Source organism: Bufo gargarizans, chromosome 4 (assembly GCF_014858855.1).
Source record: "Bufo gargarizans isolate SCDJY-AF-19 chromosome 4, ASM1485885v1, whole genome shotgun sequence".
NCBI lineage: Eukaryota > Metazoa > Chordata > Amphibia > Anura > Bufonidae > Bufo > Bufo gargarizans.
Window position 1 is genome coordinate 521,611,271 of NC_058083.1, and position 68,450 is coordinate 521,679,720.

The 68,450-nt window shown below is 43.9% G+C and overlaps 1 protein-coding gene across 2 annotated transcripts; it reads left to right on the top strand.

Moving 5' to 3' along the window:
• The first annotated feature begins 1,701 nt into the window (after positions 1-1,701).
• On the top strand, positions 1,702-60,319 carry STUM (stum, mechanosensory transduction mediator homolog). 2 transcript variants are annotated; one of them, XM_044292451.1, is made up of 4 exons: positions 1,702-1,962; positions 43,210-43,389; positions 58,769-58,777; positions 59,579-60,319. In XM_044292451.1, the coding sequence occupies exons 1-4, from the start codon at positions 1,800-1,802 to the stop codon at positions 59,611-59,613; spliced, it is 387 nt and encodes a 128-aa protein (XP_044148386.1). In that variant the 5' UTR covers positions 1,702-1,799; the 3' UTR covers positions 59,614-60,319. The 2 variants fall into 2 exon arrangements, with proteins under 2 accessions (XP_044148386.1, XP_044148387.1); XM_044292452.1 differs by lacking the exon at positions 58,769-58,777.
• The last annotated feature ends 8,131 nt before the right edge of the window (positions 60,320-68,450 follow it).

Consider the following 68,450-nt stretch of genomic DNA (forward strand, 5'->3'; position numbering starts at 1 on the left):
TGGCAGTATTATTAGGGGTAGTAGTATATTGTAGATGGCAGTATTATTAGAGGTAGTAGTATATTGTAGATGGCAGTATTATTAGGGGTAGTAGTATATTGTAGATGCAGTATTATTAGGGGTAGTAGTATATTGTAGATGGCAGTGTTATTAGGGGTAGTAGTATATTGTAGATGGCAGTATTATTAGGGGTAGTAGTATATTGTAGATGGCAGTATTATTAGGAGTAGTAGTATATTGTAGATGGCAGTATTATTAGGGGTAGTAGTATATTGTAGATGGCAGTATTATTAGGGGTAGTAGTATATTGTCGATGGAAGTATTATTAGGGGTAGTAGTATATTGTCGATGGAAGTATTATTAGGGGTAGTAGTATATTTAGATGGAAGTATTATTAGAGGTAGTAGTATATTGTAGATGGCAGTATTATTAGGGGTAGTAGTACATTGTAGATGCAGTATTATTAGGGGTAGTAGTATATTGTAGATGGCAGTATTATTAGGGGTAGTAGTATATTGTAGATGGCAGTATTATTAGGGGTAGTAGTATATTGTAGATGGCAGTATTATTAGGGGTAGTAGTATATTGTAGATGGAAGTATTATTAGGGGTAGTAGTATATTGTAGATGGAAGTATTATTAGGGGTAGTAGTATATTGTACATGGCAGTATTATTAGGGGTAGTTTTATATTGTAGATGGCAGTATTATTAGAGGTAGTAGTATATTTAGATGGCAGTATTATTAGAGGTAGTAGTATATTGTAGATCGCAGTATTATTAGGGGTAGTAGTATATTGTAGATGGCAGTATTATTAGGGGTAGTAGTATATTGTAGATGGCAGTATTATTAGGGGTAGTAGTATATTGTAGATGGAAGTATTATTAGGGGTAGTAGTATATTGTAGATGGAAGTATTATTAGGGGTAGTAGTATATTGTACATGGCAGTATTATTAGGGGTAGTTTTATATTGTAGATGGCAGTATTATTAGAGGTAGTAGTATATTTAGATGGCAGTATTATTAGAGGTAGTAGTATATTGTAGATCGCAGTATTATTAGAGGTAGTAGTATATTGTAGATGGCAGTATTATTAGGGGTAGTAGTATATTGTAGATGGCAGTATTATTAGGGGTAGTAGTATATTGTAGATGGCAGTATTATTAGAGGTAGTAGTATATTGTAGATCGCAGTATTATTAGGGGTAGTAGTATATTGTACATGGCAGTATTATTAGGGGTAGTTTTATATTGTAGATGGCAGTATTATTAGAGGTAGTAGTATATTTAGATGGCAGTATTATTAGAGGTAGTAGTATATTGTAGATCGCAGTATTATTAGAAGTAGTAGTATATTGTATGGCAGTATTATTAGGGGTAGTAGTATATTGTAGATGGCAGTATTATTAGGGGTAGTAGTATATTGTAGATGGAAGTATTATTAGGGGTAGTAGTATATTGTAGATGACAGTATTATTAGGGGTAGTAGTATATTGTAGATGACAGTATTATTAGAGGTAATAGCACACTGTACATAGATATTATTCGGAGTAGTAGTACAATGGAGATGACAGGGGTAGTAGTGTTTCAGAGCAGGGATGAGCGCAGCTCTGTAGTCAGCACTGTTCTCAGATCCAGGATTGAGGGAGGAGGAGGAATAATACTGGCAGCAGCAGGAGGAGGAGGAAGGAGAGAGACAGGGAGACAGTCTTCCTCGCACTCTTTCGCCATCTGACCCCACAACCTTCAACCAACTTCCAGGACTCACATCTCATCTGACTGTCTCCACAGCTGAGAGCAGCATGGATGTCAAGGAGGGGGACATAATAGAGAAGGGCACCTCAGCCAGTGGGGTGGTGGTACAAGTGAGAGAGAAGAAAGGACCCCTCAGAGCTGCCATCCCCTACATGCCTTTCCCTGTGGCTGTCATTTGCCTCTTCCTCAATACTTTTGTGCCAGGGCTTGGTAAGTACCTCCTGTCATATATCATGGAGAGTAATGTGAGGTAATAGCCAGCTGTGGGCAAGGGAAGACAGGAGCATGGGAGTACTGATAGGAGAGTGGGGTACTTATAGTCAGGAGCATAGGGTACTGATAGTCAGGAGCATAGGGGTACTGATAGGAGAGTGGGGTACTTATAGTCAGGAGCATGGGGGTACTGATAGGAGAGTGGGGTACTTATAGTCAGGATCATGGGGGTACTTATAGGAGAGTGGGGTACTTATAGTCAGGAGCATGGGGGTACTGATAGTCAGGAGCATAGGGGTACTGATAGGAGAGTGGGGTACTTATAGTCAGGAGCATGGGGGTACTGATAGGAGAGTGGAGGTGCTGATAGGAACTTAGGGGGTGCTGGTAGTCAGGGGCATTTCGGGTGCTGTACTTGGCTGTTACTTCTCCACCTTTTCTCTGAAAAGTTTGTATGTGAAATGCTTCTTCCAGGCAGTGCCATTTACAGTCATGTTTACATGGCCAGATGGAGCAGGCGACTGTCGGGAAGGAAGCGTCCTTTCCCAACAACTACCTGTTTGTCAGTGGAGGTGAAGAGGCGCACTCACATGCAGCGATCCCCTCCACCTCCCCATACAGATTCATTGTTTCTTGGCAGCAGAGGCCGTTTAGACAATACGATTTGTTGCTCCCGGGAACGATGATTGAGGTGTCCGCATGAAAGATTGTTCCGCTCGTTTATCGGTATTGAAAACGAGTGCTCCTACGAACATTCGTCCCCAATAATCTGCCCGACAATTCGGCAGTGTAAATCTGCTTTAAGGGTACTTCTACTTCTGGCATATTATTGGGAATGAAGCAGACGCTCCCAATATCATTCAGATCATCAGCCGAGATGAGAGATACATTTATATGCAGCATCAGCTCCACTTTATGGGGAGGACTGATCGATCATTATTGCTGATATAACTGATACAATGTAACTGATGCAATAGAACACGGATATATCATACAATCTAACAGTGATGTAAAAGATACAATATAATATAACACAGATATCACTGATACAATGTAACACTGGAATCCCTAATACAATCTAAGGGCTCATGCACACAAACGTTTTTTGCATTCAGTATACTTCCCATTTTTTGAGTTCAGTATGCGTTACTTACTTCAATGGGTCAGCAAAAAGAACCTGAAGTGTCTCCGTGTACATTCTGTTTCCGTATTTCTGTTTTTCCGTTCCGTTCAAAGATAGAACATGTCCTATTATTGCCCGCAAATCACGTTCTGTGGCTCCATTCAAGTCAATGGGACTGCCCCCCAAAAAACGGAACACCTACGGAATGTACTCCAAATGTCTTCCGTATCCATTCCATTTTTGCGGAACCATCTATTGAAAATTTTATGTTCAGCCCAATTTTTTCTATGTAATTACTGTATACGCCATACGGAAACACTACTGAAACAAAAAACTGAAAAAACGGATCAGTTAAAAATGGCCCGCAAAAACACTGAAAAAGCTATACGGTCGTGTGCATGAGCCCTAACACTGATGTAACTGATACAATGTAGCACACTGATATCACGGATACAATGTAACACTGGTATCACTAACACAATGTAACACTGATATCACGGATACAATGTAACACTGATATAACTGATACAATGTAACACACTGATATCACGGATACAATGTAACACTGGTATCACTAACACAATGTAACACTGATATCACGGATACAATGTAACACTGATATAACTGATACAATGTAACACTAAATTAAGTTCAGAAATATAAGTTTAATCATCTAGCTTTCAAGAGTTGGCTAAGAATGCAGAAGCTGAAGGGTTAAATGCACGTATTATGGCTCCTCGATATTCCTCCGTATTTTACAAGCAGGGGAAGCTCCGACAAGGACGACTATTGAAAGCAGCGTTTACTAACGAGCTCCCAATCTAAAGGGACGGAGGGAATTTACATTTGATCAATGGCCGTCCCCTGGCCATATTCACCTCATTACATGTGACAAGGGTTCAGTGGCGGAGCGTTCGCTTATTGATGCTGAGCGTGTAATTTGCCACCATTATCTATGTGGATGGAAGTGCACAGCATTCATATATAAACCCTGAAGCCAGAGCGCACAGCCGGGTGCAGCAGCGCCCCCCTGCGCATCGCGTCTGTAAATTATATTCTTGCAACCTGTTGATTTAATAGAATTTGTGCTGTAAGAGCGGGATACATATGACTGCAGGGCAATCTCCATGGTGGAAAGTGGGTCACTGCTCCTTTAAGATTCCTATGGAGGGGACTATGGTTGCATATCCTTAGTCTATACCATAAATGTCTGATAGGTAGGGGTACCACCTCTGGGTCCCTCACTATGAAGAGAGCTGAATTCTGTCACTGGCTTTCTCCGTTGACTTCTATAGCAATATTGGTGGGGCATACAGAAAGGGGTTGTCTTCATGAGACAACCTCTCTCAAGCTCTGCACAGGCAAATTAAAGGACATTCCTTTATATCTCTCTAATCAGATCAAGAAGAAACATTGAGTTAAATGAAACATTGTTTTCTGTGGTCTCTATGGGGATTAGTATTGAGTTCTATTGCCACTGTATTGTATAAATCTATATGCAGTGAGCTCCCCCTAGTGGCGGCTGCGGGCAGGTAGAATTTTATCATTTCACTGGGTAGTAGTTGTTTCCTGATACACAGCTCCAATCTATTGACCTAGTTTTTTAATTAAATAAAATTAAACTATAGGTACACATTCCTTCCCTAAACCCCCACTATTAACCCCTTCATATCCTAAACCATTTTATAATCAACTGTAATACTCTCCTCAACATTGAAATTGCTGCATCAAGAAGGACAAACTGTGAGGTTATGCAAATAGAGGAAGCAGCAGGTGTTGCTAAGAGCTGCAGATGATACAATTTTCAAGCACCTAGCTCCAATCTGTGGCACGTGGGAGGGACAGAAAAGCCAGACTGAAAGCAAAGTTTTTCCAGCCACGTGAAATCTCAAAAACCAGAAAAAAAAGTAATGTGGGATGCAATGCCTCCTGTTCATTGACGAGCGAGTTATCGCAACTTGCCATAAACAGAGAGGGACAGAATCCTTCAACTGAGAGGCCATGGTTTATTACTTCGGCAGAATGTTACGCTCTTCAGCCAAGAGGGTAGCACTATTCAATGTTACATGTCCCGTGGTTGCGAGAACAATGAAGAACTGAAATAATAGCAAGAGGTGCACAGAGGAGAACCTTTGCACGGACGGATCATCTGACTAGAAGAATGTCGCATAGTAATTTATTCTGTACTGCACATCCCAAGCCTAGGGCGGCAAAAAGTGTCTACACAAACCATCAGAAGGCATCTGCACGACATTGGGCTAGGAGCCAGACGTCCAGTTTTAGGTGCTTCATTGAACACTGCTCTCAAAGGCTATCATGGTGCACAGCAAGACGGCAATGGAGGCTGGAATGGAGGTCTGTCCTCTACAGCGATGAGTCCCACTTTTGTCTCGGATGCAATGATAGCCGGAGATTGGCAATGCCATGAAGAAGCCTTCACAAGGGAAAGTCACGCGGTCCTACTACCGCGATTATGGTGTGGGGTGGCATAATGTATGGTCACCGGACTCCTCAAGTCTTCAGGTACACTAACCGCTTGGCGGTACATTGAGTTGGTCATGGATTTGGTTTCGCCAAAGTGTCCTAAGAGCGGTTTTTCAACAGGACAACACCAGGCCGCATGTTGCTTATGAAACTGTGATCAGCCTGAGTGTCCTAAACGTGCTTCTATGGTCTGAGGCGTTTCCGGACTTGTCTGTAATCGAACACATCGAGGACGTCATTGGTCGGCAATTGCAAAAGGGAGCTGCCAGCAGCGGATCTTGATGATTCGCGTGCCCAAGAACATTCAGCGTGGCAGAACATCCCTCAGACAACCATGAATTATCGCACTGATAGCATGCCGGGGCGTGTACGTGCGTGCATTTCTGCACGTGGCGCTCATACTCCATACTGAATAAATTGAGATAATTTGTTTCCATTTTTTATTATTTACATATCATTTACATGTCTATCGATTCTGCGATTTCCAGAATTCCACGACTTTTCCTTCTTGGTGTTGCAATTTCAGTGTTGAGGAGTGAGGCGTATTATTATAATAATATATAATGTTAAGTCCGATATTAAACCACCACGGAAAAAGGATAACAATATTAACCCCTTTTATCACCGTAGACCACCAGTGATACTAGAAATTAACCACTACGCCACTCTAGACCCCCAGGGAAATTATAAGAATACCGTCACTAAGCTTTAAACCGCCCTATTGTATGATGTAGTACATGTAGATGAATGGAGGGGGCGGACGGATGGACATCATGCCTTGCCGTAATGGGTGAGCAAGAGCTGCCAGGGCATGCTGAGCCTTGTAGTTTTATGAATGCAGACACAGTGTTCTTTCCCAGTAACCAATTGGCCTTATGTTGACATCTGGCCGAACAGATTACATTTTCTTGGGAAATTCTATAAATTACATTTTGGGGTTGGCAGAGAGCAGAAGGCAGGCAGGGGAGTCAGTGAACACACTGGCGCGTGTCAAGAAAGGTACTGGTGTGGCAGCTCTTATGCCGCCATGTATAGAAATTTAAAGGGGCAAATCAAAGAACATGTTCACCTACCTACACCATAATCAATCATAGGTTCAACACTCTGAGCTGATTCATTTCATAATGTGACTTTCTTATAGGGTGGTTCTCTACACTGTTATAATTATACTGGTATAATGAGCTGTATACAGAAAGCTTGCCCCCTAGTGGTGGTGACAGGTAATTATTTGTACTTTATTATTATCACTCTGCACTTACTACAACTGAACTGGTCACTCCATGTTTTTCCTGCTGAGCTTGCACTTATGCACACCAGCTTGTATGAAGAGGCAGAGCTTCAGTGTAAAGCATGAGGCGAGAGACAAAGCTGCAGCTTGAGACAGCAGGTAGATTTTAGACTACCCTAGGCTCCACTGTACAATTTATAAACAGGAATTTCTGCTGAGATTTAAAGAGGTTTGCACACTTTAAGGAAGCTGAGCCATGAGAGCCTGTTTGAATGGGTCCAAACACCGTAGAGCTACTATACCCTTCCCTGCGCCTGTATGTGACATGGAAAGACCAATGTGGTTACCTGCAGTCCTGGATTTATAGAAAAATAAATTTTTCAGTAAAAAAATAAATAAAATATGTTCTCACTGTTAAATCTGTTCACAATTCTGCACTAATTTATCATGAAATCTATATGGCGGCCTGAGCTAAATTTTTCCGATACAGAGCTCCAAATCCCCTGCATAAACAATGAATTAGAGGGGACTTTAATACTGATGACCTATCCTCTGTATCTGATCTGAGAGGGTCCGACACCCGGGACCCCCGTCGATCGGCTGTTTGAGATAGCATCTGCACTCGCAGTAGTGGCGGGGCCTTCTCCGCGCTCCCAGAGCACAGCGCCATACATTGTATAGTGGCCGTGCTTGGTATCATAGCTCAGCCCTATTCACTTCTATGGGGCTGAGCTGTGCCTAGACCACGTGACCGATGAACGTGTCGTCACATGGCCTAGGAAAAGCTGGAGAAGGCCTTGGCGCGGCCATCTCAAACAGCCGATCGGCGGGGGGTCCCAGGTGTTGGACCCCCACTGATCAGATGCTGATGACTTATCCAGAGGATGCGTCATCAGTATTAAAGTCTCGGAAAACAGCTTTAAATAATGAAATTCAAACTGCTCAAAGTTACCAGCAGAGGGAGCTCACTGCACACTGTGGGCTCTATTGTATTCAATGCATGCTTTGTATGCAGTAAGCTCTTATGCTCCCTCTAGTGGTGGCTGCAGGTCAGGCAAATGTTAGCACTGGTCCTTGAGCAGCGACCCATCCTTGACCTGTTATCCTCTGGCGGAGGTAAGTGGGCATTAAATCTAGTCGCCGTTTGTGTGCAATACCAGATACATAACTAAAAACTATTGGCTCACAACTCCCCGCCCCCCTTCCCCAGGGGTACACCTAGCCTAAAACGCCCCCCCCATGGCAATTTCTTAACCCCTTTGCCACAATGAAAGCGCTCATTGCTCATGGCCCTTCCACTGCCCCCTCTTGCCCCTACCTGGTTCTGCCTCATTGGTGGCGCACCCCTGCCCTTACTATATATGACATACACACAAATGTTGCCTTATTTGGTTTATTTATTTGTTTCTGGTCACTTCCTTTAATTAAAGGGTTGTCTGAGACCCAGTAAAATTTGCAGGGTGACTGGGGTAGGTTTCCAAGCAAAAAGTGGAAATAAAAAACCTTTTTAAAGTGTCCCGGTTGCAGTGCCGCCGGTGTGGTGAGCGCCTAGGTGTCACTTAAAATAAACTTTATTTGTATCCCATCTGTGAAAAATCCAATGTGAGGAGCCAGAGACAGACCCCGTGCGTCTCCAGTCACATTACAGACCCTGCGCGTCTCCAGTCACATTACAGACCCCGCGCGTCTCCAGTCACATTACAGTCTCCCGGTTTACACTTGCGAGGCCGCTGTCAGTCGCTGTAAATCTCCGTTCAGATTGTTTCCGACAAGGGAGCGCGGCCGGCCACTTCCAGCGGAGAATCTGTGAAAATTATAGCAGGCGGGAAATGGGAATGTGATCTGTTTGGACAGATTTGTACATTTCTTATTAATTTGTTATGTACAGGATTTTCACTGTGAAAAAAAAAAAAAGGTTTCCTGCGTGCGATGAAATCTACAGGAATAGAATTTTATTCTAATATGTCACCGGGGGGTCCGAGTGCGCGAACAGAAAACAATCAGTCCTCAATACAGTGGTTTACAGCCTGCTGGAAACGAATGGCCTCCGGTCACATGCAGCAGGTCGGTAGATAGATAGATAGATAGATAGATAGATAGATAGATAGATAATAGAAGTGATAGATAGATAGATAGATAGATAGATATGAGATAGATAGATAGATAGATAGATAGATAGGAGATAGATATGAGAGATAGATAGATAGATATGAGATAGATAGATATGACATAGATAGATATTAGATAGATAGATAGATATGAGATAGATAGATAGATAGATAGATAATAGAAGTGATAGATAGATATGAGAGAGAGAGATAGATATGAGAGAGATAGATAGATAGATAGATATGAGATAGATAGATAGATAGATATGAGATAGATAGATAGATAGATAATAGAAGTGATAGATAGATAGATAGATATGAGAGAGATAGATAGATAGGAGATAGATAGGAGATAGATAGATAGATAGACAGATAGATAGATAGATAGGAGATAGATAGATAATAGAAGTGATAGATATGAGAGAGAGAGATAGATAGATAGATAGATAGATAGATAGACAGATAGATAGATAGACAGATAGATAGATAGATAGGAGATAGATAGGAGATAGATAGGAGATGGATAGATAGATATATAGAAGATAGATATATAATAGATAGATAGATAGATAGATATGAGATAGATAGATATGAGATAGATAGATAGATAGATAGATAGATAATAGAAGTGATAGATAGATAGATATGAGAGAGAGAGATAGATAATAGATAGATAGATAGATAGATAATAGATAGATAGATAGGAGATAGATAGGAGATAGATAGATAGATAGATAGGAGATAGATAGATAGATAGATAGATAGATATGAGATAGATAGATAGATAGATAGATAGATAGATAGATATGAGATAGATAGATAGATAGATAGATAGATAGATAGGAGATAGATAGGAGATGGATAGGAGATAGATAGATAGATAGATATGAGATAGATAGATAGATAGATAGATAGATATGAGATAGATAGATAGATAGATATGAGATAGATAGATAGATAGATAGATAGATAGATAGATAGATAGATAGATATGAGATAGATAGATAGATAGATAGATATGAGATAGATAGATAGATAGATAGATAGATAGATAGATATGAGATAGATAGATAGATAGATAGATCGCCCGGGGTACTGGCATTGTGTAGTGATAGATGTATCCTGGGGATTTGGGAATTCCTGTTTCTAGATGCTAAATCTCCAAGGAGATGATATTAGGACGACACAACAAGAGGTGTGGACCTTCTGTACGTCATTACTCATGGAGCTCCTGAAACAAGCGGAAGGTGACCTGTGAGGGGAAGGGGGGGGGGGGGAGGGTTAGGGTGTTTCATTTTACCAAAGATGTGATTTTCATATGACTTTGCTTACACCCCGAGTCTCAGTGATGTAAAAGATATATATGCCAAATTTCCAGAAGATTGGATAATATTTAGGGGTTGCACACAGTGATCACTTGGATTACTACTCTCCCTCCTGTACCTAGGCGGTTGGTCTAATAACGACTTCAGTTTCAGGCCCCCGGGGCCTCTGCATCAAGCAGGGTGGATGGCAAAGGCAATATATGCACTTAAAATTGTCCTCTTTACTAAACAGTTGAATATTCCTCAACAAGAATTGAAAGGAATGAAACGGGTTGCACATTTTGTCAGCCTCATACATGTTCGCTTTTTGCACGAGGCAATTTTAAGTCGATGGGCTCCAAAGAATGATTCGGATATGCTCCAGCTTCTGAGCACTTACCCAGATGCAGACGTCAAAAAAAGTGCTCTCACAGTTGCTAAGAGACACCTTTGGTATCTGTCAGAAACAAACGAAGGATGGGCTTTTTTCGACGAACGTATTACTCAGGCTGTTAAGAAAAATATGACAAAAAATGTAGACACCAAACCTGCAAAGAAAAAGGAAATGGAACGATTAGAGGGTAAATACCTCATTTTTGAAGGAAAAGACCTGAGCCAATTAGTTACTAATAAAAGAAAGACGTTCTTTGAATTGTTTGGGATCCATGACGTGACGGAATACTGCAGGGATTCTCTAAGAAGCCATGTGAACGCTCTTAAGGTGGTCAATGATACCGCAGAAAGAGGAATTGCTCTGATAAAAAAGTTTTACGAATCGGTCAGGGACGAACAACAAAAACAATTCTTGTTGAGGATAGTCGAGCGTCTCAGAAAAGTCGTCACCGAGCTAACAAAAGAAGGGATTGCGTTGTTTAAAGCTGATTAATATAGCACATGTTTTGCCTATCATACCACCTATTAATCTCAGTGTCTAGTTTTGATATTATTTTAAGTTTGTGATTTCTAGTTTTCCCAATAAAAGTAATTAACATAGGAAAATCGTATTTTTTGCCTACTGATCAAAGTGTGCAACCTCTAATTATCATCCAATCTTTTTGAAATGTGGCATATATATCTTTTACATCACTGAGACTCGGGGCATAAGCAAAGTCTGCAACATTTTAACATTTAAATTTTTTTCTATTACAAAATGAAACACCCTGGGGGGGGGGGGGGTTGTTGGCAGTGCCCATGTCATGTATGGTACCAACGTGGGAGGGTAGAGAGGTAAACCTATGATCCTATCATCTGCCTTCAGGACCATATTGATGCATGCCATGATTTTATGTGGCTTGGCAGCAGCTGTCCGGCACAGTTTTCTGCAGTTGAGCTTCCTAACCAATTATAGCAGAATTAAGTTTTTCCTAGAATAGAGCTGTACTCCTCATCAGTCTATTACATGCTGTTGTTGGACCAGAAAATAATGGGCCAGATATATGGAACGGGATAATGTATGGGTCAGTGCACAGTCCCCACAGACCCTCTACACCAGCAGTCCCCAACCGACGGGCCACGGCCCAGGACTGGGCCCTGGAAGATTGTTTGCCGGGCTGTGGCAATACAGAGGAGCGGAGACACCAGGCACATGCGCGCCCGACGTGCACATCACACACAGCGTGCGGCCATACAGCGGGAAGGAAAGAGAGCGTTCCTTCCTTCCAACTGTGATGCCGGCCAGACACTGCCACCAATAATTATGCTTGAAAAGGGCTTGTGAGGGAGGGATTGGTTAGGTCTCACTGCCCCACCAATGGAAATAAACATGACAGCCCGAGGGGGGTTGTCGGCATCCAGTTTCAGCTAGTATCTGAGGGAGTGAGCAGGTAAATGACCTGCAGTTCCTCTTCCATGACACCTTGAAAATATCAGCAGTGCAGCAGAGCCCAGTGCAGCAGAGCCTAGTGCAGGAGAGCCCAGTGCAGCAGAGCCCAGTGCAGCAGAGCCCAGTGCAGCAGAGCCCAGTGCAGGAGAGCCCAGTGCAGCAGAGCCCAGTGCAGCAGAGCCCAGTGCAGCATAGCCCAGTGCAGCAGAGCCTAGTGCAGGAGAGTCCAGTGCAGCAGAGCCCAGTGCAGCAGAGCCCAGTGCAGCAGAGCCTAGTGCAGGAGAGTCCAGTGCAGCAGAGCCCAGTGCAGCAGAGCCCAGTGCAGCATAGCCCAGTGCAGCAGAGCCTAGTGCAGGAGAGTCCAGTGAGGAGAGCCCAGTGCAGGAGAGCCCAGTGAGGAGAGCCCAGTGCAGGAGAGCCCAGTGCAGCAGAGTCCAGTGCAGCAGAGTCCAGTGCAGCAGAGCCCAGTGCAGCAGAGCCCAGTGCAGGAGAGTCCAGTGCAGGAGAGTCCAGTGCAGGAGAGTCCAGTGCAGCAGAGCCCAGTGCAGAAAAGCCCAGTGCAGAAGAGCCCAGTGCAGAAGAGCCCAGTGCAGAAGAGCCCAGTGCAGCAGGGCCCAGTGCAGCAGGGCCCAGTGCAGCCGAGCCCAGTGCAGCCGAGCCCAGTGCAGCCGAGCCCAGTGCAGCCGAGCCCAGTGCAGCAGAGCCCAGTGCAGCAGAGCCCAGTGACCACTAGACCCTAGTCAGTTTTGTGCAGCCAATTCAGGTATAGTTACCATGTCAGCCTGAAATACAGGCAGGGAGATATCAATGTAATAGTAAGGCCTATTTCACACTGATTCTGCATTATGGTGAGTTGAGTCACATTTGAATAATAAATGTAATCGTTATATAGTGTTATATATTTTAATATGCACCTTGTGTTTTGTTATGCACGTGAATCAGTCAGCGCCGACCAGCACCCCCTAAGCCCCGCCCACACCATAAGCCCCGCCCCAGAACACCACCACCCCACCCAGTCCCTGGGAAAATTGTCTTGCATGAAACTGGTCCTTGGTGCAAAAAAGGTTGGGGACCACTGCTCTACACAACTGCTTGGTCCTCTTCTCCCAAAACCCGCTTCTCCACCATTACAGAAGGAAAACTCTCCACTCTACTCTCCAGATCACATCTCACCACCTGTGCACTTGACCCAATCCCATCCCACCTCATCCCTAACCTCAACGCAGTGTTTATCCCAGCCCTAACTCATCTCTTCAACCTATCACTAACCTCTGGTGTCGTCCCCTCTGCTTTTAAACATGCTACCATTACACCCATCCTCAAAAAGCCTTCACTTGACCCATCTTCTTTGTCCAGTTATTGCCCTATATCACTTCTTCCCTTTGCCTCAAAGATACTTGAACAACATGTCCATTCTGAACTGTCCTCTCATCTCTCCTCCTGCTCCCTCTTTGACCGGCTACAATCCGGCTTTCGACCCCACCACTCAACCTAGACTGCCCTTACCAAAGTCACCAATGACCTACTAACAGCCAAAACCAAAAAACAATACTCTGTCCTCCTTCTCCTTGACCTATCCTCTGCCTTCGACACTGTCGACCACTCCCTACTGTTGCAAACTTTCTCATCTCTTGGCATCACTGACCTGGCCCTCTCCTGGATCACATCACAGACCGGACATTTAGCGTCTCCCTCTCTCGCACCACCTCCTCGTCTCATTCCCTCTCTGTTGGTGTCACGCAAGGCTTTGTCCTAGGACCCCTGCTCTTCTCTATCTACACCCTCGGCCTGGGACATCTCATAGAGTCCCATGGCTTTCAGTATCACTTTAATGCTGACGACACACAGATCTACCTCTCTGGTCCAGACATCACCACCGTACTATCCAGAATCCCACAATGTCTATCTTCCATATCCTCCTTCTCCTCCTCTCGCTTTCTAAAACTTAACATGGATAAAACAGAATTCATAATCTTTCCCCCATCCTGCTTAACCCCCCCAACAGACCTATCTATCACGATCAATGGCTGCATACTCTCCCCGGTCAACCAAGTCCGCTGCCTTGGAGTGACCTTGGATTCTGTCCTCTCCTTCCGACCGCACATCCAAGCCCTTTCCACCACCTGCCGCCTCCAACTCAAAAACATCTTCCGCATCCGCGCTTTCAACTTTGAGTCTGCAAAAATACTTGTACATGCCCTCATTATCTCCCGCCTAGACTACTGCAACATTCTCCTCTGTAGCCTTCCATCTAGCACTCTCGCACCCCTCCAATCTATCCTCAACTCTGCTGCCCGACTAATCCACCTCCCACCCTGTTACTCCTCTGCCTCTCCCCTCTGCCAATCACTTCACTGGCTCCTATTGCCCAACGAATTCACTTCAAAGTACTAACAAATACATATAAGGCCGTCCACAACCTGTCCCCTCCCTACATCTCTGAGCTACTTTCCCGATACATCCCCACACGCACTCTCCGATCTTCACAAAACCTCCTTCTCTCCTCTTATTGCCTCTTCCCACAATCGACTCCAGGATTTCTCCCGTGCATCCCCCACACTCTGGAACTCGCTACCCCAACATATCAGACTCTAACCTACAGTGGAATCTGTCAAAAGAAACCTGAAAACCCACCTCTTCAGACAAGCCTACAACCAGTGACCCTGCTGCCTCTATACCGCCATGACCAGCTTCACCCGCACCTACTGTGTCCTTCTCCCATACCTTGTAGATTGTAAGCCCTCACGGGCAGGGCCCTCTCTCCTTCTGTACCAGTTTGTAACTCTTCTTGTTTATGATTAGTGCAATTGTCTGTATTATGTATGTGCACCGCTTATCATATGTACAGCGCTATGGAATGAATGGTGCTTTAATAATAAATAATAAATATTAATATGTGCCTGGGAGATGGATGCTGAGAGTAGCAGTGTTACAATTAGCAGTGGGAAGGAAACCGGTGTGACTTGTGTCTGAGGATTATGTATCTGCTTATTAGCCTTGTCATGTCCCAGAAGAACGGCGTCACAACCCCGGGATTTACCGCACATAAATATTTGATGCCAGTGAGTAAAGCGCTCTGATACTTCGCAGACAGAGAAGACATTATTCCCTTTGATAGACACTCCTGTTTTACATGTCTGGAGATGTGATCCTACATTGTATCTACTTTACCGATGTGATAGATTGTATCCACTTTATTGACAAGATCCTTCATTGTATCCAAGTTACTGATATGATACATTGTATCCACATTACTGATGTGATCCTACATTGTATCTACTTTACTGATGTGATGGATTGTATCTACTGATGTGATACATTGTATCTACTTTACTGATGTGATACATTGTATCTACTTTATTGACGAGATCCTTCATTGTATCCAAGTTACTGATGTGATACACTGTATCCACTTTATTGATGAGATCCTACATTGCATCTTCTTATGTCATAATGTTTCTATTGGCCTTTCACTAATATATAGTAGTACATACTTTATAGGGGGGATTTAATTAGCAACATTTTGCAAAAATGGAGTCCACAAAATAATTTTAACTACTTTTACATTATTGAAAAATGTCTAGAAAACTGGATCTGGCTGAGGAGTCAAAATTATTAGTTTAAAGGGCTTCTGTCACCCCACAAAATTCATATATTTTTTTTTTGGGATAGTTACATTCCTTCTAGCGCGATATAGGAGAATATAATCTTGTCACTTACTTTCATGCGGCCGTTTCTTTAGAAAACGAAGTTTTATAATATGTAAATCCGGTCTCTACCAGCAAGTAGGGCGGCTACTTGCTGGTAGCCGCAGCAGAAAACCGCCCCCTCGCCGTGTTGATTGACAGGGCCAGCCGCGATCTCCTCCTCCGGCCGGCCCTGTCAGTATTTCAAAAATCGCGCGCCTCTGTTCATTCGGCGCAGGCGCTCTGAGATGAGGAGGCTCGTCTCCTCAGAACTCCCTCAGTGCGCCTGCGCCGATGACATCACCGAAAGAGAAGACGTCATCGGCGCAGGCGCACTGAGGGAGTTCTGAGGAGACGAGCCTCCTCATCTCAGAGCGCCTGCGCCGAATGAACAGAGGCGCGCGATTTTTGAAATACTGACAGGGCCGGCCGGAGGAGGAGATCACGGCTGGCCCTGTCAATCAACACGGCGAGGGGGCGGTTTTCTGCTGCGGCTACCAGCAAGTAGACGCCCTACTTGCTGGTAGAGACCGGATTTACATATTATAAAACTTCGTTTTCTAAAGAAACGGCCGCATGAAAGCAAGTGACAAGATTATATTCTCCTATATCGCACTAGAAGGAATGTAACTATCCAAAAAAAAAAATATGAATTTTGTGGGGTGACAGAAGCCCTGTAAAAAAAACTGAAAGGTGTAAAAAAAAACAAAAAAAACCATCAAACATATTAAGACATTTTGATTAGAAATTAGCGAATTTCCTAAAATTTGTTTTGGGTCCGATTCATACAAGTTGGAAAATAAATTTGACTCGGGTACAATTAGATTCTACTGAAATCTTAAGTGCTTTGTGGAAAAATCTAACTCTACAAAATCAGAATTCTTTGAAAAATTCAGATCAGATTTCAATGTAGAATCGATTCGCTCCTTTTTAATTTTGGTACATTTTTTCATTGTCTCTAAATCTAGACGCCCACAACTCTATTGATAAGTTTCTCCCTGTAAAGTGGAAAAGTCCACATATCCATCTAGTTTAACCTTTTTATCTTCAATTTGGATCCAGAACCAGAAGCCAAATAATGGCCAATTTTAGGGGGAAAATTCCTTTCAGGCACCAATATGGTGATAAGAATGAAAATATTTATCCAGGTGCGATCTGAATACTCATTTGTGTAGAGATCAAATTACTGTATGTTCTCGTCTTGAGCCTCTATGGAATCCCATGATTACATTTGGCTTGGCAGCAGCTGCCTGACGCTGGTTACTAAACTTTATTTTCTCATCCACCAATGTTGGCACGCATCTAAAATTGTGAAAATTCCTTTATCGTCAAGACAAGTGCAAAACATAATATTTGAAATGCAAAAAAAGAAAACATAATTGTCTGAAACAAATATGAACAGCGACTAATAGGGCAAATCTTTGAGCAGCAATTACAGGAACGCGGCTTAATAATAACAAAACAACACATTAATGAACTGACTTTTAATTAAGCGACATCATGCTCACTGGCAGACAAGACATGTCTGGAAAGATGAATGGGACAATGGAGCTGAATAGATAAAAATCTACAAAATATGAGAACACATTAAAATACTGCTAAAGATGATTTGGCTTAATGATATTAAGAATTATTGGGCAAAAATAATATTATTTGAATTTCGCCGAAACAAACTCTGCCAGATGCCCACTACCAGTAAGTGTATGGTGCTGTGCCCGACAACTACTGTAACTGCTCTTAGTGCATCTCAATGTACAAATGTGCAATAATCACATATACTTCATAAACTTGTACATAGGAGGCAGTATTATAGTAGTTATATTCTTGTACATAGGAGCAGTATTATAGTAGTTATATTCTTGTACATAGGAGGCAGTTTTATAGTAGTTATATTCTTGTACATAGGAGGCAGTATTATAGTAGTTATATTCTTGTACATAGGAGCAGTATTATAGTAGGTATATTCTTGTACATAGGAGCAGTATTATAGTAGTTATATTCTTGTACATAGGAGCAGTATTATAGTAGTTATATTCTTGTACATAGGAGCAGTATTATAGTAGTTATATTCTTGTACATAGGAGGCAGTATTATAGTAGTTATATTCTTGTACATAGGAGCAGTATTATAGTAGTTATATTCTTGTACATAAGAGGCAGTATTATAGTAGTTATATTCTTGTACACAGGAGGCAGAATTATAGTAGTTATATTCTTGTACATAGGAGCAGTATTATAGTAGTTATATTCTTGTACATAGGAGCAGTATTATAGTAGTTATATTCTTGTACATAGGAGCAGTATTATAGTAGTTATATTCTTGTACACAGGAGGCAGTATTATAGTAGTTATATTCTTGTACACAGGAGGCAGTATTATAGTAGTTATATTCTTGTACACAGGAGGCAGTATTATAGTAGTTATATTCTTGTACATAGGAGCAGTATTATAGTAGTTATATTCTTGTACATAGGAGCAGTATTATAGTAGTTATATTCTTGTACACAGGAGGCAGTATTATAGTAGTTATATTCTTCTACATAGGATGCAGTATTATATGTAGTAGTTATATTCTTCTACATAGGAGCAGTATTATAGTAGTTATATTCTTCTACATAGGAGGCAGTATTATATGTAGTAGTTATATTCTTGTACATAGGAGTCAGTATTATAGTAGTTATATCCTTGTACATAGGAGCAGTATTATAGTAGTTATATTCTTGTACATAGGAGGCAGTATTATAGTAGTTATATTCTTGTACATAGGAGCAGTATTATAGTAGTTAAATTCTTGTACATAGGAGACAGTATTAGGCCTCATGCACACGACCGTTGTGTGCATCCGTGGCCGTTGTGCCGTTTTACGTTTTTTTTCGCGGACCCATTGACTTTCAATGAGTCCGTGGAAAAATCGGAAAATGCACCGTTTTGCAGCCGAGGCCATGATCCGTGTATCCTGTCCGTCCAAAAAATATGACCTGTCCTATTTTTTTGACGGACAACGGTTCACGGACCCATTCAAGACAATGGGTCCGTGAAAGAACACGGATGCACACAAGATTGGCATCCGTGTCCGTGATCCGTGGCCGTAGGTTGCTTTCATACAGACGGATCCGAAGATCCGTCTGCATAAAAGCTTTTTCTGATCTAAGTTTTCACTTCGTGAAAACTCATATCCGACAGTATATTCTAACACAGAAGCGTTCCCATGGTGATGGGGACGCTTCTAGTTAGAATACACTACAAACTTTGTACAAGACTGCCCCCTGCTGCCTGGCAGCACCCGATCTCTTACAGGGGGATATGATAGCACAATTAACCCCTTCAGGTGCGGCACCTAAAGGGGTTAATTGTACTATCATATTCCCCTGTAAGAGATCAGGGCTGCCAGGCAGCAGTGGGCAGACCCCCCCCCTCCCCAGTTTGAATATCGTTGGTGGCACAGTGTGCACCCCCTATCGGGCCCCCCCTTCCTCCCTTTAATGTTAGAAATCGTTGGTGGCACAGTGTGCGCCCACCATCGCCCCCCCTCCCTCTATTGTAATAAATCGTTGGTGGCACAGTGTGTGCCCACCATCGCCCCCCCCTCCCTCCCTCTATTGTAATAAATCGTTGGTGGCACAGTGTGCGCCCACCATCGGCCCCCCCTCCCTCTATAGCAGTAACAACATTGGTGGCAGTGTGCGGCCTCCCATTCCCCCCCCATCATTGGTGGCAGCGGAGTTCCGATCGGAGTCCCAGTTTAATCGCTGGGGCTCCGATCGGTAACCATGGCAACCAGGACGCTACTGCAGCCCTGGTTGCCATGGTTACTTAGCAATAGTACAACAGTAGAAGATTCATACTTACCTGCTTGCTGCTGCGATGTCTGTGAACGGCCGGGAGCTCCTCCTACTGGTAAGTGACAGTTCTTTAGCAATGCGCCGCACAGACCTTTCACTTACCAGTAGGTGGAGCTCCCGGCCGGACACAGACATCGCAGCAGCAAGCAGGTAACTATGAGTCTTCTACTATTGTACTATTGCTAAGTAACCATGGCAACCAGGACTGCAGTAGCGTCCTGGTTGCCATGGTTACCGATCGGAGCCCCAGCGATTAAACTGGGACTCCGATCGGAACTCCGCTGCCACCAATGATGGGGGGGGGGGAATGGGAGGCCGCACACTGCCACCAATGTTGTTACTGCTATAGAGGGAGGGGGGGCCGATGGTGGGCGCACACTGTGCCACCAACAATTTATTACAATAGAGGGGGGGGGGGTGATGGTGGGCGCACACTGTGCCACCAACGATTTCTAACATTAGAGGGAGGAAGGGGGGGCCCGATGGGGGGCGCACACTGTGCCACCAACGATATTCAAACTGGGGAGGGGGGGTCTGCCCCCTGCTGCCTGGCAGCCCTGATCTCTTACAGGGGAATATGATAGTACAATTAACCCCTTTAGGTGCCGCACCTGAAGGGGTTAATTGTGCTATCATATCCCCCTGTAAGAGATCGGGTGCTGCCAGGCAGCAGGGGGCAGTCTTGTACAAAGTTTGTAGTGTATTCTAACTAGAAGCGTCCCCATCACCATGGGAACGCCTCTGTGTTAGAATATACTGTCGGATCTGAGTTTCACGAAGTAGCTCATATCCGACAGTATATTCTAACATAGAGGCGTTCCCATGGTGATGGGGACGCTTCAAGTTAAAATATACCATCGGATTGGAGAAAACTCCAATCCGATGGTATGAAAGAACTCCAGACTTTACATTGAAAGTCAATGGGGACGGATCCGTTTGAAATGGCACCATATTGTGTCAACATCAAACGGATCCGTCCCCATTGACTTGCATTGTAATTCAGGACAGATCCGTTTGGCTCCGCACGGCCAGGCGGACGCCAAAACGACTTTTTTTTCATGTCCGTGGATCCTCCAAAAATCAAGGAAGACCCACGGACGAAAAAACGGTCACGGATCACGGACCTACGGATCCCGTTTTTGTCGTGTGCATGAGGCCTTATAGTTATATTCTTGTACATAGGAGGCAGTATTATAGTTATATTCTTGTACATAGGAGCAGTATTATAGTCGTTATATTCTTGTACATAGGAGCAGTGTTATAGTAGTTATATTATTGTATATAAGAGCAGTATTATAGTAGTTATATTCTTGCACATAGGAGGCAGTATTATAGTAGTTATATTCTTGTATATAGGAGGTAGTATTATAGTAGATATATTCTTGTACATAGGAGCAGTATTATAGTAGTTATATTCCTGTACATAGGAGCAGTATTATAGTAGTTATATTCTTGTACATAGGAGCAGTATTATAGTAGTTATATTCTTGTACATAGTAGCAGTATTATAGTAGTTATATTCTTGTACATAGGAGGCAGTATTATAGTTATATTCTTGTACATAGGAGCAGTATTATAGTAGTTAAATTCTTGTACATAGGAGACAGTATTAGGCCTCATGCACACGACCGTTGTGTGCATCCGTGGCCGTTGTGCCGTTTTACGTTTTTTTTCGCGGACCCATTGACTTTCAATGAGTCCGTGGAAAAATCGGAAAATGCACCGTTTTGCAGCCGAGGCCGTGATCCGTGTATCCTGTCCATCCAAAAAATATGACCTGTCCTATTTTTTTGACGGACAACGGTTCACGGACCCATTCAAGACAATGGGTCCGTGAAAGAACACGGATGCACACAAGATTGGCATCCGTGTCCGTGATCCGTGGCCGTAGGTTGCTTTCATACAGACGGATCCGAAGATCCGTCTGCATAAAAGCTTTTTCTGATCTAAGTTTTCACTTCGTGAAAACTCATATCCGACAGTATATTCTAACACAGAGGCGTTCCCATGGTGATGGGGACGCTTCTAGTTAGAATACACTACAAACTTTGTACAAGACTGCCCCCTGCTGCCTGGCAGCACCCGATCTCTTACAGGGGGATATGATAGCACAATTAACCCCTTCAGGTGCGGCACCTAAAGGGGTTAATTGTACTATCATATTCCCCTGTAAGAGATCAGGGCTGCCAGGCAGCAGTGGGCAGACCCCCCCCTCCCCAGTTTGAATATCGTTGGTGGCACAGTGTGCACCCCCTATCGGGCCCCCCCTTCCTCCCTTTAATGTTAGAAATCGTTGGTGGCACAGTGTGCGCCCACCATCGCCCCCCCTCCCTCTATTGTAACAAATCGTTGGTGGCACAGTGTGTGCCCACCATCGCCCCCCCTCCCTCCCTCTATTGTAATAAATCGTTGGTGGCACAGTGTGCGCCCACCATCGGCCCCCCCTCCCTCTATAGCAGTAACAACATTGGTGGCAGTGTGCGGCCTCCCATTCCCCCCCATCATTGGTGGCAGCGGAGTTCCGATCGGAGTCCCAGTTTAATCGCTGGGGCTCCGATCGGTAACCATGGCAACCAGGACGCTACTGCAGCCCTGGTTGCCATGGTTACTTAGCAATAGTACAACAGTAGAAGATTCATACTTACCTGCTTGCTGCTGCGATGTCTGTGAATGGCCGGGAGCTCCTCCTACTGGTAAGTGACAGTTCTTTAGCAATGCGCCGCACAGACCTTTCACTTACCAGTAGGTGGAGCTCCCGGCCGGACACAGACATCGCAGCAGCAAGCAGGTAACTATGAGTCTTCTACTATTGTACTATTGCTAAGTAACCATGGCAACCAGGACTGCAGTAGCGTCCTGGTTGCCATGGTTACCGATCGGAGCCCCAGCGATTAAACTGGGACTCCGATCGGAACTCCGCTGCCACCAATGATGGGGGGGGGGGAATGGGAGGCCGCACACTGCCACCAATGTTGTTACTGCTATAGAGGGAGGGGGGGCCGATGGTGGGCGCACACTGTGCCACCAACAATTTATTACAATAGAGGGAGGGGGGGGTGATGGTGGGCGCACACTGTGCCACCAACGATTTCTAACATTAGAGGGAGGAAGGGGGGGCCCGATGGGGGGCGCACACTGTGCCACCAACGATATTCAAACTGGGGAGGGGGGGGGGTCTGCCCCCTGCTGCCTGGCAGCCCTGATCTCTTACAGGGGAATATGATAGTACAATTAACCCCTTTAGGTGCCGCACCTGAAGGGGTTAATTGTGCTTTCATATCCCCCTGTAAGAGATCGGGTGCTGCCAGGCAGCAGGGGGCAGTCTTGTACAAAGTTTGTAGTGTATTCTAACTAGAAGCGTCCCCATCACCATGGGAACGCCTCTGTGTTAGAATATACTGTCGGATCTGAGTTTCACGAAGTAGCTCATATCCGACAGTATATTCTAACATAGAGGCGTTCCCATGGTGATGGGGACGCTTCAAGTTAAAATATACCATCGGATTGGAGAAAACTCCAATCCGATGGTATGAAAGAACTCCAGACTTTACATTGAAAGTCAATGGGGACGGATCCGTTTGAAATGGCACCATATTGTGTCAACATCAAACGGATCCGTCCCCATTGACTTGCATTGTAATTCAGGACGGATCCGTTTGGCTCCGCACGGCCAGGCGGACGCCAAAACGACTTTTTTTTCATGTCCGTGGATCCTCCAAAAATCAAGGAAGACCCACGGACGAAAAAACGGTCACGGACCTACGGATCCCGTTTTTGTCGTGTGCATGAGGCCTTATAGTTATATTCTTGTACATAGGAGGCAGTATTATAGTTATATTCTTGTACATAGGAGCAGTATTATAGTAGTTATATTCTTGTACATAGGAGCAGTGTTATAGTAGTTATATTCTTGTATATAGGAGCAGTATTATAGTAGTTATATTCTTGTACATAGGAGCAGTGTTATAGTAGTTATATTCTTGTACATAGGAGCAGTATTATAGTAGTTATATTCTTGTACATAGGAGGCAGTATTATAGTAGTTATATTCTTGTACATAGGAGCAGTATTATAGTAGTTATATTCTTGTACATAGGAGCAGTATTATAGCAGTTATATTCTTGTATATAGGAGCAGTATTATAGTAGTTATATTCTTGTACATAGGAGTCAGTATTATAGTAGTTATATTCCTGTACATAGGAGCAGTATTATATTAGTTATATTCTTGTATAAAGGAGGCAGTATTATATTAGTTATATTCTTGTACATAGGAGCAGTATTATAGCAGTTATATTCTTGTATATAGGAGCAGTATTATAGCAATTATATTCTTGTATACAGTGTGGGGACTCGCTCTGGTAGACAGGATTAGCAGTATATAGGCAATAACAACTTCTTTAAAGCAAACAGTTCAGTTTTTTATTCACACTTTAGGCAAGTGACAAAACAAGCAGTTATAATCAAACAAAGAGTCACCTTGCGGTGATGGTGGTAATTCACACCATGCAGAAATTCTGCCTCAGAGTCCTTGCTGATAGCAGCACCAACCTGTTTTCACGCCAAACAGGTATCAAGCCTTCATCCAGACACAAGGCTTCCAGATCCCAACACAGAGACCTGGCTTCTGAGCCCAGCTGCCTATTTAAGGACAGCCAGGTGGTGCCAAAACCCGGTCCAGTATTTGACCTCAACTGGCTGTAAATCAGCCCAGCAGCACATGTTGGGAGGAAAAAACCTGTTTTCCCAGACAAAACCTCTCACTGTGTCACAGCAGAGAAAGTATTTAGACGAAAGAACATTAGGTTTGTGCTGCATCCTGAAGCATTATGGAAATGACCTTTAAAAGAAAAAAAACACATGAATATTGATTCGAAAGTTGAAGATATCCATCTCTGAATCTTTCTGCTTTTTTAAATAATGGGCAAAAAAACAAACAAACAAACAGGCCAAGCACTAATAACACCTAAATCACGGGTGTACAGTCCACTGTGCTTGAGCACTACCTGCATCTATTATGGTAACCAAGGTACCAGCTCAAAAACTGTGCGTCTGGGGGGGTGACGAGGGTACGCCAAAACGCGCGTTGGGGTCGTGCCCTTCATTGACCACAATTGCAAATGGGTGAGTTTGAATATTGGTTTTCGTTTTTTATACTCTGGTCTGGAAAAAGTTATTACTATTTATTCCTTGCAGTATTTGTACCTACGTTGTTTACAGGGTATTTTGCCAGTGGGTGTAGTCCAGACCATACATTATAATATACACATCTTTCCATATTCACCCCCATTTGTAAGTTATGTGGTCTCTGGAGGATGCTTTTTCTGCCACCTGTCCTTGCATCATGTGATTTTTAATAAAAAAAAATAATTATGATATTTGTATACACAATAAAGCTTTGTTATATTTTATGGGTACTGTTTTGGGCTCGTTTTTGCTTTGTAGGTTTTTTTCTCTTAAATAATATGTGCTTCAGATTTGATGCCCCTTTAGGCCTCTTGCACACGTTCCATTTTTTGCGTTCCGTAGACAGTCCATATATGGAACCACTAATTTCAATGGATCCGCAAAAAAAAAAGTAGGTACTCCGTATGCCTTCCGTTTCCGTATTTCCGTTCTGTTTAAAGGTAGAACATGTCCTTTTATTGTCCGCATAACGGACAAGGATAGGACTGTTCTATCAGGGACCAGCTGTTCCGTGTCGCAAAAAACAGAGTGCACACGGACGTCATCCGTATTGTTTACGGATCAGTTTTTTGCGGACTGCAAAATACTGAAAAAGCCATACGGTCGTGTGCAAGAGGCCTTAGGCCTCTTTCACACGACCGTTTTTTTTTTTTCTGTTTATGGGCCGTTTTTTGCGTTCCATATACAGTCTGTATATGGAACCATTCATTTAAATCAGGCATCTCAAACTGCGGCCCTCCAGCTGTTGCAAAACTACAACTCCCAGCATGCCCGGACAGCCTACAGGTATCAGCCTACAGCAGGGCATTGTGGGAGTTGTAGTTTTACAACAGCTGGAGGGCCGCAGTTTGAGATGCCTGATTTAAATGGTTCTGCAAAAAAAAAAAACGGAATGTACTCCGTATGCATTCCGTTTCCGTATTTCCGTTTTTCCGTTGAAAGATAGAACATGTCTTGTATTGCCCGCAAATCACGTTCCGTGGCTCCGTTCAAGTCAATGGTTCTGCAAAAAAAAACTGAATGCGTACAGAATGCATCTGTGCGTCTTCCGTATCCGTTCCGTTTTTTGCGGGACCATCTTTAGAAAATGTTATGCCTAGCCCAATTTTTTCTATGTAATTACTGTATGCTTTATATGCCATACGGAAAAACGGAACGGAAACGGAAACACAGTGGATCCGTAACAACGGATCCGTGAAAAACGGACCGCGAAACACTGAAAAAGCCATACGTTCATGTGAAAGCGGCCTTAAGAGAAGCTGTATTTAATGAAGTGATGGTGAACCATGTGGCATTATAAATTCTCTGTGACATTTGGTGGGGGCTCTTTCAGGAGTGCCTGGATCCGCAGAATAATTGGGCACGGCCCTTATGGCATCGGTGCGAGTGCTTGCTATGACTGGTGACAGCTTCGACGTCACCCCGGCTTCTGTCCTTTTATATTGCCGCTCTCTGAGCGATGACACATTTACTGCTGATGTTCAGTTTTTATAATTTTTCACGTTTTTTGCGCTGAACTCTCACCCTCCATGCTGGGTACATACTGGAAAAGGGACGTTCTGAGTGGGGGTTAATGGAGTTGTCTCTTGGCTTGTCATTCCCTGGGATTCTGGCTTCCTACAGAACAATCTGTCACAGTGGAAATGGCTCACGACCCAATCTTTTCCTGGAGAGATATTGCTAATATGACGAGTGGACAGCTCCTTGCACTTCCTTCTCTTCATCTTGGGCAGCCTAATTTTACTTGGCTGAAAATCGACGCACAGATGGTTTAAAGGGCAATTCCAGTCATGACTAATTTTAACATTAGGGGAGCAGAAAACATCCCGGTTTCACGTGGTAAAGACAATATATATACAGTACATGTCATTTCTCATTCTGAATATCTCTCCCAAAGGGACATACTTTTCATATTGATTATATAAGAGCAAAACATTAGCGCAGATCTCACATCGCATACACGGGAAAAAGGTACCCCGACCCCCAGATCTTCTCCTGAATAGTGCAGGAGCCAGTGCTTGGCTATTTTCTCTCATAGAAATGAATGGAGGGTGGCCACGCATGCGCGGCTGCTCTGCGTTCACTTCGGGGGGCCCCGTTCTAGAGACAGGTGCGGCTCATGGAGGTGGGACCTGCAACTATCTGACATTGGTGGGATAGGCTAGCGATATGCTGCCAGTGTCTCAGATGAGGCATCCCCTTTAAGATCACGTTATGAGCAGCATGAATTACCCCCAAGACACGCACCACCAGGTCACGGGTCAGATCACACTAATGATGTATTACTCTTAAAGGGGTTATCCAACCTCTATAATGCTCCGCAAAGTGTCTGGGCCCCTCATACTGCTCATGCGTACCCTGCTACCTGGCATCCGTGTCGCTCTGGATCCCTGCACGGCCACCACTGCGTCTCCCTGTCACGTGGATCAAAACATCCGGATTTCTATTATAACTGCTATAATACTGTTGCTTAGTACAAGAATATAACTACTATAATACTGCCTCCTATATACAAGAATATAACTACTATAATACTGCCTCCTGTGTACAAGAATATAACTACTATAATACTGCTCCTATGTACAAGAATATAACTACTATAATACTGCCTCCTATGTACAAGAATATAACTACTATAATACTGCTTCTATGTACAAGAATATAACTACTATAATACTGCTCCTATGTACAAGAATATAACTACTATAATACTGCCTCCTATGTACAAGAATATAACTACTCTAATACTGCCTCCTATGTACAAGAATATAACTACTATATTACTGCCTCCTATGTACAACAATACAACTATTATAACACTGCTTCTATGTACAAGAATATAACTACTATAATACTGATCCTATGTACAAGAATATAACTACTATAACACTGCTCCTATGTACAAGAATATAACTACTATAATACTGCTCCTATGTACAAGTATATAACTACTATAATACTGCTCCTATGTACAAGAATATAACGACTATAATACTGCTCCTATGTACAAGAATATAACTACTATAATACTGCTCCTATATACAAGAATATAACTACTATAATACTGCCTCCTATGTACAAGAATATAACTACTATAATACTGCCTGCTATGTACAAGAATATAACTACTATAATACTGCTCCTATGTACAAGTATATAACTACTATAATACTGCTCCTATGTACAAGAATATAACTACTATAATACTGCCTCCTATGTACAAGAATATAACTACTATAATACTGCCTGCTATGTACAAGAATATAACTACTATAATACTGCTCCTATGTACAAGAATATAACTACTATAATACTGCCCCCTATGTACAAGAATATAACTGCCATATTATTATCATAAGAGCAGATACTGAGTATTACACCCATTATACAGGAAAAGAGAAGTTGTAATGTGCTGTGTCTATATACACACGCCTCGTCATAATGTAGGTGAATACTACAGCAGATCAGGGGGAAACAAACACCTGCATAAAAAGCCATCTTTGTAAATGATCCACTATGTCAGTAGTATATAGGTTGTATATAGCAGTGTTTTCTTGGCACTATATTTCAGTATTAAATAGGCTGTATATAGCACAGTTATCTTTGCTCTATATGTCAGTATTGTCCAGGCTGTATATAGCAGTATTATCTTGGCACTGTGTGTTAGTATTATATAGGCTGTATATAGCAGTGTAATTTTGGCACTATTTGCTGGTATTATGTGTGGGGCATGTGGTGGTCTTATCTTGACACTATTTGGCTATATGGCGGCATTATGTCTAATGAAATCCTTATATCTGCTGACTACAAATGAAGATCAACGTGTGGTAATTGCATTTTGCTTATTGTCCAGAGCTTTTTTTAAATAAAACTAGCCCTGGAAAGGGCAGGACCATGATGTGAGGAGGGCAATACGGGCAGTTGGATCCCACTGATACTTACATAGTGCAAGGTGCGGATTCCCCCCAGCAGCACAGTGTATTTCAGGAGAGGACTGTGGATGCTGTGACCTGTCCACTCAGGTGATGATGTTTTGAGGACAGGGCTGGATGGCCCCATTAGGTCTCATACAAAGCGTTCGTACAGCTCCCGCAGACAGAACCTGTCCACCGCGACCCTCGGGAGACATTTCGTCTGATATCTCCTTCAATATGGTTCCTTCAAGGTTAGCGAGTTGTTGTTTTTTTGTAGTTCCATGGGGAATTGATTTTCTAATGAATGTAATTATCTGTAATGACTGCCCGGATAGAAATTACCGGGGTGTTGATAGCAGCCTGTAAAAGGGAATTTACACAACTGGGAAATAAGCGACCTTAATTACTGGGGCGCGGAGAGGGACGTGAAATGCCCATTTCCGTAGTCAGAGGACTGTGTGTAAAGGGGAGATGAGAGGTATCGCCCCTATGTGTAAGCTACTGCTCTCTGGTTGCAGACATATCCTTAATTTAGTTTTTGATATTCTGTAATAGTTACTCTTGTTTTTTCTGCGCCAGGTACTGGGAGTTCAGGGGTACATACAAACAGAATATGGCGGCACACTGTAATACATGCAAATACTAGTAGGGATTAGGGATTATCCTGGATTACAGTGGTACTATACCTACTATACATGAAAAACGGAGGCTCTTCGTGCATATTTTTGATCAAACGCGTGTCGTGCCCATCTACTAACGTCAAGGTGGCTTCTGCAGATGGGTACCTAACTGCCTCTCCTGGGCCTAATTTAAAGGGGTTTCCGGGATTTGAATATGGATGAGCCATCCTCAGGATAGGTCATCAATATCAGATCGGCGAGGGTCTGACACCCGGCACCCCTGCCGATCAGCTGGTTGAAGAGAAAGCCACGGTCTGTGCTAGCGTAGCCTTCCTTCATTGTTTACGTGCTCGCCCTGGACATCGTAGCGGTGAGCAGGTGTAATTACAAGAAGCTGTCCTATTCAGTGAATGGGACGACTTTTTGTAGTTACACCTGCTCACCGCTGCGATGTCAACGACGAGCAGGTAATCAATGAAGCGAAAGCAGCGCTCACACGGAGCACGGCCTACTCTTCAACCAGCTGATCGGTGGTTGGATCCTGAGTATAGGTCATCAATATTAAAATCCTGGAAAACCCCTTTAAGCCTACAATGTTCAGGGCGGTGTAAGATCCAGCTATATTTATACTCTGCTTAGAAACCTGGGCAGATGGGCGGGGAGTGCTTAAAGGGTTGTCTCATCTAAGACAATGGGGGCATATATCGCTAGGATATGCCCCCATTGTCTGATAGGTGCGTTAGGACACGCACCTATCTCCTAAACACAGCCCCGAAAGTGGTGGAAGGCGCACTGCGCACGCATAGCCGCCCTCCATTCTTTTTCTATGGGGATGCCCAAAATAGGCTCGGCTATTTCCGTTGGTCCCATAGAAGTGATCATGCGCGGTGCGCTCCCATTCACTTCTATGGGGAGAGCGCCTGGTGGTGGCCGGACCGGAGTCCTCCAGCCACCACTTTGGCCCATCCGTTCTCAGTGTAGGTGGGACCCGCACCTATCAGACAATGGGGGCATATCCTAGCGATATGCCCCCATTTTCGGAGATAGGAATACCCCTTTACTTGAAAGGAGGCAGCTACCCTCCAAACACACTGCAAGAAAAATTAGACTAGCACATTCAAAGTCACAGGTACAGCTAGTCTAAATATTCTCGCTCAGTTCGGAGGTGCAGTTATAGGGGGTGCAGGGGTAGCATCTGTGACTTAACCTGGTGCATACAGGGGCCCAAAGGCTCCCCTGGTGCTGGCCTTCTGCACATTTTGCATTGGCGCCAGGAGTAATGAATGCAGAACTCAGAGCAGAGATAGCCTCCTCCGTAGTTTCTGCTGGAAGACTCCTTCACCTGGGATTACCCGACTTCTTCAGTGACTTAAATTGTACTTAATGTATTTGTCATGTTGTGTATTAACACTTGGTATTGATTAAAAACCTCAAAGGAAAAAGCGAAGGAGTGAAGACAAAAAAAGAGACTCAGGGAGATGGATCAAAACTGTTGCAAAGGAAAGGGGAGGCTGTTGCCAGTAGCAACCAGTTGATACTTTCAATGAAGCAAGTGAATTGTTGCCATGGGCAACCGCTCTCTGTTCTACACGCAAATGCATTGATGATATTACAGGTATAGGGACAGTATAGAAAATACATCGCATGGGAACAACAGAAGAGACGTTATAGGAGCAGTTTGGAAAATGCACTGCACAGGAACAACAGGAGACATTATAGGGACAGTATAATACTGTAGTATATATTGGAGGCGTGGCGATCTCCAAGCAGTCATGCACACCTGACCAGTTAGTCTGCCCTGGAGGCTGGTTTTAAAGTCAGTATAAAACTGAGTCTGCTTTCATAGCGCCTACCAGGAGAAGTATATAGTGGGCTCAGCATGCATGTTGGTACTTGCATCCCTGGATCCGATGGAAGCTGATATGGCACCGGACGGGGTTAAAAGCAGAGTGTGCTTGGCGTGCATGCTGTACCTGCGCTCCCTGGACTTTGTGTGGCTGTCATGGACCATAACAGGTAGGAACTAGTGTTAGGGACCACTCATAGAGGCGACCTTGACGTGGTGAGTGGCTTATTATGCTTTGGCCAAAATGTACACTAATGCCTTATTCAACATCCAGCATAAAGGCAGGGCAGAGTGCGATTGCATTTGTGTTTTTGCGTTTGTATCTGTATTTCGCCATAGCAATCTGCACCTGCATAGGGTTGTGCGAGCTGAACCCCCCACATTTTTTTCTTTGTAGTATAGAAAAAGGCATTGTGCGGGTGGAACATAGAAGATATTATAGGAGACAGTATAGAAAATACATTGTACAGGAAGAAAGGAGGAGACATTATAGGGGCAGTATAGAAAATATATTGTATGGGAAGAAGAGACATTATAGGGGCGGTATAAAAAATACATTGTATCGGAAGAGACATTATAGAAAGAAAATACAAGCTGTATGATACATTAAAGGAAACAAAGAGTGATTAGAGGGGGTATAGAAGTGACACCATACAGGAGGACATGATCTGTGCTTCTACCATATCCTGTAGCGTTATATAGGTGTCTTCATTCACTCTGGTCCAGCAGAGCTCACAATCTAATCTGTCTACTGCCGAAGCTCGCGGACAGCGCTATCAGTGTATTACTGAGGGAGGACGTGTAAACTGATTTGTTCCCAGGGCCCCGATGCAGACAGAACATGACCCACATAGATGACTTCTGTATATTGGCATTGGGTTCTGTGCATTGTGACTGGGTCATGTGGGTGGATTTACGGGCAGGGGTCCCCGTGCCCCCCGCTGATGGGAAGCAGTGCGGATGCTGGTAAATATTTATAGAAGGAGATGGGCACAGAGCATCTCTCCAGACAGGAGAATATCTACAGTCCTGGATGTGGATACTAAAGTGTGCGCCTACCCAAAGCCTAAAAATGGAGGCAGCTTAAAGGGGAAATGAACAGGGTCAGTGGGCTCCGACCTGTGACTCTTCAGGTTTTGCAAAACTACAACCCCCAGCATCCCTTACAGCTAAGGGTTGGAGCCCTTTGGCCTATAATATACCAGTTAATTCCCTCCTTTAGGTTTGGGCTTTTTGGGCAGAGGTGTCCTTTAATCCCAATTGTGATGGGGGCAGCTCATCAGATCAAAGAATTTTATTGCTGGGAGTTGTAGTTCTGCAACAGCTGGGGAGCGACAAGGTATACAAGATGATTTATTCCATGGACGGGTCTTTCTCACCATTTTTAAGATTTCCGGGGGATAATGAGGGGTTTAACCAAGTGCCCTGTGGTCACCTCCCGCTGATGTACAGGTGGAGTGGCCCTTTAACATCTAGAATGGGCTGTAGTCCTGTCTGCTGCTCATTGTGCCGCTTCCCCCTCTTCTTTCTTTTCTCTGCCAGTTCATCTGCAGGCGTTCATTTGTTGGAGCGATTAGCTATGCAAAATAGTTCTGACTAATTGAATCATTCAGAATTTTACTCCCAGCGAAGGTTTATGGGCCACAGCATGCTCTGCCTTCACGGTATGCTGCACTGGTTTATATGACAGCAGCACAGAGTGTTTCAGGAAAGCAGTGTGCTGATTTTATCGGAGGTTGAGACTGAGTTACTTAATGGGTGGAGGAGGGACCTCCAGCAGCACAGAGTGTTTCAGGAGAGATATGTGCTGAGACAGGGACCTGTCCACTTAGGTGATGCATGCCCACCAACATAGTAAGATGATGAAAAGGTACAACGTGACCCCCACTGAGAAGCAGAACCAATGCGGTCTGTGTTATGTGCCACCTTCAGTGCCAACTGTAAAAATCCTGAGAATCTGAGCCACAGATGCCTCCATATACTGCTACAGGTGCCCCTATACTGCCACCCACAGATGCCTCATGTACTGTTACAGGTGCCCCTATACTGCCACCCACAGATGCCTCATGTACTGTTACAGGTGCCCCTATACTGCCACCCACAGATGCCTCATGTACTGTTACAGGTGCCCCTATACTGCCACCCACAGATGCCTCATGTACTGTTACAGGTTCCCCTATACTGCCACCCACAGATGCCTCATGTACTGTTACAGGTGCCCCGATACTGCCACTCACAGATGCCTCATGTACTGTTACAGGTGCCCCTATACTGCCACCCACAGATGCCTCCATATACTGCTACAGGTGCCCTGATACTGCCACCCACAGATGCCCCTATATTGCTGGCCACAGATGTCTCCATTCATGCCACGGATGATCCAGTACTGCTACAGGTGCCCCAATCCTGCCAACCACAGATGTCCCTATAGTGCTAGCCACAGATGCCCCCTATAGTTCTAGGCACAGGGGTCTCCATTCCTGCTATACATGCCCTTATAGTTCCAGGCACACATGGTCCTATAGTGCTACAGGTCCCTCCAACACTCTAATACTGCCAGACACAGATGCCACCTGTGTTCCTTGTACTGCTGACCCCAAATGCCCTCTAGAATGCCAGCCACAGATGCCTCCGTCCATGGAAGCAGCAGGGCACAGACTATTTGATTAGAAGATCAGTCAGATGGTGGCTGAATGTGGATGGGTGCTGCAGTGAGAACCTCAGTGTTCTGTGTCAGTCTTAACTGCACTTCTGTCATTCTATTCATGAACCAATTCAATCAGTGGTACTGATAGGTCTATCCAGTGGGTCCAGAGGATGGAAAGTTTGTGATTTCTTTATGCAAAACGAAAGACAAATCTGCTCAGATCCTCTGCGGATCTATCTTACATACTGATCGGGCTGGAAGCTGAGGCACAGTTATGGCGAAAACGTACAATGTAACGTTATTGTGTCCCATTTTGGCCATTGGACACATTTTAACAGATGAGCCCCTTTAAGTCTTAAAGGGGTATTCCATGTTACATCGGAAATATTGCTAGTTGGGGGCTCATGAGCTGGGACCCCAAAATCAGCTTGGAAGTATGGGCTGTGGCATCCAATAATGTCCAGTAGCCTCTGGGATGTATCAGACATTGCTGATATTCTGCATTGACAGTAAGGTACAGGGCAGGGCATTGCTCCTGGGTGGGCACACCTGGGCCCTGGTTCCTGAGGGGGTCCAAAAGCCACATAAGAAGAAGTATTATCAATGGCACATGGCAGGTGGGGCCCAGGAACCTCAAGTCCCATCTTAGGTGAAGCCTGAAATAATCGGGTTTTGGAAGGACATCGGGGCAGCCCCTTCCTTCTGATTCTGGAAACTCAGGGGCTTCTTCAGCTCATCTCAATGAGCCCCTCTTCAATATCAGTCTCCTGGAAGCTAAGGTATGGGGAGCTGTTTGTGGGGTGCCAGGGGTATGTTTCTGCACTTTGTGGCTGTAGGCTAAATAACGATCCATTATTGACTTTTTGACCCTGCAGTGCCATCAAACAGCTCCTCATATCTCAGCTTCTTCACCCCTGTGAGTATGGCAGGAGTATGTTTAAATGTGATGCTTATCATATAATCCAGGGGTGAGTGTCGTCATCCACCATGCTTTATACACCCTTTAGTCAGTACACAGAAGTTTCCACTGTTGTCTTCTTCTGCTCTTCAGCTGTTTTTACAATGGTTGGGCGACAACCAATATGGCTGCCGTTACACAGGGATTCTGTCCCCGATTTCCTAGATTCCGGATGCAATATTTTTTAGCTGGGTATGGTGATATTATATGGGAACTACAGTATTTCACAGTATTATGTGGGGACTATATAGCAGTATTATGTGGGGACTATATAGCAGTATTATGTGGGGACTATATAGCAGTATTATGTGGGGACTATATAACAGTATTATGTGGGGACTATATAACAGTATTATGTGGGACTATATAACAGTATTATGTGGGGACTATATAGCAGTATTATGTGGGGACTATTTCACAGTATTATGTGGGGACTATATAGCAGTATTATGTGGGGACTATATAACAGTATTATGTGGGGACTATATAACAGTATTATGTGGGGACTATATAACAGTATTATGTGGGGACTATATAACAGTATTATGTGGGGACTATATAGCAGTATTATGTGGGGACTATATAGCAGTATTATGTGGGGACTATTTTGCAGTATTATGTGGGGACTATATAACAGTATTATGTGGGGACTATTTCGCAGTATTATGTGGGGACTATTTCGCAGTATTATGTGGGGACTATATAGCAGTATTATGTGGGGACTATATAGCAGTATTATGTGGGGACTATATAGCAGTATTATGTGGGGACTATATAACAGTATTATGTGGGGACTATATAACAGTATTATGTGGGGACTATATAACAGTATTATGTGGGGACTATATAGCAGTATTATGTGGGGACTATATAGCAGTATTATGTGGGGACTATTTTGCAGTATTATGTGGGGACTATATAGCAGTATTATGTGGGGACTATATAACAGTATTATGTGGGGACTATATAGCAGTATTATGTGGGGACTATTTTGCAGTATTATGTGGGGACTATATAACAGTATTATGTGGGGACTATATAGCAGTATTATGTGGGGACTATATAGCAGTATTATGTGGGGACTATATAACAGTATTATGTGGGGACTATATAACAGTATTATGTGGGGACTATTTCGCAGTATTATGTGGGGACTATTTAGCAGTATTATGTGGGGACTATTTCGCAGTATTATGTGGGGACTATATAACAGTATTATGTGGGGACTATATAGCAGTATTATGTGGGGACTATATAGCAGTATTATGTGGGGACTATATAGCAGTATTATGTGGGGACTATATAACAGTATTATGTGGGGACTATATAACAGTATTATGTGGGGACTATATAGCAGTATTATGTGGGGACTATTTCGCAGTATTATGTGGGGACTATATAACAGTATTATGTGGGGACTATATAGCAGTATTATGTGGGGACTATTTTGCAGTATTATGTGGGGACTATATAGCAGTATTATGTGGGGACTATATAACAGTATTATGTGGGGACTATATAGCAGTATTATGTGGGGACTATTTTGCAGTATTATGTGGGGACTATATAACAGTATTATGTGGGGACTATATAGCAGTATTATGTGGGGACTATATAGCAGTATTATGTGGGGACTATATAACAGTATTATGTGGGGACTATATAACAGTATTATGTGGGGACTATTTCGCAGTATTATGTGGGGACTATTTCGCAGTATTATGTGGGGACTATTTCGCAGTATTATGTGGGGACTATATAACAGTATTATGTGGGGACTATATAGCAGTATTATGTGGGGACTATATAGCAGTATTATGTGGGGACTATATAGCAGTATTATGTGGGGACTATATAACAGTATTATGTGGGGGACTATATAACAGTATTATGTGGGGACTATATAGCAGTATTATGTGGGGACTATTTCGCAGTATTATGTGGGGACTATATAACAGTATTATGTGGGGACTATATAGCAGTATTATGTGGGGACTATTTTGCAGTATTATGTGGGGACTATATAGCAGTATTATGTGGGGACTATATAACAGTATTATGTAGGGACTATATAGCAGTATTATGTGGGGACTATTTTGCAGTATTATGTGGGGACTATATAACAGTATTATGTGGGGACTATATAGCAGTATTATGTGGGGACTATATAGCAGTATTATGTGGGGACTATTTTGCAGTATTATGTGGGGACTATATAACAGTATTATGTGGGGACTATATAGCAGTATTATGTGGGGACTATATAGCAGTATTATGTGGGGACTATATAGCAGTATTATGTGGGGACTATATAACAGTATTATGTGGGGACTATATAACAGTATTATGTGGGGACTATATAGCAGTATTATGTGGGGACTATTTCGCAGTATTATGTGGGGACTATATAACAGTATTATGTGGGGACTATATAGCAGTATTATGTGGGGACTATTTTGCAGTATTATGTGGGGACTATATAGCAGTATTATGTGGGGACTATATAGCAGTATTATGTGGGGACTATATAGCAGTATTATGTGGGGACTATTTTGCAGTATTATGTGGGGACTATATAACAGTATTATGTGGGGACTATATAGCAGTATTATGTGGGGACTATATAGCAGTATTATGTGGGGACTATTTTGCAGTATTATGTGGGGACTATATAACAGTATTATGTGGGGACTATTTCGCAGTATTATGTGGGGATTATTTCGCAGTATTATGTGGGGACTATATAGCAGTATTATGTGGGGACTATATAACAGTATTATGTGGGGACTATATAGCAGTATTATGTGGGGACTATATAGCAGTATTATGTGGGGACTATATAGCAGAATTATGTAGGGACTATATAGCAGCATTATGTGGGGACTATATACTGTAGCAGTATTATGTGGGGAATATATAGCAGCATTATGTGGGGTTATTTCGCAGTATTATGTGGGGACTATATAACAGTATTATGTGGGGACTATTTCGCAGTATTATGTGGGGACTATATAACAGTATTATGTGGGGACTATTTTGCAGTATTATGTGGGGACTATATAACAGTATTATGTGGGGACTATATAGCAGTATTATGTGGGGACTATATAGCAGTATTATGTGGGGACTATTTTGCAGTATTATGTGGGGACTATATAACAGTATTATGTGGGGACTATTTCGCAGTATTATGTGGGGATTATTTCGCAGTATTATGTGGGGACTATATAGCAGTATTATGTGGGGACTATATAACAGTATTATGTGGGGACTATATAGCAGTATTATGTGGGGACTATATAGCAGTATTATGTGGGGACTATATAGCAGTATTATGTAGGGACTATATAGCAGCATTATGTGGGGACTATATACTGTAGCAGTATTATGTGGGGAATATATAGCAGCATTATGTGGGGTTATTTCGCAGTATTATGTGTGTTACGTCACCCCGGGCATAAAAGGGGTGAAAACCGTTTAGGCGATCTTCTCCTTCCAGAGCTACAGGCACAGCTACTTACAGAACACGGCATACAAGGGAATGCTCCAAACTCCGAACGGCACCTCACCAATAGCTGCTAGCAGACGAGCAGGAAACGCACCCAAGCGGCTTACACTCCTGGCAATCAGTCTCTACCAGCATACAGTGACTCCCCCCAAGAACGAGACCAAGCTCCGTGTTGAGGGTGAAGCAGTGGACAGAAATCACTATTCAAATATACAATGTCACAACATTACAGTAAACACAGACATTTAACATATCCAAAAATGGCACGAATTAGACCAGGGGTTCAAAAGTTAGTAAAAGTCCTTTGTGAACAAAGGAAGCCTGGCTACATGCACATGACCGTTGTTGTGTCCCGTGTCCGTTGTTCCGTTTTCCGTGATTTTCTGCGGACCCATTGACTTTCAATGGGTCCGTGGAAAACTCGGCTAATGCACCGTTTGTCATCCGCGTCCGTGATCCGTGTTTCCAGTCCGTGAAATAAATATGACCTGTCCTATTTTTTTCAACGGTTCGCGGACCCATTCAAGTCAATTGGTCCGTGAAAAAACACGGATGCACACAAGATTGTCATCCGCGTCCGCGCGTCCGCTTTTTTCCTATCATTTGCATGGCAAACTTAACTTAGATTTTTTTTTTTTTTCCTTCATGTTTAGAGATCCTCCAAAAATAAAGGAAGACACACGGAAACAAAAACGGACACGGATCACGAAACAACGGAACCCCCTTTTTGCGGACCGCAAAAAAAATACTGTCGTGTGCATGAGGCCTTAGGCTACATGCACACGACCGTATGTGTTTTGCGGTCCGCAAATTGCGTATCCGCAAAAAAGACGGATGACGTTCCGTATAGAATCAGTTTTTTTTTTTTTGCCGATGCGTTTTTTTTGCGGATCCATTGTAATAATGCCTATCCCTGTCTGCAAACTAGAAAAAAATAGGACATGCACTATTTTTTTGGTTGAGCAACGGAACAGACATACTGATGCGGACAGCACACAGTGAGCTGTCCGCGTTTTTTGCGGACCCATTGAAATGAATGGGTCCGCTTCCTATCCGCAAAAAAAACGGAGCGGACACGGAAACAAAATACAGTCATGTGTATGAGGCCTTAGGCTGTGTGAGATAATTGGCTTAACTGGGTGTGGTAAGCCAACTAGGTACAACAGCAAAACTACACAAAAATACATAACTCCTATCAAACTGAACAGAACCCCCCCATTCAACTTATCCCCAGATGGCTTGGATCTGAGCGCTCAATATATCCGAACAGCGCTCAGATGCCACAAACACAGTCAAATCGCCATGGGGTTTACGTTTAGCATGGGCTGATGAGAGGGCCCATAATCCTGGGGCAAGAGGCTGGCAACCAGGCTTCTCCAGCACCCAGTGGCGAGGTTGGTTTCGCCACAATGTGGGGACTAAATAGCAGTATTATGTGGGGACTATATAGCAGTATTATGTGGGGACTATATAGCAGTATTATGTGGAAACTATATGTTAGTTTATCTGGGTATGGTAGCATTATATGGGAACTATTTAGCAGTATTATGTGGGCACTATATAGCAGTGTTATGTGAGAACTATACACCAGTATTATGTAGGGATGTACAGTTGAAACCAGAAGTTTACATACACTATATAAAAAGACACATCTGCATGTTTTTCTCAATATCTGACATTAAATCAGAATAAACTTTTCCTGTTTTTGGTCAATTAGGATTATCATAATTATTATTATTTGCCAAATGCCAGAATAATGAGAGAGAGAGAGAATGTTTTAAGGCATTTTTATTACTTTCAAAAAGTTTCCATACACTAAGATTACTATGCCTTAAACAATTCTGGACTGCCCATATGATGATGTCATGCGTTGGAAGCTTCTGTTAGGTTTGTTGGCGACATCTGAGTTAACTAGAGACACACCTGTGGATGTATTTAAATGCAGACCTGACACACACGGCTTCTTTGTGGAGAATCATGGGAAAGTCTAAAGAAATCAGCCAAGATATCAGGAAGAGAATTGTGGACTTGCACAAGTCTGGCTCAAACTTAATTTACAATTTAAAGATACCTGAAGGCGCCTCGTTCATCTGTACAAACAAGATGGGAATGTCCGGCCATCATACCGCTCAGGAAGGAGCGTGCTCGGCACATCGCGGAGTTCGGCCCGAAAACCGCATGTGCTCGAGTCAGTGTATTTAAATTTAATTTAGCACCTATTTTTGAAAAAATTTCTGCTGGGATTTGACCTCCTAACTCTTTGTACATTAGAGACAAGGACCTTATCCACTCAGCTATAAAGCTGAAAGCTAAACTGTGTTAGAAAAACCTTATAGTAGTTTCTGATGTAGTGAGTATTCCTATTCAGCAGAAGACTTATTTTATATTTCTATACAGGTTAACGCGTTGCTCTATAGTGTAGTAGTTAACGTCATTGACTCTAATGTGCAATGTTGGGAGTTCAAATCCCGTCAGAAAGATATATATTTAAGTTTTTAGCCATAGTATTTTTACATATATTATTATATATTTAGAATATATAATATATTATAATATATGTAAATATATTATGGCTAAAAACATCAGTAGTAGTTTCCCACATATGCATTCATATATATCAGAAGTATAATTTTATCTCTCTCTCTCTCTATATATATATATATATATATATATATATATATATTTATAAAAAAAAAATATTGAAATTACATTTATTTTGTGCCATACATGTTTTACAATTACTGAAAAATATATAAAATATATTAATTAAATCTCTATTTCTGAAGGGATTTGAACCCACAACTTTGTACATTAGAGCCAAGGATGTTAACCACTTCACTATAGAGCTACATGCTAACCCCCACAGAAATATAAAATAAGTCTTCTGCTGAATAGGAATACTCACAGTTTAGCGTTCAGCTTTATAGCTGAGTGGATAGGGGCTTTGCCTCTAATGTACAATGTTGGGAGTTCAAAACCTGGTAGAAACTTTTCAGAAATTAGATTTAAGTACACTGGGTGTCCCCAAGCACTGACTCCATATATGGATATATCTAGATATGGAGTCAGAGCTGGGACTCCTAAGCCGAACTAGAGTACCACCACCCTCCCCTTCTCAGAGCAGGGGGTTCTTCCATTGTGCTCGAGTGCTCGTCCAACACTACTAAGAACACCATCCCAACTGTGAAACATGGGGGCGGCAGCGTCATGTTCTGGGGTGGTTCTGCTGCAGGAGGGACTGGTGCACTTCACAGAATAGATGGCATCATGAGGAAAGAAGATTATGTGGAAATACTGAAGCAACATCTCAAGACATCAGCCAGGAAGTTAAAGCTTGGGCAGAAATGGGTCTTCCAAATGGCTTAAGGATAACAAAGTCAATGTCTTGGAGCGGCCATCACAAAGGCCTGATCTCTATCCTATTGGAAATTTATGGGCAAAGCTTAAAAGGCAGGTGCGAGCAAGGAGACCAACAAACATGGCTCAGTTACACCAGTTTTGTCAGGAGGAATGGGCCCAAATTCTGACCAACTATTGTGAGAAGCTTGTGGAAGGATATCCAAAAGGTTTGACCTAAGTCATACAGTTTAAGGGTCCATTGACACGTCCACAAATGGGTCCGCATCCGTTCCGGACCCATTCATTCTCTATGGGGACGGAATGGATGCGGACAACACACAGTGTTCTTCGGGTCCGCAGCTCCGCAAAAGATAGAACGTGTCCTATTCTAATGTGTGTTTTGCGGATCCGCAATTTGCGGCCAAATATAGGACATGTTCTATCTTTGCACAAAACGGAGATACGGAAACATGGAAACAGAATGCATACGGAGTACATTCCGTTTTTTTTGCGGACCCATTGAAATGAATGGTTCCGTATACGGACTGTATACGGAAAGCAAAAAACGGCCCGCAAAACGGGGAAAAAAAAGGGCAATGGTACCAAATATTAATGAAATGTATGTAAACTTTTGACTTTGCACAAAGTAATAAAAATGCCTTAAAACATTCTCTTTCGCTCTCATTATTCTGGCATTTGGCAAATAATAATAATTACGGTAATCCTAATTGACCAAAAACAGGAAAGGTTTATTCTGATTTCATGTCCGATATTGAGAAAAACATGCAGATGTGTCTTTTTATATAGTGTGTGTAAACTTCTGGTTTCAACTGTATAGCAGTGTCATGTAAGAACTATATAGCAGTATTATGTGGGGACTATACAGCAGTATTATGTGCGAAATATATAACTATTATGTGGGAATTATATGGTAGTATTATGTGGGAATTATATGGTAGTATTATGTGGGAACTTTAGAACTATTATGTAGGAAATATATGACAGTATTATGAAGGGACTATATAGCAGAAATATGTGGGGACTGTATAACAGTATAATGTAAGAACCATATTGCAGTGTTATGTGGGGACTATATGACATATGGTTTATGCTTATCAATTATAGTATTACGGGGAATATATAGCAGTGTTATGTGGGAACTATATAACTATTATGTGGGAACTATATGGTAGTATTATGTGGGCACTATATAGCAGTGTTATGTAAAAATTATATAGCAGCATTTTGTGGGAACGATAAAGCATTATTATGTGGGAAATATATGGCAGTATAATGTGGGAACTATATAGCAGTGTTATGTGGGGACTATTTGACATATAGTTTACACTTATCAATTACAGTATTATGGGGCGACTATACAGCAATATTATGTAGAAACTGTACAGCAGTAATATGTGGGAACAATACGGTAGTATTATGTGGAACCTATAAGGCAGTATTATGTAGGAACTATAGTACTATTTGGATGCTGAAAATTTGAGCACTTTATGGTAGTATTAAGTAGGCCGAAATTACAAGAAAAACAATATAAAATGGTAAGTGAGAGTCAGTGTCTACTTTTCCCCCTAGGCACTGTATGTGATGTTATCCTCTCTCTTGTCTCTTTTAGGGACATTTGTGTCAGCGTTCACCGTGCTGTGTGGAGCTAAAACCGACCTCCCCAACCGCCACATATGCTGCGTTTTCTGGTTGAACATAGCTGCTGCCCTCATCCAAATCCTTACAGCGATCGTCATGGTCGGATGGATCATGAGTATATTCTGGGGTATGGATATGGTCATTCTGGCAAGTAAGTGCCACTTCTCCAAGCTCTTTGGGTTCACAGTTGCAAGAAAAATCGCTAATAGCTTTGAGTCATAAAAGCCATGACACTGCCTTAGCTTTTCACAGACAATGAAAAGCAACTAGGTTTGCATTGCTCTAAGCTAAGGATGTCTAGGCCAAGTGGAATCATTGAGTAGTTAGCTAGAAGTAGAAGTTAGGTAGGAGAAAAAGTTAGCTAGAGACGTTAGCTGGGAGGAGAAGTCAGTTGGGAGATGTAGATAGCTGGGAGGAGAAGTTAGCTAGGAGAAGAAATTAGCTAGGAGGAGAAGTTAGCTAGTAAAAGAAGTTAGGAGTAGACATTAGCTAGAAGGAGAAGTTAGCTAGGAGTAGAGGTTAGCTAGGAGGAGAAGTTATCTAGGAGTAGACTTTAGCTAGGAGGAGAAGTTATCTAGGAGTAGACTTTAGCTAGGAGGAGAAGTTAACTAGGAGTACAAGTTAGCTAGGAGAAGAAGTGAGCTAGAGTAGAAGTTAGCTAGGAGGAGAAATTGGTTAGGAGGAGAAGTTAGCTAGCAGGAGAAGTTGGTTAGGACGAGTTGTTAGCTTGGAGGAAAAGTTTTCCAACATCAAAAAACTTAAATTGAGACCAGACATGAAGTGAAGGCTCTAGTCTGCTTCATACATCTCATACATTTGGACTGGATGACAGAAAAAACAGCTCATAAAAGCAAATATGTCTGGCTTCCTGTCCTACAAAGTGTAGTAGTCCAGAAGACACTGGAGGTGCACTTTTATGATTTTGAGCCTCATATATAGAGATGAGCGAATCAAAGTTGACGAAGAGGAATTCGATCTGAATTTCAGGAAAAATTCGATTTTCCCCAAATCCGAATTTCCTCTCGCTTTGTGCTAACGAATCGCATTTTTTCCTAAAATGGTTGCTGCACGTGTGAGGACATGGAGCAAGGAACTCTGGGAACGCGGGATCACCCATAATGCATGCATGCAGCCAATTAGCAGCCAGCCCTGTGATGTCACAGCCCTATAAATAGCCTCAGTCATCTTGGATTCTGCCATTTTCCAGTGTACTTAGTGCAGGGAGAGACGTCAGTAGGCGCTAGGGACAGTGCTAGGAAAGACTTCATTGTCTTAAAAAACGATTTACAAGTTCAGGGAAAGAATATTCAAGGTGTAGGAAAAGGATAGGGAGGAATCATTCCACATCATTTATGTAGAACAGGGTTCAGTAGGGGAGGTTACAGCCTGGGTGATAGGAACATTCCTATTAAACCTTGCTGCACTGACTGCGGATACAAATTGCTATTATACAGCTCTGTAATTCCAGCAAACAGTTCTTGTTATTGGGGCGCAAGTGCTGTTTGATACAGACATTCACAGGGTTTATTACAAGGAAATATTTCTACGTCTTATTTGCCCTTGTGCGGTGCAGTTATATGTTATAAAGCATTTTTTGACTTGTATTAGTTAGACAAAAAAGGGCCTATTAGCCGTTGTGTGGTGAAGTGCGAATATTACAGCCCTTCTTGGCGTGTATTAGTGGCACACCAAAAATTTTTTAGTTGCCGTTCAGTGGTGCAGTTATATATTCTAAAGCCCATTTTTTTGTGTATTAGTGGCAAAAGAAAAATATATTTGCCGTTCAGCGGTGCAGTTATATGTCCTAAAGCCTTTTGTGTTATGTATAAGTGGAAAAAAATATGGGCCTATTTGCCATTTAGCGGTGCAGTTATATGTTCTAAAGCCCTTTTGTGGAGTGTATACGTAAGTGGAAAAAAGATAAATATATTTGTCGTTCAGCGGCACAGTTATATGTTCCAAAGCCTTTTGTGGAGTGTATAAGTAGAAAAAAGATAAATAAATTTGCCGTTCAGCGGTGCAATTATATGTTCTAAAGCCCTTTTTTGCGTGTATTAGTGGCACACAAAAAAGTATTAGCCGTTGTGTGGTGAAGTGAGAAAATTACAGACGTTTTTGGGGTGTTTTAATTTCCTATTTATTTATTAGATCTAACAGTATGTCAGACAGAGAAGTGACAGGCCCTGCACAGGGGAGTGGCAGAGGCCTAAATGTTTCTGGCGCAGGCACAGGTTGCAGCAGAGTAAGTAAGGAGGCGTGGCAGCAGGAGTCGCAGCGAGAGGCGTGAGCTCCCAGTGTCATCTAGCGGTCGTGTCTTGACCAGCAACCCAGCGGTTCTTGAATGGTTGACTCGGTCATCCACTTTATCCCAAGTGACATCAGACACCCCCAGCCAAGAGTCAGTGGGTTCGTCAGACACAACCCTTAGTTGGCATGGCCCGTCCTCAACCTGCCTCTGGCCTTTTCTGTTCCCTCAGCTAGAGAAGTATTATATGCTGTGGGCTCAGCCCCACTATACAGCGAGGACGAGCTACTAGAGGACAGTCAGCAGTTACTGGCCAGCCAAGATGTGGAGGAGACATCCGCCGCTTCTGCCGTGAGGCAGGAAAGTAGTGATAAGGAGAGTGGTGTGGGAGCTGGTGTTGCGAGCGGTGAGGCTCCTGACTCAGAGACCGTTGAGGAGGACATCAGTGACGTGCAGACAGTACTCGATGATGATGATGTAGCTGATTGCATTTGGGAGCCAGGTGAATTAGGGGCTTCATCATCATCGGGAGAAGAGGGTGGCAGCTTGCCCGTGTGATTCAGCGGCGGAGCCAGCAAGTTGCTAGTGTGGCCGGGAGTCAGCAGGGTGGCAGCAGTGGGAGGTCGGTAACGAAATGTGCCAGGGGTAGACCACCCGCTTCGCAGGAGCCTACCTGCCCGGAAAGTAGTGGTGCACGGGTTCACGGAAGCAGCGGCGGTAGCAGTCAGTCAGTGCATAGTGTTGGGGGTAAAATCACCTACTCAGTGGTTTGGCAGTTTTTTGTTGAGCCGCCGGAGCAGGTCAACATGGCCATATGTAGAACCTGTGGGCACCACGGCCCTGCGTCAACATATGCAGCGTCACCATAAAGTGTCCTGGGAGAACCGTGGCTTCGATATGGTGGTCCAGCCTGCCGCAGCAACCGCTGCATCACCCAGTGGCACGCACCCGGTTTCAGACAGTCAAGGCTCCACCACCTCAGCCGAAGGGAGCTGTCTGTCCTTCCCATCATCTGCTGGTACTGATGCTGCTACTCCTCCTCCTATTCCTCGTCAGTCATTCCATCAGCAATCGATCAGCAAAGCGATTGCCAAGAGACAGCAGTATGCGTACACGCATCCAACGGCGTAAAAGCTGAACATGCTCCTGGCCAAGTTGCTGTTGCTGCAGTCCGTCCCTTTCCAAGTGGTGGACTCTGCACCTTTCAGAGAACTGATGGCTTGTGTCGAGCCGAGGTGGAAAGTCCCAAGCCGTCATTTCTTTGCCAAAAAGGCAGTACCAGCCCTGCACACACATGTAGAACAGAAGGTGGGCCAGTCCTTGAGCCTGTCGGTGTCTGCCAAAGTGCACAGCAGTGCCGACGTGTGGAGCTGTAACTACGGTCAGGGACATGTCCTTTACGGCCCACTGAGTGAATGTGGGTCCTGCACAGCCACACCAGCAACTTGGCCAGGTGACGCCGCTTTCGCCTCCGTTGGCTCAAGCCCTTTGAGGTGGCCACGTTATTTGTCAGTCACCAGGACTACGGGATGAACAACGTCATTCCACTGCTTCATGTCCTGGAACAGATGATGGTAAATCTTGCTGGTCTGGGGACTGGAGACATGGTGCCTAGATCTCACGGCCACATGAGATCTGTGGGGGCTGAACTGGAGGAGGAGGACATTGGAGCACAAGCAATGTGTAGTGAAATGGGTGTTTTTTACACACAGGTGACAGGAGAGGAGGAGCAGGAGCAGCCAGAGAAGCTACAGGGCAATGAGGAAGACAAGACAGAGGACCCAGACACACCATGGCAGTATGTAGTGGAGATGGAGGCAGGGAGTCCCTCTGAGTCACTTGCACAAATGGACCAATGCATGCTCACTTGCTTGCATAGTGACAGCTGAATTGTCACCATTTGGCAGAGGGATGACTTCTGGCTCTCCACCTTGTTGGACCCTCGCTACCCCAAGGAGAACTCGCCTATCCACCCTTAATGTGGAGAGACTGACATTTGTCAAGATGAATCAGGCTTGGATAAGCCCGGATTTCCACCCACCAATGCCTGATTCATCAGACTAGATCAGTGGTGGGCAAACTTATTAGTAAAATGAGCCAAATATCGACAAAACAGCGATTTTATTTTTTTTGAGAGCCAAATTTTTCAAACTTCAAGTATATAGGAAGGTACATTGTTATTTACTTCATAAGGGTATTCCTAACCATCTGAACATACCTTTCTCAATCCTCGACACTTCATCTTCTTTTACTCCACAACGTTTCACCCTATAAGACGCACGTAGGTTTCAGAGGAGGACAATATGGAAAAAAATATTTTTCATTACACCTCAGGTCAGACCACTAATCAGAACCCCAATGTTAATAAGACCTCCCTGAGATCAGACGTCAGCTCAGACCCCAAAGTAAATGACCCCCTCAATCAGACCTCAGATAAGAGCCCCATGCCTCTCATCATCCCCATTATCATCCATGATGCCTCTCATCATCCCGATTATCATCCATGATGCCTCTCATCATCCGTTAAGCCTCTCATATCTCCCATTATGATTCTCATCACCCCATTGCCTCAGATCAGCCCCAAGTTTCATAAAATAAAAAAGCACTTACCTCTCCGGCTCCTGGATGCCGCTGCTCCTCATCACCCGCGCTCTGTGTTCCTCCTGCTGTCGGCTGTGCTGCGAACTGGCATGCACAGCGTGACGCCACAGAGCACCTCACACTGTGCGCAGCCCTGCACAGCCTATAACCGAGGACCAGAAAGCGGTGAAAACAGAGCCTTCACCTCTTCCTGGTCTTCACCCTCCTTCCTATTTTTGCTACGGGCAACGAAAATGCTATTGCACTGTACATGTGAGCCCGCAACTGGAAGAGCCAATATCATGGGGCTAAAGAGCCGCATGTGGCTCTAGAGCCGCAGTTTGCTGACCACTGGACTAGATCAACCATGGTGCCACACCAACACTTTGACAAAAGAGACCGGTTTCTTCTGGCTACCTGCCTCAGTTACTATTCTGATGCTGCCACCTGCCTGATGTCACACACCTGATGCCAAGTGCTCCTTTTTTTACACACCATCTTCAGCTGGTACTCGTATTGCCACCCACCTCCCCACTCTGTCACCGGGTCACTCTGTGGTCTCCTGATGCTGCTGCCACCTCCTCACTATGTCACCTTTCCACTTTGTGGTCTCCTGTCCTGATGTGACTGCTACCTCCCCACTCTGTCACCGGGTCACTCTGTGGTCTACTGATGCTGCTGTCACCTCCACACTATGTCACCTTGCCACTCTGTGGTCTCCTGATTCTGCTGTCACCTCCACACTATGTCACCTTGCCACTCTGTGGTCTCCTGATGCTGCTGCCTCCTCCACACTATGTCACCTTGCCACTCTGTGGTCTCCTGATGCTGCTGCCTCCTCCACACTATGTTACCTTGCCACTCTGTGGTCTCCTGATTCTGCTGTCACCTCCACACTATGTCACCTTGCCACTCTGTGGTCTCCTGATGCTGCTGCCACCTCCACACTATGTCACCTTGCCACTCTGTGGTCTCCTGATGCTGCCGCTGCCACCTCCACGCTGTCATTGTGCCACTCTGTGGCCTCCTCCTGATGCTGCTGATGCCGCCACCTCCACACTCTGTCATTGTGCCACTCTGTGGCCTCCTGATGCTGCTGCCACCTCCACATTTTGTCACCTTGCCACTCTGTGGTCTCCTGATGCTGCTGCTGCCATCTCCACACTGTCATTGTGCCACTGTGTGGCCTCCTCCTGATGCTGCTGCTGCCACCACCTCCACACTGCGATTGTGCCACTCTGTGGCCTCCTGATGCTGCCGCCACCTCCCCACTCTGTAATTGTGCCACTCTGTGGCCTCCTGATGCTGCTGCCACCTCCACATTGTGTCACCTTGCCACTCTGTGGTCTCCTGATGCTACTGCTGCCACCACCTCCACACTGCGATTGTGCCACTCTGTGGCCTCCTGATGCTGCCGCCACCTCCCCACTCTGTAATTGTGCCACTCTGTGGCCTCCTAATGCTGCTGCCACCTCCAAATTTTGTCACCTTGCCACTCTGTGGTCTCCTGATGCTGCTGCTGCCATCTCCACACTGTCATTGTGCCACTCTGTGGCTTCCTGATGCTGCCGCCACCTCCCCACTCTGTAATTGTGCCACTCTGTGGCTTCCTGATGCTGCCACTACCTCCACACTCTGTCATTGTGCCGCTCTGTGGCCTCCGCCTGATGCTGCCGCCATCTCCAGACTCTGTCATCGGGCCACTCTGTGGTCTCCTCATGCTGCTTCCACCTCACCACTAAGTCATGGGGCCACTCTGTGGACTTCTCATGCTGTTCCCACCCTCCCCACTTCATGACTGGGCCACTATTTTGCCTATCGGCCTGGCTGACATCATCATTTATTTGACCCTTCTTCTGATCTGTCATAAGGAAGTAAAAATGAGACGCACAATGGATCCTGTCTGTGTAGCAGCTGTAAGGCCTGTATGGTCCCATTAGAACTGGCTTGTGATTTGGTAGCCAAATCTGTGGCCTCCTGATGCTGCTGCCACCTCCACATTTTGTCACCTTGCCACTCTGTGGTCTCCTGATGCTGCTGCTGCCATCTCCACACTGTCATTGTGCCACTGTGTGGCCTCCTCCTGATGCTGCTGCTGCCACCACCTCCACACTGCAATTGTGCCACTCTGTGGCCTCCTGATGCTGCTGCCACCTCCACATTTTGTCACCTTGCCACTCTGTGGTCTGCTGATGCTGCTGCTGCCATCTCCACACTGTCACTGTGCCACTGTGTGGCCTCCTCCTGATGCTGCTGCTGCCACCACCTCCACACTGCGATTGTGCCACTCTGTGGCCTCCTGATGCTGCCGCCACCTCCACACTCTGTCATTGTGCCACTCTGTGGCCTCCTGATGCTGCTGCCACCTCCACATTTTGTCACCTTGCCACTCTGTGGTCTCCTGATGCTGCTGCTGCCATCTCCACACTGTCATTGTGCCACTGTGTGGCCTCCTCCTGATGCTGCTGCTGCCACCACCTCCACACTGCGATTGTGCCACTCTGTGGCCTCCTGATGCTGCCGCCACCTCCCCACTCTGTAATTGTGCCACTCTGTGGCCTCCTAATGCTGCTGCCACCTCCAAATTTGGTCACCTTGCCACTCTGTGGTCTCCTGATGCTGCTGCTGCCATCTCCACACTGTCATTGTGCCACTCTGTGGCTTCCTGATGCTGCCGCCACCTCCCCACTCTGTAATTGTGCCACTCTGTGGCTTCCTGATGCTGCCACTACCTCCACATTCTGTCATTGTGCCGCTCTGTGGCCTCCGCCTGATGCTGCCGCCATCTCCAGACTCTGTCATCGGGCCACTCTGTGGTCTCCTCATGCTGCTTCCACCTCACCACTAAGTCATGGGGCCACTCTGTGGACTTCTCATGCTGTTCGCACCCTCCCCACTTCATGACTGGGCCACTATTTTGCCTATCGGCCTGGCTGACATCATCATTTATTTGACCCTTCTTCTGATCTGTCATAAGGAAGGAAAAATGAGACGCACAACGGATCCTGTCTGTGTAGCAGCTGTAAGGCCTGTATGGTCCCATTAGAACTGGCTTGTGATTTGGTAGCCAAAAGCAGGAGTCGGTACAAAACACAGATGACATGCAAATATTCCATTCACGTGTCATATCTGTTTTGGATCCACTCCTGTTTTCTTTTGCCATTAGCAATACTGATGGGATACTGACCAAATGCTAACCGAGTGAAGGCGGATGCTCAACAGACAGGATCCGTTTCTTGGGGGTTATTGTTCTGACGGATCAGAGGAAGGACAAAATAATCAGTGACGTCAACACAAACTCTACTTGTATAAGAATGTATTAGAACAGGTTCTGTAGACATCTATGTGGAATCAGCTGCCGATGGTGTAAAAGGAGTGCACTTCTTCTTGGTGCAAACATCGACCTGTAAGGCTGAGTTCATACTTGAGTTATTTGGGCAGTTTTGGCCCTGTGACTGCCCAAATAAGTGAAGTGTGCAGTGATTCTAAGAGCGACGCCTGTCATCTGCATGTTATACTGACTCACAGTATTGTTTCACTACCACAGCAGACTCCCTATGCGTGTTACTGCAAGGCACAGTGTTCTACACCACTATTAAGGCTCTCTGCAGCCCGGAAATAGCCGGTTATTAACGCGATTCGCCGCAAATAAATTTGGATCGAAGCGATTTTTATCAAAAAATTCTGCTGTACCGGCCAAATCAAATTTTTAAAAAATTTGCTCATCTCTACTCATATACCCTGTATATGGACAAGATTGATGGAAGTAGACCATCCTCTTATCTGGCTTCGAGCTCTCTCTACTACAGGGAAGTTATTTCTTCTATTAGAAGAATGTGGCCAAGATAATTGTTGGTGGAGGTTTTCTGTAAACGTTCTAGATCACCCGGGCTCCGTTCTGTAAACATGTCAGATCCAGGAGCTGCTGGAAGCAGGTATATTTACACAAGGCAGGATCGATGAATTGTATATTTAACGTCCTCACTAATGTAGGGATATTGTGCTGCCAGCCGGGAATGTTAAGGACAGGATGACACAGGTATGTTTGGACAAAAGAGTCACAACCCAGATGCCAGAAGGGGTCTGCAAAAAGGGAAAAGATGTGCTAACTGTATACCAGACTAGTTAAAGGGGTTCTCCGCTTTTTATAGTTCCTGTTTTTAAAAGGGTCTCCAGCTGATCACAGGGAATCCCACTGCAGATACCTCCAGCGATCAGCTTAATCTGTGGGGGAACACGGCAGCAAGTGTTGCTTCCCTGCAGCGCCACCAGAGGAGAAATGGGGAATTGCATGATGTACATTGATGTGAAATGGTGTTTTGTGTGATGAGTGCTGGGTTCTCAGAGTAAGGCCTCATGCACACAACTGTATGTATTTTGCGATCCGCAAAAAATCCGGATGACGTCCGTGTGGATTCCGTATAACAGAACAGCGTAATGCGGACAATAATAGGACATGTTCTATTTTTTGCGGAACGGAAATACGGACATACGGAAACGGAATGCACACGGAGTAACTTCCGTATTTTTTATTTTTTGCACACCAATTGAAATTAATGGTTCCGCATAGGGTCCGCAAAAAAATCGAAACGCACACGGAATGAAAATACATTCGTGTGCATGAGCCCTAAGAGATGATCAATAGACAGATTGGAGATAGATATCAGGTAGATAGATATGAGATAGATATGAGATAGATATTAGATAGATAGATAAGAGATAGATAGATATGAGATAGATATTAGATAGATAGATAAGAGATAGATAGATGGATAGATAGATAGATATGAGATAGATAGATAGATAGATAGATAGATAGATAGATAGATAGATAGATAGATAGATAGATATGAGATAGATAGATAGATAGATATATATAGATAGATAGATATATATGAGATAGATAGATAGATGATAGATGGATAGATAGATATGATATAGATAGATAGATAGATATGAGATAGATAGATAGATAGATATATATGAGATAGATAGATAGATAGATGGATAGATAGGAGATATTAGATAGATAGACAGACAGATAGATAGATATGAGATAGATAGATAGATAGATAGATATGAGATAGATAGATATGAGATAGATAGATAGATAGATAGATAGATAGATAGATAGATAAGAGATAGATAGATGGATAGATATGAGATAGATAGATAGATAGATAGATAGGAGATAGATAGATAGATAGATAGATATAAGATAGATAGGAGATAGATAGGAGATAGATAGATAGAAGATAGATGATAGATAGATAGATAGATAGATAGAGATAGATAGATAGATAGATAGATAGATATGAGATAGATAGATAGATAGATAGATAATAGATAGATAGATAGATAGATAGATAGATAGATAGATAGATAGATATGAGATAGATAGATAGGATAGATAGATAGATAGATAGATATGAGATAGATAGATAGATAGATAGATAGAATAGATAGATAGGATAGATAGATAGATATGAGAGAGATGATGATAGATAGATAGATAGATATAGATAGATAGAGATAGATAGGATAGATAGATGAGATAGATAGATAGATAGATAGATAGATAGATAGAGATAGATAGATAGATAGATAGATAGGGATAGATAGATAGATAGAGATAGATAGATAGATAGATAGATAGATATAGAGATAGATAGATAGATAGATAGATAGATAGATAGATAGATAGAGATAGATAGATAGATAGATAGATAGATAATAGATAGATAGATAGATAGATAGATAGAGAGAGATAGATAGATAGATAGATAGTAGATAGATAGATAGATAGAGATAGATAGATAGATAGATAGATAGGAGATAGATAGATAGGAGATAGATATTAGATAGATAGATAGTGGCACATGTCAGATAATGCACTTTATTTGGCACTGAGTGCACTAGAATTGTGCTACATTCAGAGCCTTTAATTTTTATTTCATTTTTTTGAGAAATTGCGGAAAAAGAAAAAAAAAATCTCAATTTCCATGCTGTTATCTGTTTGCTGCTATTTGTCAACATGTGGGTGACAGATTTGCTCTCTGTGAAGATCGCCGGGGTCTGCACGCCTGGCATGCACCCCTTCCACGCTGAGCCGCAGCGGCGTGAATACATTTCACATTCCTGAAATAAAGTTGACCTATTTTCCATCTTTCTGGTGTTTTACATTCCCCATGACGCAGAGAGATGATGCCCTTAAGACGGGCAGGCCATAGGCAGATGGAGGAACCTTTCTCCCCGGAGCCTCGTTTCCTTCTGTCTGAGTTTTCTAAAGAGAGGCGTTTTCTTTAATTAGCCCCCAGTGTGCCCTTGCTGAGACGTCTTCCAGTTTACCCTACCCCCCCCCCCCCCCCCACAGGGGGATAAGACGGGGCTCAGGACACTTGTTTAATAAGGAAAGACAACTACTACCATTTATAGCTCCTATAACACATAGTCAGAACATGACTGAAGCCGGACGGCGGCCCTAGATTTCAGAAGCTGACTGCCTGACACTCGCAGACCCTTCAGAATATTCGTGTAGATTACGTTTGGTCTGTAACACTTTTCCTGTTTTCAAAAAGTCAGCCAATCATCTCTGAGCTTCAGGTGTCAGCGCAGAAACGCATTGTAAAATTCTCATTGCCTGCAGTCGCCACTAGGGGGAGCTCACTGCATACAAATGTTTACAACTGTATTAAGGAGCTCCCTCTAGTGGTGACTGCAAGCATTAATAATTTTTCTCCGAATGGGTTACAGAATTAAAATAATAAGTGTTACTCACCGTTCCCCCGCTGCTGCTGTTCCGACACAGCTCCGGTTATGGCTGATCTTCAGTACCTGTTGCCCATGCAAAACATAGGTCATAGCTGGAAATGCCCGATCAGCCAATCACAGATGTGACCCGTCTCAGCTGGTGATTACCTGAGCCAGGAGTTTCGGTTGGAACCGTGAAGTGCAGATCAGCAAGAACCAGAGCAGCGTCAGAACAGCAGCAGCATGGGACCATTGAGGGTATAGCATTTATTTGAACTCATTCTAGTCCTTTTTAAAGCAAATTTAACTCTTTAGCTGTGCACCCCTCAACCTTTGATCCCTACACCAGCTGCTACAGTCTGCAGTTATGTGCATGGACACTGGCACTTATGTGGGAACTATGGCCGACATTTACATATAAGGAACCCAATGAATAAAAACATACAAAATATTGATATTATACCCATGTGTCAGTCTTCACTGTAGATCTGTAATTCTATTCATGAATAAGGAATCTTGGGATAAATAGATAGGTTCGCAGTGCACGGATGAGTACGCTGCTGGACTGGCCCTTTAAGGACAGTAAAAATTGACATTGCTGATTCGGGGGTAAATCTTGGAATTTTTGGCCGGTTTAATTTGCGCAGTTACAGCTTTTCCTTCAGATTTCTCATTCCTGCGAGTCCAGTCTCTGACGTTAGTGCCGGGAAGTATTTGTTGCCGCCCAGCGCCAGAGCGGGACGCGATTCACCAAACATAGCGTTCTAATTTTACACTGTTTTATCCTTGTTGGTTGTCATGACAATAAGAGAAGGTAAGGCGGGAGATTAACTCTTACAAAACGCGTAACAGCATCTTGTCTGCTGGTAGGTAACGGGTTGCAGTGTGAGCACAAGTTCCAGGGTGCCTTGTAGCCAGCGGGAAGAGATTCCTGGGACTTGTAGTTCCATCAGATGCCACGTGCTTTAAATTCTCCTGTAAGTCTGCACAGTGTATCACCCTTTACATCAGCAGCTTGTGCTCCAGAGCTGCTGTTCCTACTATAATGAGGAATAGGAAGTTGCAGCCGCTGGTAGCCATTTTTGTCTTTGGTCACCCGGTCACAGAGCATACATACAGGAATACACTGCCCTTTCTTCCTTCTCCCTGTCTGTCCTGTGTAGATATAGTAGATTTCTGACCATACCCCAAATTGAGTAAACCTCAGAATTAAATTGCCCCCAAATGAAAGCAGACCCCAGACCAGACACAGAAATTAATTCAGACCCCAGAATAAATATACACCCCCCAAAGCCCAAAATACAGACCCCAGATTTTAAAGCAAATACAGAACCGATACAGACTCAGTACCCAAAATGAATACAGACCCCAAACCAGACTCCATACCTCAGCATACAGACCCCAGACCTTAGGATACAGACCCAGCCCAGAACAGTCCCCAGACCTCAGCATACAGACCCGAACCAGACTCCAGACCTCAGCATACAGGCCCCAAACCAGACCCCAGACCTCAGCACACAGACCCCAGACCTCAGCATACAGACCGTAAACCACACCCCAGATCTCAGCATACAGACCTCAGCATACAGACCGTAAACCACACCGCAGATCTCAGAATACAGACCCCAGACCTCAGCATACAGACCGTAAACCACACCCCAGATCTCAGCATACAGACCCCAGACCTCAGCATACAGACCGTAAACCACACCCCAGATCTCAGCATACAGACCTCAGCATACAGACCGTAAACCACACCCCAGATCTCAGCATACAGACCCCAGACCTCAGCATACAGACCGTAAACCACACCCCAGATCTCAGCATACAGACCTCAGCATACAGACCGTAAACCACACCGCAGATCTCAGCATACAGACCCCAGACCTCAGCATACAGACCGTAAACCACACCCCAGATCTCAGCATACAGACCCCAGACCTCAGCATACAGACCGTAAACCACACCCCAGATCTCAGCATACAGACCCCAGACCTCAGCATACAGACCGTAAAACACACCCCTGATATCAGCATACAGACCCCAGACCAGTCACAAGACCTCGGCATACAGACTCCATACCTCAGCATACAGACGCCAAACCAGACCCCAGACCTCAGCATACAGACCCCAGACCAGAACCCAGACCTCAGCATACAGACCCCAGACCAATCCCCTGACCTCAGCCTACAGGCCCCAAACCAGACCCCAGACCTCCGCATACTGACCCCAGAACCCAGACCTCAGCATACAGACCCCAGACCAGAACCCAGACCTCAGCATACAGACCCCAGATCAATCCCCTGACCTCAGCCTACAGGCTCCAAACCAGACCCCAGATCTCAGCATACAGACCTCAGACCTTAGCATGCAGACCCCAGACCAGTCCCCAGACCTCAGCATACCAGCCCCAAACCAGACCCCAGACCTCAACATACAGATTTCAAACCAGACCACATACTAAAGACCTCAGGACCAGGTCTCAGAATTCAAACCTCAGGCCCATCCTCAGAATACAGACCCCCTGACCACAGTACCAGATCTCAGAATACAGTTCTCGGACCCATCCTCAGAGCACAGACCTCAGACCATATTTTCAGACCGCTCCTTGCTCCCTCTGGCATGCACTCCTCCTCACTCCCAGTGCCACCACATGTCCCTAGGCTAGTGTCAAGTGAGGGACTTCTAATCAGCCCCAACATCAGGAACTAGGGTGCAGAAGTCCAGGAGGTCTTCACTCTCTAGGAGAGTAGACAATTATGTAGCTGCTATGGGGCCCAAAATGTTAGTAAGAGGGACCAAAGTGAAGACCATAACAATTCTAATCGTCGCATTTCATAAACTCCCATCATCCCTGAGATTTTCTGAGGTCTACCCTAACACAGCGCCCCCTACAGTTTAGGTATGTCTTCTCCTAGAAGTCTCTGATATCTATTGTGTAGTATCCTACTGACTTGGTGACATGCAGATATTTGCCGCCGACCGTTTTGCTCATTTACATGGCACAATTATCGTAATTGGCACTTGGATCTTGGCGTAAACGAACGCACTAAACGGAAAAACGTTCCAGTAATGCATCTGAGGCTCCGACAAAGGAAAGAAGGCAATTAACAGGCGGTGATGTGACAGCACTTTAGCACTTTACTTAATGCTGCTGATAACCGGATTGGTGCTAATTACAAGAAATTATCTCTGTTAGATAAACCACAAACAGCGCTCCGTCCGCTTTATCTCTGGTAGATTCCTGCACAGGCGCCGCGGCTCTGCTTTAACTCAGGAAGCTAATAGAGAGACACTATATACCGCTCTGTCACCCAGCTTTCCCAGAACCCAGAATAGCTAATTGCATACCAATACAGGAGCGAGGTACGACTCCCTGCTTAGCTAAGGGTCTGGTGGGTGACAACCTATTGGAAAAAGATGTGATGGCAGCCATATAGATTGTCACCTAGTTTTTAGAAAAGCTGAATGGGATTTTTATCAGTTTGTCGATGCAAGTATTTTTTTTGTCTCATTGGATCAAGAATTTTTGACTGTGATTATATTATTGCACTATAGGAATTCCTTCTACACAGCTCCAAATCCCCTAGAATTGAATGGTAGAATTATTTCTGCCTGCAGCCACCACTAGAGGGAGCTCACTGCATTCAAATGCATACAGCTCTCATTTAATGCTTGTTTACAGCTCCTCCTAGTGTCAACTGCAGTAAAAATAATTAATATCTTGGTTGATGTGGCTTCTAGGCAGCAGGCCATGGGCCCCCCTAATCTTCTGGGACGTTTGCAGTAGCTTAATAATATCCTATATCTTACTGGCGCGACGCCCCCCGGGGTCAGTTGGCACTGGTATTGTAGTCCAGTATGGACTTGCATGATTTCCAATGATTATCATCCTAATTTCTTCTGTTTTCTCCTCTCTTTCATGCTTCTCTATGATGATATCCTTACTTCATAGTCTCACAAGGTAGGTGGTCAGCGCCCCCTATAGGGGGGGTCACCCTTTTTGCAGAGAGGTGGATCTGATAATGAAAAGGGGTTGTGCCAAGATAAACTGTAAATTTATCACCAAACCACAGGGTAGGGGTTAGAGATCTGATTGGTGGAGGTCCTACCGTGGGATGCCCACAGATGACAAGAGCGGGTGTCCCCTCCGGCACCTCTGTAGAGATGTATGGAGTGGCAGCGGACATACTTGACAGCCACTCCATTCATATGGGGGCTCAGGTCACCCATTCTCATGATCGATGGGACGTCCCAGCTAAGAATGGGTATCTGTCACTACTGGTCCAGTGGGGACCTCCAGGATTTAAAGGAACATTCCATTTAGGCCTCATGCACATGGCCGTTGCCGGCCATGGCCCATATTGCGGCCCGCAAACAGACTCATTGAAAAACGCTCCGATCCTTAGATATTCCAGGAATAATAATACTATAGCGCCACCTGCTGCTTCTGTTCAACAGTCCGTCTGTGTCCACCTCAGTAAATGTGCTGACACATGCTCAGTCTTGCTTCTCGCTCTGCATCCTTGGCATATCTCCCAACTTCTGAAAATCTCAAAGAGGGAGAAGATCGGCAAATTTTTTAACACTAAGCCACGGCTTTAACTTCGCCCAATACCTATGTATGCACTCCCAGTGCCGCCCAGTCCGCTTAGTGCCCCCCACAGAGGTAACGGTTCCTTTGTGCCCACTTACAATAGTGCTGTATCTATCTATCTTTATCATCTATCTTATTTCCATTACTAATGGATATATTTATTTGCAGGTTATAAGGAACAAGGCATCCCTCAGCAGCTGTAACATCACAGATACGTTTTTCCCCGCTGATGTCTTCTTCTAGAACCGTTAATATGAGAAGACAAACAGCAGGACCGTCATGCACCAGGGCGTCCTCGGCCGGCAGTACTGTCAGTACAGGGGACAATGTACAGACAAATATCCAGTTGGTCAACTAAAACCTACAAGAACAATGGAAGAACTTTACCTACTGCCCCCAGATCTGTCCACCCCTCACGGTCATTGTAAACTCAGTATCACTTCTCACTTTTTGAATTTTTTTGGTGTCAGCCATACTCCTGACCCAGAGGTCCATCCACCGTTCTCCATGAAGTACTGGAGTAGTACTTGGCATCAACCTTCAAGAGGCAACCCTCCATATAACCTCAAAACACAACACACAAGGGAAATGTCCATCAGTTACGTGGGACGTAAATGGACATCAGCGCCAACGTGTCTGTATTTTCTGTATTACTGAAAGAACATTCTGTGGTAAAGATCTGGAATTTTCTGATCTTCTCCTGTACATATGAGGTATTTATACATCCTCGGAGACAAGACAGCGAGGGTAGGGGGTTCAGCCCCGTAGAATATCTCTGATTGATGTCGGATAGACTTTTTGTTGAAATATGTACGAACATTTTTGGTAAATTGGAGTCAATTTTTTAAAAACATACCTCTTGTAATGAATCTGGGCCAATTATGAACTGAATAAACATTTTCTATACTTGTCAGGCTAAATCTATGGTAGACAAGGGACCAACGACCCCCCAAAAACCTGGAGCGGACCCTGTATGTGAATGCAAATTCTCACTCCAGTGGGCGGGTCTTCCTGTTGTGATGTCATAGCTGTGCTGCAGCTTTTGAACCAATCAGAGGGCAATGTGTGTCAAGATGGCGGTCATTGTCTAAGCATCTTCATATGGACACATCCGTATAGTCTTCCCGAAAACTCTGCTTTCAGCTCAGCAGACAGTATCACACATGATGGGATCAGATACACAGCTCAGCAGGCAGTATCACACATGATAGGATTAGATACACAGCTCAGCAGACTGTATCACACATGATAGGATTAGATACATAGCTCAGCAGACAGTATCACACATGATGGGATTAGATACACAGCTCAGTAGACAGTATCACACATGATGGGATCAGATACACAGCTCAGCAGACAGTATCACACATGATAGGATTAGATACACAGCTCAGCAGACAGTATCACACAGGATAGGATTAGATACACAGCTCAGCAGACTGTATCACACATGATAGGATTAGATACATAGCTCAGCAGACAGTATCACACATGATGGGATTAGATACACAGCTCAGTAGACAGTATCACACATGATGGGATCAGATACACAGCTCAGCAGACAGTATCACACATGATGGGATTAGATACACAGCTCAGTAGACAGTATCACACATGATGGGATCAGATACACAGCTCAGCAGACAGTATCACACATGATGGGATCAGATACACAGCTCAGCAGGCAGTATCACACATGATAGGATTAGATACACAGCTCAGCAGACAGTATCACACAGGATAGGATTAGATACACAGCTCAGCAGACTGTATCACACATGATAGGATTAGATACATAGCTCAGCAGACAGTATCACACATGATGGGATTAGATACACAGCTCAGTAGACAGTATCACACAGGATAGGATTAGATACACAGCTCAGCAGACAGTATCACACATGATGGGATCAGATACACAGCTCAGCAGGCAGTATCACACATGATAGGATTAGATACACAGCTCAGCAGACAGTATCACACAGGATAGGATTAGATACACAGCTCAGCAGACTGTATCACACATGATAGGATTAGATACATAGCTCAGCAGACAGTATCACACATGATGGGATTAGATACACAGCTCAGTAGACAGTATCACACATGATGGGATCAGATACACAGCTCAGCAGACAGTATCACACATGATGGGATTAGATACACAGCTCAGTAGACAGTATCACACATGATGGGATCAGATACACAGCTCAGTAGACAGTATCACACATGATAGTATTAGATACACAGCTCATCAGACAGTATCACACATGATAGAATTAGATACACGGCTCAGCAGACAGTATCACACATGATAGTATTAGATACACAGCTCAGCAGACAGTATCACACAGGATAGGGTTAGATACACAGCTCAGCAGACAGTATCACACATGATGGGATCAGATACGCAGCTCAGCAGACAGTATCACACAGGATAGGGTTAGATACACAGCATAGCAGACAGTATCACACATTATAGGATTAGATACACAGCTCAGCAGACAGTATCACACAGGATAGGGTTAGATACACAGCATAGCAGACAGTATCACACATAATAGGATTAGATACACAGCTCAGCAGGCAGTATCACACAGGATAGGATTAGATACACAGATCAGCAGACAGTGTCACACATGATAGAATTAGATACACGGCTCAGCAGACAGTATCACACAGGATAGGATTAGATACACAGCTCAGCAGACAGTATCAAACATGATAGGATTAGATACAACACTCAGTAGACAGTATCACCCATGATAGTATTAGATACACAGCTCAGCAGACAGTATCACACATTATAGGATTAGATACAACACTCAGAAGACAGTATCACACAGGATAGTATTAGATACACGGCTCAGCAGACAGTATCACACATTATAGGATCAGATACGCAGCTCAGCAGACAGTATCACACAGGACAGGATTAGATACACAGCTCAGCAGTCAGTATCACACAGGACAGGATTAGATACACAGCTCAGCAGTCAGTATCACACAGGACAGGATTAGATACACAGCTCAGCAGGCAGTATCACACATGATAGTATTAGATACACAGCTCAGCAGACAGTATCACACATTATAGGATCAGATACACAGCTCAGCAGACAGTATCAAACGTGGCAGGATTAGATACAGCAGCTTAGTTGATAGTATCACACATTATAAGATTAGATACACTGGTTCAGCAGAAATTATAACACAGGATAAGCTTAGATACACTGGCTCAGCAGAAATTATAACACAGGATAAGCTTAGATACACTGGCTCAGCAGACAGTATCCTACATGATAGATTAAATACACTGGCTCAGCAGAAAGGGTCAGACATGATAGGCTTAGATACACAGATTTCGTAGACAGTATCACACATGGTAGGCTGAGATACACTGGCTCAGCAGACAGAATAAGACATGACAGGGTAAACAATGCGCATCAGCAGTATCTTAGTAATATCTAAGCCTATCACGTGTGATACTGCCTGAGCCTCATATCTTTGGGTCAGATGTAGTGATGGCTTTCTTCATTCTTTGCTGGTGATCCCGGCTCTGTGGTTTTCTTGCAGGCTGGGGCGATGGAGGGGGCAGCGAGGTTCATGTCACTGCGGAAGGACGGGGAACAGTCACTTTCCCATGAACTCTGCGTGAAGTCAAGTCCTTATTGGAGCGAGTGTCAGATTTAGTATCAGAGTCAGCCAGATCTCAGTGGTAACAGAGCAGCCGGGCTTCTGCCATAGCCGGGAGCGTGTGACATTTCTACGTCACCTCGTGTCCTGAATGTCACTGCTGCTCGCAACACATCCACTCAGCACGACGAAACCCCTGGACGCTGCTTATGGTGGGAACCTTACAGCAGAATTCCCATCTGTCTATTAACCTATCAATATGCCATAAATGTCTGATAGGGTCCAGTCCCCGGGATCTAACGAATGGTGGGGGTTCCCCTTTAAAAGGTTACTCCCAACTGGACATATACAGTATGCCTCTGGGACCTGCGCGTATCCCCAGAACAGGAATGCACTGTGAAAGGGGAGCATACTGTGCATGCGCAGGTGTAACACCCCAGAGTGGTGTTACCGCTTCTGCCCCTTGCTACTGTCTCTATTGATCTAACCTCATGTCATCTTATGCATTTATTCTAGGTCCTCCACACTGTGCATTTCTAATGTTATGTAACTGTTCATGTAACTTGCCTGGTTCACCAGCAGGTGGCAGCAAACACGGCAGAGCTATATTTAGATCCTTCCATTGCATTCTAGCCCCTTCCCCCCTCTGGAGACAGGGTGGGCGAGTCCTACTTCCTGCAGGAAGGGTGGGGCAGAAGTTCCAGTCAGTCTAGTTCACCCCCTGCTAGGGGACAGGTATGCTTGGGCATGTCTCTGCTGGCCATGGAGGCCAAATCTTGAAGCCTCAGGAGCCAGGAGGAAAGTTCCCTGGCATAACCTAGAGTCAGACTACAAAGTGAAGTGCAGCATCCAGAAGACACTGAGTTATACAGCCAGCCTGTCAGTACAGCAGAGTGCAGTTTGCCTGCCAGTTTCATGCTAAAGCCTGCTGGAACCAAGACAAAGCTTGTAAACCGTTCTGGAGAACGTTTATGCGTAGTAAAGCTGCCATTGAACTTCAACTCACGGTCTGGACTCAAGTTATTCTTTTATCCCTCAATTATTCCCCTTTATTTATTGCTTCAGATCCAAAGCCTGGGATCCAGCGGTATCCAGGTAGGAGCACCGTGACACACATAAAGAGATATTTTAGGCCGCAAGATACCACTCAGCATTTCCTATACCTGTGATGTTTTATATATAGAGGGCCCTAAGGGGAGGCACCTGCTGCACAGGGTCCTCTCCATTCACATCGGGGCCCCCTTTTTGAGATAGGAGCAGGTCCCAGTGGTGTATTCTGTCGATGTGCCATACATGTCCAGTTGGGAGTAGCCCATTAAAGGGGACCCCGACCAGTCGTAAGAATGGGTGGTGTCCTGATCATTCAAGTGCATGGTAGTTACAGAAAAAGCCACCTATCCGACATATATGGCATACCTCTTTAACCCCGTAATGACCGCCAATACGTGTTTTAAGGCAGTTATTAATGAGATTTATTCTAGGCCACCACCTTTTTACGGTGGTCTAGAATAAGAGGTGCACGGGTCTTCTGTGCAGTGGAGAGTGGGGCATCGGCTCTCACATGAGAGCCGGGCCCCTGCTTTAAAGGCTCGGATCGGCCAAAGCGCCGATCCAGATCATTTAACCCCTTAGGTGCCGCAGTCCATAGCAACAATGGCATCTAAGCGGTTACAGAGGGATCGGACTCCTGCTGTCCCCCATCTGCCAATGTCTGTGCACAGCAGGCTGGGACCTAATGACTCTCTGGCGCACCCTGATGGCAACTGTCGGTATAATGCTCTGCAGTGCATAAGCAATACAGATAATTATAGAAGCGATCAAAAGATTGCCTAATAAAGTCCCGTTGTGGGACTATTAAATGGTAAAAAACTTTTCAAAAGTTTATCAAATAAAAAATTCACCTTTTTTCCATTGAAAAAACACTTTTAAATTGAAAAAAATGCAAAAATAAAATCCCCTCCACATATTTGGTATTGCCACGTCCATAACGCCCCGCACTATACAGTTATCATGTAATTTATCCCAGTGCCGTAAAAAAAAAGCCAGAATTGCAGTTTTTTTGCTTATTCGCCACTGAAAACGGAAGAAAAAGTGATAAAAAAGTGTTATGTACCCCCAAAATGTTACAAATGAAAACTACAAGTCGTCCTGCAAAAATCAAGCCCTCACACAGCTCAGTCGAAAGGAAAAGAAAAACGTTTTGGGTCTTGGAATGCGGCGATGCAAAAAGTTTAGTTTTTATTAAATAGGGTTTTTATTGTGCAAAAGTAGTCAAAAGTTATATATATATATATATATTTAGTATCACTGTAATTGTACTGACCCAGAGGAAAAAATGATTGTGTTATTTATACAGAAAAATGAACGCCGTAACACTTATAACATAAAAACTCAGTGGCAGTGTTGCAGTTTTTTTTCTTTCTCCCTCCCAGAAAGAGTTAATGAAAGTTCATCAGTAAGTTATTTGTACCCCAAAATGGTGCCATTAAAAACGACAACTTGTCCTGTAAAAAAACAACGTTGAAGGAAAAATAAAAAAGTTATAGATCTTGGAAGGCGGCGATCAAAAAAGAAATATATTGCTTGATCACTAATGCCCAAAATATATCCAGGAGGGAAGGGGTTAAGGATGTAGCTGAGCTCAGTACTTCATAGACTGGGCGTCTGGGCACTGGGTTGGTGCCCGGAGACACCATGGGGATAAAACACTGTAGCACACAGTATTATGGAGATTATGAAAACAGAATTGTGGGGTTCATTAGGACCATCCCCTTTCCACTGATGAAAACACCCCAAAACTGCCCAAAATTTGCGTTTTAAACACAAATTTGCATAAGCTATGAGGTCTTATCTGTGGGATTGTGCCGGAAAAAACATGGCTGTTGGGGATCATACGACCTGGACGTCTCTGTTGTGTAGGAGGTGCTGACTGACCCCCTTTTTTCTGTGCAGTTTGTGCTGGCGGTGCGGCTGACACCTCCGTGCGCTCCTGACCAGCTCGTCTGCCCCATAGGCTGATTTCAATTAGTGTGAGTATAAAGCTTGGCCTGCTCCCCCTCACTCACTGCAAGCCTTTTGGCACCAGGAGAAGTATAGGATGGACTGTCATTGCATTCGTTGGGGGCCATCTAGCACCAGGAGTGGTGTGGAGTGGGCCCGGCATGCATGTGGAACCTGCACTCCCTGAATTGTATGGTAGCCATTATGGCACATAACAGGTAGCATTTAGTGTTAGGTTCCCGTCTTACAGAGATCGCCTTGACGTGTGGCAGACGGGCTCAAATAATTTTGTACAAAATGTATTTGCCAAGCATCTCTTATTTACAAAATAAGCATAGCATTAGCATTAGAATACTTTTTTTGTACTTTATTTGGCTTGCAGAGTGCTGTTGCATTGTATTATTTATATGATGTGCTGCCATCCTGCAGCAGTTTTTCTTCTAATGTATGATGTGCCGCCATCCTGCATCATACATATTTTATAACATGTATTATGTGACGCCATGTTGCAGTAGTTTTTTTTAATAACATGCATGATGTACCGCCATCTTGCAGCAGTTTTGTTTTATAACTTTTATGATGTGTTGTCATCTTGGAGCAGTTTTTTTAAACATTTATGATATGCCGCCATCTTGCAGCTTTTTTTTCTAACGTGTATGATACGCCGCCATCTTGCAGCTTTTTTTTCTAACGTGTATGATGTGCCGCTATCCTGCAGCAGCTTTATTTTTACTTGCATGATGTGCCGCCATCGTGCAATTTTTTTTACATGTATGATGTGCCGCTATCCTGCAGCAGCTTTTTTTTTAACTTGCATGATGTGCCGCCATCTTGCAATTTTTTTTAACATGTATGATGTGCCGCCATCTTGCAGCAGTTTTTTTTAACGTGTATGATGTGCCGCCATCTTGCAGCAGTTTTTTTAACATTTATGATGTGCCGCCATCTTGCAGCAGTTTTATAACGTGTATGATGTGCCACTATCCTGCAGCAGCTTTTTATTTTACTTGCATGATGTGCCGCCATCTTGCAGTTTTTTTTAACATGTATGATGTGCCGCCATCTTGCAGCAGTTCTTTTTTAACATGTATGATGTGCACCCATCTTGCAGCAGTTTTTTTTTAACGTGTATGATGTGCCGCCATCTTGCAGCTGTTTTATTTTATAACATGTATAAATTGGTGCCATCTGCTGTGCATCATGTGGAGGAAACTTATCTCACCCGTACTGTAAGTTGTATTATGGCGATGTAGCTAAGATCTCAGCTGTACTATGAGTCCGGTGTATCTAAACTGTTAGCTGTGCTGTGGCCGGGTATCAAAGCCATTAGCTATTCTTATCTAAGCTGTCAGCTGTAATAAGGCAGTGTATCTAAACTGTCACCTTCACTGTGCCATTGTATCTAAGCTGCCAGCTTTACTATGCCTCTGTATCTGAGCTGCCAGTAGTACTATGGCGGTGTATGTAAGTTGTCCACTACACCATGGAAATGTATTTAACCTGTCAGCTTCACTTCAGCAGTGTATCTAAGCTCTCTGCGTTACTATGGCATTGTATCTAAGCCGCCAGGTGTACATTATGCTGTATATACTGTTTTGTACAGTCCCCCAAATGAGTCCAGTGCATGGGATTTGTGGTTTTTAATGTTTTTAAACTAAATCATGAATGTGGGAACATTTATTTTGTATTTAATAAAATGTTTATGTGATATTTCATCAAGTGTCTGCTGTAAATGCCGAACAACCCACAAAGTGGACGGTGAAAAAAGGGGGGAGTGAAGCGTATGATAAATTCCAAAAACATGAGTGTCCGCAACTTTAGAGCATTCCAAAGAAGAATCGTTTTCATGGTAATTTAAGCTAATACTGCCACATAGTGTCAAGATATTACTGCCATATAGCATCAAGATAATACTGCCACATAGTGTCAAGATAATACTGCCATATAGCATCAAGATAATACTGCCACATAGTGTCAAGATAATACTGCCATATAGCATCAAGATAATACTGCCACATAGTGTCAAGATAATACTGCCACATATTGTCAAGATAATATTGGAATATGCAGTACCCCAATAATAGCAAAAATACCCAAATAAACTGCAGAATCTAAATTATACTCATTTAAAGAGCCCATATAAAACCGCCATATAGTTATTATATGATACTGTTATTCACATCTCAAATAATACTGCCATACACTGCTAAATGATACTCAGGTTCCTACCATAGGGAGTACCGAGAAACGTTGCTACCCCTTAAAACCAGCCCTGGGCATCACTCAGTACATGGAAGAGGCGCTGCTAACAAATTAAATGTTTTAATTCTGGATCCTTGAGGTCGGTGATTCTAGTGCTCATCAGATTCATGGGCGACTGTGAGATTAATTCCGATGTTTCCCA

Bases quoted from the DNA above. Each gene is read 5' to 3' on its own strand.
- STUM (XM_044292451.1), top strand. From the start codon at position 1,800: ATGGATGTCAAGGAGGGGGACATAATAGAGAAGGGCACCTCAGCCAGT. The intron at 1,963-43,209 runs GTAAGTACCTCC...TGTCTCTTTTAG, and splicing joins TACTTTTGTGCCAGGGCTTG to GGACATTTGTGTCAGCGTTC.